This window comes from Mytilus californianus, unplaced genomic scaffold, assembly GCF_021869535.1.
Source record: "Mytilus californianus isolate M0D057914Y unplaced genomic scaffold, xbMytCali1.0.p SCAF_7, whole genome shotgun sequence".
Classification (NCBI taxonomy): Eukaryota; Metazoa; Mollusca; class Bivalvia; order Mytilida; family Mytilidae; genus Mytilus; species Mytilus californianus.
In genome coordinates this window covers 55,005,806-55,077,894 of record NW_026262723.1, presented here as the reverse complement: position 1 = coordinate 55,077,894, position 72,089 = coordinate 55,005,806, and the positions used below count along the sequence as shown (strand labels likewise).

The following is a 72,089-nucleotide window of genomic DNA, read 5'->3' as shown; positions in this document are numbered from 1 at the left end:
TACAGAGTATTGACAATGAAGTAAACACTCAATTACGGTTTAAACAAATTCCTCGTTAATCAGAAATGAGAAGATTTTATCTAATACTTACATATAAATAAGAAGATGTGGTATGAGTACCAATTAGACAACACTCCATGCAAGTCACAATGTTTAAAAAGTAAACAATTATAGGTCAAAGTACGGCCTTCAACATGGAGCCATGGCTCACATCGAACAGCAAGCTAAAAAGGGCCCCAAAATGACTAGTGTAAAACAATTTGAACAGGAAAACCAACGGTCTAATCTATATAAAAAACGAGAAACGAAAAACACTTATGAACCACACCAACAAACGACAACCACTGAACAACAGGCTCCTAAATTAGGTCAGGTGCATACAAATGCAGCGGGTTTAAACGTTTTAACAGGCGCCAACCTTCACCCTAACCCTGAAACAGTAGTGTAACATTACTACAGAAAAATCCACTCTATAAATTATCAATTGAAATGGCTTAACTCGATCAAAAAGACATATAAACAAAAACAAATAAACATACACTTAACGAATAAGTTTGGTCTATGACACATGTAGAATGTCAAAAAGACTTTAACCTGGGACAAAATGGTGTTAAATAAAGTAACGTACACAGGTAAATTTAAATATGATAATTTTGTTGTTTGGAGTACGGAAACATTTTATACAACATAAATAATTTTTTGGTTCACAGTACGAGTACAGAAGTGAAAATTTATCGTCATACTAAATACTTATCAAAGGTGGTACATATTCAAAATAGTGAGACGAGATATAACACAAAATAACTAAATATTGAATAACAGAAATGCATTCCAAATTGTGTCAACAGGTCAAATTAACACGAAAGTACGATTTGAGAGTACTCGCAGTTACTGAAAGCTAGTTAAAAGCCAAAAACAATTAATAATAAAAAAAATCATGCATCAGAGACTAAAAAAAAATTAAAACACACCCAAGGGATGTAGCGTTTTAACGCCATGGACAGTCAAAGAAGACATGACTTGTGCAATGCCAAAATAAAAGTATCGACAGGCAGTAGGATAGTTAGGATTTAACCTTATAATAAATATGTATCATGTTATATATAGAGAAAGTAATCTCCAAATAGAAAAATAAACGTGGATGTGTATTTATACATCACAAAAAACATTCGAAACGAATACAAATTTAGTTATGTTTTAATCTGTTAATGACACAATCGATATTAGTTCCAATGTAAACAATATTCAAAGATCCTAATACAACATTAATAAGAAAACCTTTACTAATAAGGTTGTTTAAAGGTTCGATGAGTTTACACGGTTCACATAGTGATTTCCGCGCTTTGAGTACAATATTACCGTAATATTTGGGATGTGAAATCCAGTTCAGTCATCTTGCATGTTTCTGTGCTTTATTTTTGAGTTTAATATATAAATCCTTCACACGTTAAGATACCAATTCAATCAATAATATGTTCCCTGCGTGAAATTGATATTTCTTTTTAAAAAGGGACAAACAAATAGTAATTACAAAAAGAAAGGTTCGATAATACTACCTACCGTGTCTACATGTGTATGACAAGTTCATGTATTTAAACTCCCGTAAACAGGTTGATGTAAAGTTGTAACTAGAATGACATGAATGTTCACCATTACAATTATCTTTTATAGCATGTGTATCATTGAAATTTAAAACACATGATTTTTTACGACAGGTCGTTTCTTCTTCATGTACATCAATTTTCTGTATTTGTATTTGAGAAGTATTCCAACATGAGATGTTTGCTGTATATGCATCTGAATAACCTGTCGTCGTAACAAATTCTGCAATTATAGATAATGGAAAAAATATTAAAAACAAAAGGAAATTGATTGCAGCAACCACAATATGATATTAGCGTTAAGTACGAGTACAAATTCAATAAGTTTATTGAAAAGACTGACGAAGACATATTAAATTCATAGATAGATTATGATTTAATTCTACAAATATTGAGAACAGGAAATATGTATACATTAACATTTACCGATATATCAGTGATGTGAATAGTTAATTTCGGTATGATTGGATGTTTGTAGGAAAGTATTTCAATTATGTTGTGTTTGATTTGCTGCCCTTTGCATGCATTGGAGGAGACGCTTACCCCCTCGAAGCATCGTGTCTCGCATCTTATTTTTTTGGAGTTCATGCTATATCCCCCCCTTTCCCCCCGTTCTGTAATGTTACCTTCATTTTTCTCTTTTCAATTGATTTACGAGATTTGAACATCGGTAAAGTACTGTTGCCTGAATTTTTTGCATTATTCCTCCTTCTGCGTCAAATGTTGCATATTTTTCTATACGTTTTATAGTTAGTTTTAGCCGATTTATATTTCGTAATGCGACCCTTATATCCTGCTGAATTTATAATGTGACATATTTAGAGGTTAATAAATGTTTGCCAATTGTCAAAATGCAATAAAATCACTTTTCGTTTTACATGTTTTACATGGTATGTTCATTTTCAAAATATGTCATTTTACTTACAATGTATCTATTTCGGCTATTTCAAGTTAAGAAGCCTGCGTTATATCCCTCGCACTGGTTAAACCAACGGCGTTGAATTATTATTTGTTCGTTTCACCGGAACAATGACTATGATTCCATTGGACGTATTAGCTTTACTAATTGGGTTAGTAGCAGGCCATAACATTGTGAAATGAGTGACATGGCTTTCTTTAACTGTCAACTTGTGAACTAGTAGAACAAAATCCGACTCATAGCGTAGATATATGAACAGCAGGATTCATATATTTATACCATATCGACATATAACTCGTTAAACGATCAACAGAAATTACCGTAACATAATGGTTTCGTCTGACATATGGATGTTATATATGTTCCAAGATACTAGATCACCTCTCTAGATTGATTTTACCATTAAGGTGTCACAAAAAGTACGTAAAACTACATGTATTACTAGAATACTTAGTTAATATCTTAATTAACACATTCATTATCTGTATACTTGTTACATTAATAGAAGACTTTTGACCTGTTAGCATTTCCAATTGTATGTGTTATATTTCGGACAGGTTTGTGGTAAATAAAACAAAACTATATATGATATTGACAGTACAATGAAGTATAAGCATTTATATTTCATGAAGCAAATTCACATGTATTGCAACAACGTTCTTTCTTAATCGACATCCTCTATATTTGACAAATAAAAGTTGAATAGAAAAATTATGAAAAAATTGTATGATAGGGAAAAATGAAAGTTATAAATAAAACGATCAAAGGACAATAATATTTACAAAATAATAATACTACCTGCAGTATTAATCAGTAATATATAGATACACTGAAAATATAGAAATGAAAATTCACGTATCCACAAGTTATCCATTTGAAATAAAACGGATTAAGTAGTAACATTCAGGAAGTGTAAGACATGTTAGGTGTTATACGCATTAGTTTTAATGGGTGAGTGATGAAAACGAAAAATTTAACATGTATCAGTTAAAAACTACAACTTAGATCAGTGAAGTGTGAGATATAAAATCTTTTTATATGATAGTATAATGACTTTTTTCTTCCACAATATATAAATAAACTCCTTTCAACCATGATGCTCAAAAACTATTAATATATTCAATAAAAATACATTTTCCGGTGGTCTATTATACCTGCCTATTCTCACATTTTCTCACAATACTTCCAATGTTCTATCACGTATTTTACTGTTTTAAATCATCTAAGTCAAACTGACTGACACGTGTTTATCTTAATTTCTCTTGACTGGCTTCTTATAAGCCATTGCTTTTTGAATGATAGTTCTAGTTCGTTAATTATAACATAGCTGAAGTTAAAAATGTTGAGAAGATATATATTTTTTTTTACAAATTGATAATATTTTTTGAAAATCGCATTATCATTCATTTTAACCAATTAAACAGTTAAACATGTACTAGAATACGACAAAAATAGAAAACGATGTCAAACACTTTGATTTCCCCGGGAAATAGATAGTCTAAAGAACTACACATAAAAGTTAATAATCGAAATAAAGGACAAAGGACAATGGAATATTAAATTTGTTTAACCGTGATTATACAGCAATATATTCTTTTAAATTATATTTGGTTTATTTACTCTTATGTTATATCTTTCACATGCAACTAATTATTTGTATTATGTAGAACTTGGATTTATACTGCCAACGAACCATTCACCGTACTTCCTACAGCAGTTTTAATAGGACATACTTTAAATCGTGAACAGTTTGTCAATTTTCTGTTAATCTGCATGGCGGAATATTTCCATTTTTGCGGTGTTAAAGAGACAATGCTGGTTCCAATACTATACAATTTGGTGTTAAAATTATAGGGTTACACAGAACATAATTCACCACAATAAATCTTTTAAATATACACAAATGAAATACCAGAAAAACTTACTACATGCAAAAATGAAACAAAACATGAGCGGTACGAACCAATACTAAAACACTTGTTTCAACACAGATCAGGTTCACAAGAAGAGTCAGCAGTTCATACTTAGGTAAATCTGTTGTTTTCCACCAACTTGTATTGTAAAATAACAAAACACAATCGGTTTAGATCTTGACAAAAATGCAAATTTTGAAAGAGGAATTTAAATCATTTGAAATGCATCTTAATAAAGAACATGATGTGTTTTACTTATTTATCAAAGACAGTTTTGTTGTTATATACGGAACGTTGTTCATATTTTTTGTATCAAAAAGATTTTCAACTTTGCCATATAACGGACGATTACTCATATAACCAAACTAAGGAATGTATAGGGAATCTACTTATCTTGTTTTATAGCAAGAAACGAGTCCCGTGACTTTATTTTTTTTTGTCAGACAGCAAATACAAATTATTTTTATACATACATCTTAAAAATCTATCTTTTAGATGTTTTCTATCACAAACAATGGTTGTTCCATGTATACTCTATATAAAATGTTTCAATTTTGCACATGTACCTTGAAAAGCTCCATGACCCATACTTGTATGATATTTTTTTAATATATGAACTACATATAGGCTTATTATCTAAAAATTAAAATAACAAAAGTGCCGAACTACAAGGAAAATTCAAATCGGAAACTCCCTTATCAAATGGCAAAATTAAAAGCTCAAACATATCAAACCAATGGAAAACTACTGTCATATTCCTGACTTGGTAAAACACTATTGGATTCAAATAAGAGTTCTGAAACGTTTCGATTATAAAAATAACAAAATAATTTAACATATTTCAAGAACGATGTAGTATTGTTGTCAAAGGAGAACTATCCACAACAAAACACAGCAAACTAGGATGATACAGCCAACAGACATCTGTCTCTAATATGCCATTACCTGACCGACAAACAATTGTTTAACATATTGTTTAATTTTGTGATAATTTTGCCAGTTTGGAGTCTTCGGATAAAAAAGAGGTAAAACATGTTAAATTTTGCGTTAAATGAACACGGTTTTATATTATTTTACCTTAAATAAGTAATTTATCGAAAGACTTATTAACATTGAGAAAGTCTCGTGAAAAACAAGTCATTTTGAATGTTCAGACACGAACATATTTAAGTAGTTATAAATAGTGAAACATGTTAACCAAAGATTTATATGGAAGGACTCCACATGCAATGTTTGAATCGTCAACCCCGATTGGTTCGAAATTTGTTACAGCACCAAATTAAAATTATACGTGACAACTTTATCAAAGCTTGATTAATGGCATTTACTTTCATACAAGGTTTGCGTCTGACATCTACTTCTGTCATCAATAATTGCCTGGACGAAAATAAAGCTACTAAGGAGTGATGTTCGATATTCAAATAGTCTATTTTTCCTTCCTTGTGGTAGATAAAAATATTGGGCAATATATATAAATTACTGAGATTATTAAATTGTATGTACACGAGCAGGAACACATTACAAAAGTGAAAATAAGTTACAATATTAAGGAGTATTTTAGCCTAATCAATTTAGCTCTAAAATCGCTCAACCTGCAACTAATTTTAACACAAGGTTTTTTTAGTGCAAAGTATAATATAGACTTGTACTAACAACATACTAAAACTATACATTGATATAATTTGCGGGAAAGGTTATTTTGGGGTGAAATATGTGGTTTTTAGATAAAAAATGCTGAAAACTGGAAAAGAAGAAAAATTGTTATTTATGGTTACATTTTTAGACCTAAAGCTTGTTGAAGACAGGAAACCTTATCTTAATAGGGTATTTTCCTTTCTCTATTGGTACTGTACACGTATACCTAACAACAAAATTATTTTCATTTACCTGTGTTTAAAGTTATTGCAAATGGATGGTATTTTTGTTCGAGCATATTGTTTTTCTTTAATTGTTTAACATTTCTTACCGATATAATATGTTACTTTTATTATTCTTCCCTTAGTTTATTTATTTTGTATTTACATTGTATCATAGGTCAAATTTATTTGTTCAGTGTATGTTCAATGGTGTTAATATGTCCTTTGATTGAGTTAAGCTATTTCAGTTGATATTTTATAGTGTGTCTTTCTATGTTGTGATATTACACTATTGTTTTAGAAAAAGGGTGAAGGTTTGGTACCATTAAAACGTTTAAACCCGCTGCATTTGTTTGCACCTGTCCTAAGTCAGGAATCTGATGTTCAGTAGTTGTCGTTTGTTGATGTGGTTCATAAGTGTTTCTCGTTTCTCGTTTTTTATATAGATTAGACCGTTGGTTTTCCGGTTTGAATGGTTTTACACTAGTAATTTTTTGGGGCCCTTTATAGCTTACTGTTCGGTGTGAGCCAAGGCTCCGTGTTGAAGACCGTACTGTGACCTATAATGGTTTACTTTTATAAAATTGTATAGTTTTTGTATGTTGTTCATAGATAGAAACAGACTTGTTTTTCAGAGAAAAACTTTGTGTTGCAATTAGTTGCAGGTTGTTCACTAAATTGACTAGACTATTTATTACAAAAAAAAACACAACAAAAATCTTATATAGCACCGCTCCGTTCTTAGTATGTTTTTCTCTTGGTTGGTATTATTCGATTTGATGTATGAACTTTCAGCATCAAGTAACGGTTACTACAGTTGCTTTGTTGTTAGGTATGTCGCAGTTGTATATATCATATTGCAGATTTGCATAACATTAACATATTTCTTAAATGAATGCGAATACAAAGATGCGCATTGAACGTTCAACCTCTATTCAGCATGATATCATTAGAATAAGAAATAAAAAAGTCTCGCTGAGTAGACTTTATATATTGATTAGGTTTAAGATTAAGATTAGCTTAACAAAATATACAAATAACAAGCAAAAATGTAATATATTTTTGTTTAGTATAATCTTCTACTTTATTATGTAACCGCGTCCAAAATATTATTCTAAATAAATGCTTCATAAGAACAATGCAGCATTATAATTCATCTATTCGATAAACAGCGCAGTTGTACGGTAGCACCATCTTCTTTGACATTTGGTTATATAAACATAACTTTTATTTAAGATTTTAAGTTACTTTAATTTTTCACATTATAGTACTCATGCAACTCATCCTTAAACTATATTGTAAATTGCTACATGTATAAAAACAGGTTTATATTTGATAAAGTGAGTTCAAAACTGTTCATTTTAGTAAGCAAATCTTTCAACAAGAATGTATGTGTTGCCCCATATAAATCTTAGCAAATGCAAACAATTTTTGTTTTCTCAAAAATATAAATATCATACATGTATATATACAAATCATTCAATGGAAAAGAATATGTCTACTTAAGGAATTTGCCTATATACTAACGAAAAATATCAAAGCTTCATTACGAAATTATAAATGTTTACTTTAATTCATTATATTGTTTGACGTTCATTGGCTTGGTGATGAATGATATGTTGACTACAAATTCCATAAGCAAAATGTTAATAGCAGTGTCAACTATGTCGCAATAAACATATAATGGTCATAGTATTATATAGCTACGCTAAAGTATCAAAATTATCAAACGACTAGACACATATAGTCCCAGCATATCGTAGGCGATAAAACGTGTTCGATAATAGCAAAACAAGAAAAATACTTCGAACGCATCAAATTTATAAACTTTCATATTTATTTTCCAGCACTTTATATATCGCATTTTTAAATATGAAACTTTATTCTTCTGACATATATCAACCTTCATAACAGACATTCGAAAGGGAAAGGTTATTTCATCCTTCAATGAATGCCAGTTCCCATATAACAAGATACTTATACATGTAGCGGCAATATTGTCGACAGGGATTTTGCAAATCCATTGATTCAAGTATATACATGTATGCATCGATAACATTGTCAATATAATTAACAAATAATAAAACTATAACCATTATCTAGCGAATGATTTCATTTGGTTTATTAATAAACAATAAAAGTTTCAAAATACGTTATTATAACATTGACCAGCTGATAATAACGATTAAAAGCAAATTGATATCATCACTTGAGTCGGAAATGCAGTTCGTATTTTAACGTTGCCTTTATATTGAAACATGTATACTTAATTCGTGTAATTGTTTCATACTGCAGTTTGAAATTTACAGGTTAATGTTATTAAAAAGGCTCTGCAACACAATCCAGGTAATCATTAATTTAAAAAAAAACAATTTTTGTACAGGTGAATCAAGACGCTAGATCAACCTCTTACTGATTACTATACAGAGCTGCGTCAAATTTGTGATGTCTACTTGTAGAGAAATTAGGAACATTAGTCATGTTGTAATATTTTGCAGATTCAAGCGAGTCGTAAGCATGGTCAGATAATGTCGAAGAAATATTTGAAGATTCGTAGACAACAGTCTCTTTAATTCTACTTTGCTGTCCTTTTGATTTGAGGGATGTTATAGTTTTCGTCAGACAATCACAGCCTTTAGACCTGCAAGGATAAAAATGTAATAATGGTAGGCAAATTCATATGGAAGGTTGTTATAAATCCATTGTATTGAATCAGTAATTTCGTCAACTGTTCGCGTGCCTGTCCAAAGTAAAACAAATACTCTTCTCAATCATTAAAGGGTTTTTTAAGGGAATCAATGTTTGCAAATATTGGGTTAATGTATAAACAGAGCTCCCAGTACACAGGGTGATTTAAGAACTGATATATTGAATCAATAGACACTGACTTGTTTCGTATTACAATACGTGTGTAGGTTCAAAAAAGGTGGCTTTCTATACTGTGGATTCATTATTATTCGTTGGATACCAATTTTCGTGGGTTTCGTGGGAACAGTTGAATCACGAATTCAAATGTTCAACGAATTACAAATTTTCTATAGGCTTTGTATGCTGTGATTGGCAAAACAATGAAATCAAATAACCATGAAAATGCTAGTTTTCCTCAATCCACAAAAATTGATACCCACAAAAATAAATGAATCCACAGTATTTGTGATTCATCAACACATTCATTTTGTCAATCACCGATTTGATTTTAATTTTGAAATTATTAATTTTCCCACCTTATCAGCAATATAACTACTTCACCTGCATATGGGATATACATTTCCCAACTCATTCGGTATTCAAGAGCTTGCAGCTGCTACTCAGACTTTATAAAACGTCACCGGTGTCTGAGCAGAAAGTTGATGAGCCAAGGTTATGTAAAAGAACGTCTTGTCCTGTTTCTAAAAAAGGTCATTGGAAGATACCAAGACCTTGTTGATAAATATTCCGTATCAACTTCACAAATAATATATGATGGTCTTGAAGTATAAATTCTAGGTACTGACGTTGTTTATCATCTTAATTACGTGTTAAAATTCCCTTTTTTGTTTTTGTATATTGTTAACCTTTACTGTTTATCCATTTTGTATTATACACTTTACACTTTCCGCCATTGTGTTATTGTGCTATGGTCAATTTTGAGTTCTTGTCTTTCATTTTGGCTTATGTACTTTGGCTATTTGCCATTTTGTGTTTCTTTGTTGGAACAGTTATTTGTTTTTATAGTGATTAAGATTATATTACATTGTTGACTGCTGTACCCTAATTGTTGACGTTTTTAACTATTAGGTTTGTTTGTTTTGCACACACATTGTTGTCAATATAATGGAATTCTATGCGACTGTCATGCAAGTGAGAGGTTTCGCTAGCTATAAAACCAGGTTTAATCCACCATTTTCTACATAAGGAAATGCCTGTACCAAGTCAGGAATATCACAGTTGTTTGTCATTCGTTAGATGTGTTTGAGCTTTGGATTTTGCCATTTTACAAAGGACTTTCCGTTTTGAATTTCCCTTGGAGTTCGGTATTTTTTGTTATTTTACTTTTTAAATACGATCCGGGTAAACTTATCGATCCTTTAAATAAACTTATTCGAAAAGGTTACCGATTCAACACTTTAATTAGATCTTTGAATATTGTTTTTATTGGTATTAATATTAATTTTGTTATCAGTAAATTAAAATCAAACTATATATTATTTTTATAGACATATGCACATTCATGGCTCTGTATGTGCCTGTCCCAAGTCAGAAGCCTGTAATTCAGTGGTTGTCGTTTGTTGTTGTATTTCATATTTGTTTTTCGTTCATTATTTTAAATAAGGCCGTTAGTTTTCTCGTTTGAATTGTTTTACATTTGTCATCTCGGGGCCTTTTATAGCTGACTATGTGGCATGGGTTTTACTCATTGTTGAAGACCGTACGGTGACCTATAGTTGTTAATTTCTGTGTAATTTGGTCTATTGTGGAGAGTTCCCTCATTGGCAATCATACCACATCTTCTTTGTTCTTATTTTTATAAATAATTTCCTCATAATTTTCAACTTGAACTATGATATGGTTAACGGACTAGAACTATCATTCAAAAAGCAAAGGGTTATAGGTATTAAGATAAAAGCGTGTCAGTCCATAGATGATTAGATAATCTAAAACATTCAGTCAATATACGTTTCTATTAAATATTTTTATAGATATAAGATGTGGTATGAGTGCCAATGAGACAACTCTCCATCCAAGTCAAAATTTATAAAAGTAAACAATTATAGGTCAAAGTACGTTATAAATAAATAATACACGGAGCCTTGGCTCAGACCGAACAGCAAGCTATAAAGGGCCCCAAAAATAATAAAAAAAACATTCAAACGGGAAAACCAACAGTTTTATCTATATAAAAAACGAGAAACGAGAAACACTTATGAACCATATCAACAAACGACAACTACTGAACATTGGATTCCTGACTTAAGACAGGTGCAAACAAATGCAGCGGGTTTAAACGTTTTAATGGTACCAAACCTTCACCCTTATCTGAAACAATAGTGTAACATCACAACATAGAAAGACACACTATAAAATATCAATTGAAATGGCTTAACTCAATCAAAAGACATATTTACACCAGTGAACATACACTGAACAAATAAATTTGATCTATGATACAATGTAAATACAAAATAAATAAACTAAGGGAAGAATAATTAAAGTAACATTGTGATATGTTAAACAATTTAAGAAAAACAATATGCTTGAAAAAAAAATGTCTTCCACTTCACTGATCTAAGTTGTTGATTTAGCTGATACATGTACAATTTTTACATATCACCTGATCACTGAATAATACAGCTGGTATTTTTTTTAAATATGTGTCCTTAGATCGTTTTATTTATAACTTATACTTTTCCTTATCACTTCTGATACAATATTTTTTCAGAATGTTTCTCTTGAACTTTTATATGTCAAACATAGAGATTTTCGATTAATAAAGAACGTTGTTGCAATTTTACTTTATAAAAAATAAATGATAATACACTGGCAATATCATATATAGTTTTGTTTTATTTAAAACAAACCAGCCCGAAATATAATACATACAATTGGAAATGCTAACAGGTCTTGTTTCTTTCAATAATTTAGCAATCATTAATATAATGCAGTAATAAATATAGAAACTATGTTAAATCGTAGTACATGTAGTACTACGAACACATTGTAAAACTTAATGCTAAAATCGATACAGGGAGATGTGGTGTTAATAAATACATATGTAATTTCTTGCAACAAATATTACATCTATACTTCAGACAAAAACATTTGATGCATAATTAACTGGTATGATAGGAATATGAACCCTGCCATTCATATATTACGTTATTAGTCTGAGTTTTTTAATCTCAAATTGTTAGTCTGGTTATATATAAAAATAAGGAGATGAGGTATGATTGCCAATGAGACAACTATCCATCGAAGTTCAAATAAAGTGGATGTAAGCAATTATAGGCAATCGTACGGCCTTCAACAATGAGAAAACCCCATACCGTATAGTCAGCTATAAAAGGCCCCGACATGAAAATTATGAGACAATTCAATTGAGAAAACTAACGGCTTAATTTATAACAAACGATTAACGAAAAAACAATATGACAGACGACAACAACTGAACTACAGGCTCCTGACTTGGGATAGGCACCTAAAGAATGTGGTGGGGTTAAACATATTTGTGAGCGCTCAACCCTCCGACAGTGGCGTAACAGCACAACATAAGAACAAACTATAAAAATCTTCAATCTGGTTTTCGACCACAATTATATCGCGACTACGATCGGTAAAATTGACAATGACCATATGTATATCTCCTAAAATAAAGTACAAATAAGTTATACCAAAATTTGCAGTGTAGATTTGATGTTTTTTTTTATTGGTATTGGCAGGTAATATGTTTAACAGTTTTGTTGAATATACTCCTCGACAAAATGCGTTATCAAAATGATATGAATATTAATTTAATTCAATCTTTAACTTCACGGCGGCCAAAAAAGATAAAAATTATAAAACAGTTTGGAAAATCTAGCAACCTCCTTTCACGAATCAATTGCTTTTTCATCGAAGAGACAGTGTTTTGACACAAAGCGCACTAAATGTGAGAATTTATTTTAAGTTGTAGATTCAGGAATAAGGACTTGTTCGATACGAGCGGTAATCGTTAATGATTGTTCCCTAATCTAGAGTTAACATAAGTTTTCTTTCGCGTAATACTAATTTGTAATTGACACATGAAACAAACCCTCAACAATATTTTTTAAAAATAAATTCATTGTAGGCTTTCATTTACTATGTTGTGTTTTGCATACTGTCGTTCTTTTGGTCTTTTTTTGCCATGAATAGACCATGACAAATAAAAACAAATATACTCGATTTCATATTTTGAAACGGCACATTAGACTTTATATGAAAACTTGGTTGGATTTAATAGAAAAACAAAGGATATGGGGTATCCAACGGAATAGCGCTTTTATTGCTGTTCTTCATCTCATAAGTTTCAATTTTGCTTTAAAATGACCCAGCTGTTCTCTGTTCTAATTTTGAATTGAAAGGAATGTTATTTTTTTTTATATATCAATTGGTTAATTTTAAGCGGTCTATTATTATGAAACAAAAAGGTAATGTTTATTGAATGTGTTTTATTTTGTAAAAGAAACTGTTATCACAGAGATATGTCTCGCCTTTTTGTAATTTTGATAATGAAAATGTTGAAATTAAAATAGCAATACTTTAACATGTAAGTTATGCAAATACTCAACGTCGATGAACCATGACTGAAGGTACATGGCTAAACTATCTCCATGGAAATGAGATATGCCAATGCTAATACAACTGCATACCAAATACCATTGCCTTATTATAAGTCGTTCCCTTTAAACAAACCTAAACACAAACATTAACTTGTAAACTACGATGTATGTAAAAGTTTCAAAGTCAATGAACCATGATGAAGGGTTGGGGCTATATCATCTCCATGAAAGGATACTTGCAAATGCCAATAAATTTGCATACCAAATATCATTGACTTAACATTAGCAGTTCATCTTAAACTGATCTAATCACAAACTAATACATGTAAACTAAGCAAACGTTTCAAAGTCAATATACCATGACTGAGGGAGCGGGGCAAAATATTCTCAATGGAAATGAGATGTGCAAATGCTTATACCACTGAATACCAATAAACATTGGCCTACCACTAATGGTTCCCCTAGAACTGACCTAATCACAAACTTATACATGGAAACTAAGTTAAATTTTTCAAAGTCAATAGACCATGACTAAGGGGGCGGAGTCAAATAATCGCCATGGAAATGAGATATGCCAATGCTTATACAACTGCATACCAAATTTCATTGACCTACCCCTAGTGGTTCCCCATAAACTGACCTAATCACAAACTAATACATTTAAACTAAACAAAAGTTTCAAAGTCAATAGACCATGATTGAGGGGGCAGGGCCAAATAATCTCCATCGAAATGAGATGTGCAAATGCTAATACAACTGCATACCAAATATCATGACCTACCACTTGTGGTTCACTTAAGCTAGACTTAATCACAAACTAATACATTGTTGATGCCGCCGTCGCCGCCGACACCGGGAACAGCATACCTATATCTCGCTTTTTGACTCCGTCAAGGCGAAACAATTACGTTGAATTAACTAATGTATCAAAGACAATGTTTTTTTTCTATTGTCTGTAAGGTGAAAGTTGTGATATGGTTTTCAGTATATTGGTACACTACTACCATTGCCTCCTACTTTAGATAGCAGAGACAACACTTGAATTGCAATAAGAGAAAAAAATAACAATCATCAATGAATTTAATTTTTTGTATGCCTATTTATCATTTCATGGTAGTAATTTTTTTTATAATTGTTTACAGATTTACCAGAAGAACATTTGAAATCTCCCGTACAATACGATATAAAAGGTATTGTAGATTTTTGTTCACATTTATAATTAACAATTTCTATTATTTTTCTATTGATGGTATGTAGTGAAATACATTTTAAGGTATCGCATGAGAAACATTTGAATAAAATTGAGAATGGAAATGGGGAATGTGTCAAAGAGACAACAACCCGACCATAGAAATATGTTTTACAATATACTTCAGGTACGATTTGATCGAAAAACATGTCTATCAGCTTTAATAATGTAGACATTTAATTTAGTATACCCGAATCGATCTTCGAAAACTGTTTCGCGTGCAATTTATATATGAATAACTGTCTATACAATATGGGAAACTCTCAGGCGCCCCGCGTCTAAAACATAATGCATGACATAACAAATACGTTCGAGGTAGTTTCAAACCCTAATTTGTCATATCACATATGATCTTTACGGACCTTATAAGAAAATTAACAGGCAGTGAAAAAAGATTAGTTTTAATGTAATGTAACCCTAGCGGATGATGAAGATGTGAAAGAAGGTCATCAAAGCTCCCAGAGGTCGATCTAGATTTGGAGGACTTTTTTAACATTGGGCCGATGGTAATGTTTTGCCCATGATTTCGCTGTGGTCTTAAGGTAGTACTAAATAAACTCATTGCATTTACATCCCTGCAGGCTGGACTTGCCAAATTTCCTACTCCTTTGATGTTATCATTACAACCATATGGCATTGCAGTACCTAGTTCCCTTATCCAGAAATTTTCTCTATCTTTTCGGAAAGGAGTACTTAGTATAGGACTATTGTGTGGTAATAAATTTTATCGATGATGCGTACTTTCAAAGATAAAGAAGGATCATGGTCCGGTTGATTAAAATGGTTATAACGAACCCTGAATTGTGGATATTTATTATCAGACCGGTGTTGATTCATCCTTTTACCCAAAGTTTGTCGAGTTTTCACCAACATTTAATTCCGTATACGACATTGTCCGTGGAACAGTCCAGAGGCTCAAAAGATTTTGTATTATAAGTTTTCCCTGTCAAGTTACTAGTGAAATCTGCCAAAGTGATTACATATTACATGTCTTACATGTGCTCTTCTTTCCTTTTTTATGTTTACAAGTAGAAATGATAGGAGTTGATTCACTAGTAGCGGATGTCTTTAAACAGTCGAAAATATTTACAGTATCTGAATTTTTAAAGTAATAATAACCTTCTGGCTGGACATGGGTCAAATTAGGGATATCCCGTTGGATGTTCCGTGGAACACACAAATCAAATGCTACAGTGTTAGGACCTTGGAAACCCGGGCGACGTCCTAGCCGGTTTGTTCTTTGTATTACTTTTATTCATCATGCATTAATCTACCAAATTAATGATGACCTCAGGGAATAAACCACCAGCAGTAAAGTTTCTTCTAGGAAGAAACTTGACATCGACTTGGTTGTAGTAAAAATTAAAATAACAAAAAGTACCGAACGGAAAGTCCTTTATAAAATAGCAAAATCAAAAGCCCAAACACATCTAACGAATTGAAAACAACTGTCATATTCCTGACCTAGTACAGGCATTTCCTTATGAAGAACATGGTGGATTAAACCTGGTTTTATAGCTAGCGAAACCTCTCACTTGTATGTCAGTCATAGAATTCCATTATATCGACAACAATGTGTGAGCACAACAAACAGACATAATAGGTAAAAACGTCAAAAATTGGGGTACAGCAGTCAGCATTGTTATATAATCTTAATCACTATAAAAAAAAAACTGTTTAAACAAAGAAACACAAAATGGCAAATAGACAAAGTACATAAGCAAAAATGAAAGACAAGAACTCAAAATTGACCATAGGACAATAACACAATAGCGGGATGTATAAGTACCGATCCACGTCATAATACATAATAAAAAATGGATAAACAGTAAATGTTACCAATATACAAGAACAAAAAAGGGACTTTAACACGTAATTAAGATGATAAACAACGTCAGTACCTAAAATCTGTACTTCAAGACCAACATGTATTATTTGTAATGTTGATACGGAATATTTATCAACAAGGTTTTTCTATCTTCCAATGATTTTTTTTAGATACAGGACGAAACGTTCTTTGGCTTATCAAATTTCTGCTAAGACACGGGCTAAATTTCCGGGCTCGGTAAACAACATCCCCGTAAAAATAGGGGAGGGTTGAGATCTCACAAAACATGTTGAACCCCGCCGCATTTTTGCGCCTGTCCCAAGTCAGAAGCCTCTGGCCTTTGTTAGTCTTGTATTTTTTAAAATTTTAGTTCATTTATATGTTTTGGAGTTTAGGGTGACGTCCATTTTCGCTGAACTAGTACACAATTTTATTCAGGGGTCAGCTGAGGACCACCTCCGTGTGCGGGATTTTCTCGCTGCGTTGAAGACCCATTGATGGCCTTCGGCTGTTGTGTGCTCTTTGGTCGGGTTGTTGTCTCTTTGAAATATTCCCAATCTCCATTCTCAATTTTATTTTTTACAAAGTTTGTCTTCAGTGCTGTGTGGAGACAGAGTGCCTCCCGTGCTTCAGGTTTATGCTCTTATAATATACTATTTAATGGAGTGTGTTTCCGAGCGAGAACATCTCTATGTTCATTACTTTAGGAATATTTATTCAAAACACAGTTTTCACTATTCAGCCCTATTCTACTATTAAGTCAGATGTCAGACGCTACCCTGATATACCCTGTCTTTTGTTTTTTGTCCTTAAGTTTTGTTGTTAACGTATTTTGTCGGGTATTTAATGACGGATATCGTTTGACGTCTTTAGCCGAACAGTTTTATCATTTTTACTTTTTTATATTCCTGTGTGCTGGTTCATATTCTGGACGCCATTCTTTGGTCCTTTCAGTTGGTAAAACAGATAACAAAAAACAAATCATGAAACTTCGAAATGGAAAAATACTTAATACTAAACTCGTTCAAAGGGTATCTACACGTCTCAATCTTCAAAATCGATTATCTAAAAATACTACAATCGCTAACATTTTTAATAACATAAATCGTGATTACCTATCTATATCTATAAGTGTCATGCCAAAATATGACTTACATGTCCCCGTCTTTCCACCAACAATACGGTATGTTCCACGTTTAATGGTCGCACATTTTCCCTAAACTTTGAAACTGATATCACTTGAAAAACTAACAGTATTAAAAATTTACTCACATGAAACAAACCGGTGCGGTATTCAGTACGTAGGTGAAACTGGACGATATTTATCTAAACGCACGCACGAACACCTTTATCGTTTTAAAAGACCCCATAGATTCAAAACTATCATTTATCAACACCTTGAGAAGCACAATCATCCTTTTAAATATTTAACAGTTCAACCTTTAAGAGTAGTTAATAAGCAGCCTAGGGAATGTCATTCAAAATTTGTACGATCACGAAAAATAATTAAATTAAATTGGATTAAAACATTACAGACAGTCTATTCTCTCGGTCTTTACGACAATATCATGGGAATTGGTAACATATTTAGAACAGATTATGTTAACATTTTGGACATAGTTTCTAAAACAGTACGTAAAAACCGTTCTCATTGGCGTAGAATAAATCGCTCGCAATCATAGAAAATTTCGTAATAACAATACAAATATTTCGGACCTAATTTCTATTTCAAAAAACAACGGTAGACACTATCTATTAACCAAGCTCTGTTCTTTTCCTGTTAATAAAGTACATCAAATTTTGGAGGAATGCAACACAATTCCATATTGCAGTCCTAAGTATGAAATCGTCCAATTTATAATTGCATATTGTTATTCTAAATTGTTTCCCAAAATTGATCGCCCTGAAGATCACAAAAACATTTTATTAAATTTAAATATGTCAATAAAGATTTTGATTTTGTAAATATTGCCGGTAGTTTTAATGATCATTCTGTTAAAGAACAAATTCCTGGCTATTTTGATAATACTGAACTCCCTCTTATTTGTTATGTTTACAAAAAATCTACCCGGAAATATGTGTTTAATTACAGCGAAGTGTGTAAAGATGTTAATATCAGTGACAATACACCTACCTCATGAAATTGCAGTAAATCCGAATACATTTATGGCCCCAGTTCCCATGTTATAACAGGAGACCTTAACATCGTTTGTGACCGAGAGTTGAAATCATTCCTCAGTAAAGGACCTAAATATCGTCTCCCGTCAATTATTAATTGGAATGAGTGTCGTAACATCATCCACGACTCACTCCGTACTTACTGCTCTAAATGGATAAAACGAGAAAAAGCTGACAAGAAATCATGAGATTCTTTTTTTAATTCGGTAATGAACATAATTGATATACATATTCAACATTTTAAAGATCATTTTACCAACAACCATAATAGCCCAATTTCTCGTATCAAACATAAGCTAAAAGAAATCGCCAAGGAATATATTTTTGTCCCGGCTGATAAGGCTGCTAACAATATCATTATTGTTTGACGTAAATTTTACATTGATGTTCTACAAAAGGAAATCACGAATTCACCAACATTCCAACTGACTCCATTTTCGGAAAATGACATCTGTAACAAACATAAACTTTTAGCTACCTCTTTACAAGCAGAACCAAATACAATGAAAGTTCCAACTATGTACTGGCTTCTGAAGCTAAACAAAACTCCTTACAAATATAGATTTATTTCGTCTTCAAGCCATTGTTCCACTACTTAACTATCTATTCTACTTACTAGTACACTTGGTACAGTCAAAACTGGTCAAAAACCTGGTAATAAATTGTTCAAATAAGGCCTTTGAAAATAGTGGAATTAATTACTTTTGGAGTGTCAAAAATTCGTTGGAAGTACTTGATAAATTGCATGCTTATATTGGTGATTTCGAATCTGTTCAAAGTTTTGATTTTTCTACCCTATATACCACGTTGCGTCATAATCTTATTAAGAAAAAATTCACACACCTGATTAAATGGGCATTTAAAAAGTCGGAATGCGAATATATATGTTCAAAATCTTTTAGGTCATTTTTAGTAACAACAAACAAAAACTATGTCAATTTGACCTGCTTTGATACTATAACTGCCCTTGAATTTTTACTAGATAACATTTTTGTTCGCTATGGAGATTCCGTATATCGTCAGGTTATCGGAATTCCCATGGGGACTAACTGTGCACCACTTATTGCGGATCTGTTTTTATGTATTGTTATGAGTTACAATTTATGACTAAAATCGGCAAAGACCCATCGAAACAACATCTGATTCAAAAATTTAATAACACTTTTAGATATTCAAATGATATATTGGCTCTCAAAAATGACGACTTCAGTATGTACACGAAAGAGAGTTATCCTGCCGAACTAACTTTAAATAAAGCTAATACTAACAATAAACACTTCCCTTTCCTAGATCTTGATATACTTATCTTTAACGGGAAGCTTAATACCAAATTTTATGATAAAAGAGATGATTTTTCATTTCCTATTGTTAATTATTCATTTTTAGATGGTGACGTTCCCTTGTCGCCATCTTATGGTGTTTATATATCTCAACTTGTTCGAGTCGCTCGAGTATGTAAAAACGTATTTGATTTCAACGAAAGAAATATCTGTATTACTGAAAAATTATTACACCAGGGTTTTCGATATCACAAACTAGTCAAAACATTTACTAAATTTTTTCATCGGTACAAGAACATCATTCGTAAATATAAATCAACATGCAGACATCTTATACGTTCAGGTATTTCACATCCAATATTTTATGGTAATATTCTTTACAAAGAACAAAAATGTCGGCATTCACCTCAAAAGCTAACCAAACCTTTAAACAGACTTATTTGGAAAGGATATAGTTACGATACTGTTGTCAAGTCATTAAGGATTGCATATTTTGGTATTAATATTGATTCACTCATAGGGTCTTTGGATCGAAAATAAACACATTTATTCTAAAACCAGTTGTTGGCATGATACGGGTTATGTTCTTCTCATATATTTTATGATAGTATGATACTAAACCCCTAACGGGAGGGATTGTACTTGATTTTCATATTATGAAGTTATAATCTTTCAATCAGTTTAATTGAGGTCTGGAGCTGGCATGTCAGTAACTGCTAGTAGTCCTTTATTCATTTATGTATCATTGTTATTTTGCTTAGTTTCTTTTGTTACCTTTTCTGACATCGGACTCGGATTTCTTTTAAACTGAGTTTTACTGTGCGTATTGCTATGTGTTTCTTTATTCTACATTCGCTAGATGTATAGGGGAGGGTTGAGATCTCACAAAACATGTTTAACCCCGCCGCATGTTTGCGCCTGTCCCAAGTCAGGAGCCTCTGGCCTTTGTTAGTCTTGTATAGTTTTAAATTTTAGTTCATTTATATGTTTTGGAGTTTAGGGTGACGTCCATTTTCACTGAACTAGTACACAATATATTTTAGGGGCCAGCTGGGGACCACCTCCGGGTGCGGGATTTTCTCGCTGCGTTGAAGACCCATTGGTGGCCTTCGGCTGTTGTGTGCTTTTTGGTCAGGTTGTTGTCTCTTTGACATATTCCCCATTTCCATTCTCAATTTTATCCCATTAAAAATATGTTTTCTTTAGATTGATAATATTTTTTTTTCGAAAATCCGGCTATCAATCATTTTAACCAATGAAACAGTTGAAAATGAACCTAAATACGACAAAAATAGACAGCAGTGTCAAACATTTCAAACGCTACTACTTTTCTGTGAAATGAATAGTCCACAGAATTACACAATAAGTTAATAATCGAAGTTAGGACAATGGAATATCAGCAGTGATTATACAGCCATATATTCTATTGAATTGTATGTTGATATCGAGTACGTTTTTATTAACTCTAATTTTATATCTCTCAATACTCACATACAATTAATTGTTATAAATGAATGTGTAGGAAATTTACCTATTTTGTTTTGTAGCAAGAAACGAGTCTTTATTATTATTTTTTTTATTTTCTGTAAGCACATTATAAGAATTATCTTTTTTGTATAAATATTTTAAATCTATCTTTAATTTGTATGTCTATAGAATTAGTTGTTCCTTGTATAATCTATTCAAAATCTACTTTTATGGAGCACAAGCTACATTTGTCTTATTTATAAAAGATCTATCTGTTTTAAATTTGAGTTTTGAATCTTTTCGATTCAGGAAAAAGCGAAATAATTTTACATAACTAGAGAACTGAGAAGTTGTGTTTTTGTTAAAAGAGAACCATCCACAAAAAGAGCACAAAAAACGAAGGTACATATGGTCTATTTTCATTATATAGCTCGTCAACTGTTTCTGTTTTTATACATCCTTGGCTTTCAAATATTTAGCTTTGAGCATTCCTAATTCCTAATGAGTCCAGAAAAGCACTAAGTACGCATGGCATTATAATATACTTGGCTATTATTTTAGGTAATTTTTGGTTATATAGCTCGTCAACTGTTTCGATTGTTATACAACCGTGGCTTTCAAACATTCTGCTTTTAACATGATACAGGTTAGTTCAAAGAGTTTAGAACGCATGAAAGTTAATTTTTTTTGTTTTTATTTTCTGTCAAACATCTGCCTTTAAGGCAAAATTACAAAAACAAAAAACTGGATAACATTTTTTTTTTTTAATTTTGTGATAATATTGCTTTTGATGAACATGGTTTCGTATTACTTGACTTTACTAAGTGATTTATGGAAGGATGTATAAACGTTGGGAAAGTCTCCTGAAAAACAAGTGAATGAAAGTTTATACATGAACTTGTTGTTAACGTAAACGTTAAAGCTTGTTATTTGAACGTGCAGGAAAACTTTTAGGGATTGAAACATTCGAACCAAAGATCAAACAGGAGTTTATGTGGAAGGACTCCATATGCAATGCTTGAATCGCGAAGCCCGGTTAGATCGGAAATTGTTAGCAGGGTCGAAATAAAATTTATTCGGGAAAACTTTTCAAATTATCAGACTTCATTTATGGCATTTAAAGTCATGACATCTACTTCCGTCATCAGTAATGGCCTGGACAAAATTAAAGCTTCTCGGTAGTGATATTCAAATTTTTTATCTTTCATTCCTTGTGGTAGATAAAATTATGGGACAACATATAAAACCTATTGTCATTGTAAAATCGTATGTACACGAGCAAGAACACATTACAAAAGTGAAGCTATCGCTCGTCCAAAAAAAATCACGAATAGAATGCATACTCATGTTAAAACTACAATAAAGTCTAGCGTGCATCAATTATTTCGATTCTGATTAGGACATTTACGGTAATTTCTATGTTCGATGTGTATAGGTGTACAGCGTTTGTGTACGCTCTTCCATGAACCTCCCTGACAGTTTTTATCTAAATAGTTTGAACCACTTTTTAACTGTGCAAAATTGTATTTCTAAAATTCAAATTGAAACAGAAATTAACGAATTCATTAACTATAACAATATTCGTGTCAAAATATAACAGAAAAGACTTCAAAAGTTATAATTTAACGTCTTCAACTTTGGAGGTCAATTTCTGTAACACACATTTTCAAGTCAGTTGCCAATGGTGGCAGACGCACAAGGGGAATCAGGTAAGTCTTTATTTACTGAATTGATCGTAAATGTGCCGCCGGAAATTGTAGCATTGGTGAATATGTTCATATCTGATAGAGGATTCCTTGACAAAGAGGTACTTACGTTCGCGACTTGGCAGGGCCCTTTGACATGGATTCATTGCAATTGCCATCACTCGCGGTAGCTACACCCTGTAAAGTTGATGAAAGGACACGCCTTTGTGCATCTGATGGCCTTGCAACGTAACTTTCTAACGATTTAATGTTTCTATGACCCGTTACTGACATGATAGTTAAATCATCGACTCCGGCACGGTTTAGCCCAGTACCTTTTATACAATGGTTGGTGTATCTGTAGGAAAGGCAAGCTTCATTTGAAATCCTTTGCATCAATTGACTCAATTATTTTTTCCCCATTGCTTGATTAGTATACCAGCAATTTGGTTTTGGATAAAGCAATGGCTGATGAAACAATGCATTACATTTAGAACCCAATTTAGATAAATAGAAATCTAAACTTGCAACTGGACAGTTTATATCTTCTGATTTTTCATACATACTCACCTCTTGTCTGTTTTCATGAGAATCAACTTCGTGGTGTGTTTTATTGTGCTCGGAGAGGTCATTTTGTAGTAAGTGTGACCCTTGTCATCTGTGAATGTACCGAAATATGACTTTTTCAAGCTATTTTGCTCCTCCTGTTCTCGTCTATTAAAATTTAACATCAAGTCCCAGAAAATTTTATTTTGTAGTGTAACTGGTGTATCCGTGTTAAAAACCGCACTTGAATACAACTGCTGTACGTCGCCCTCTGCTACAGGTTTTTTGTGCACCGTAACATCTTTGCCAACACGCTTTAGGGTTTTAGTTATTCCGGTTATTACATGATTAGACGTTATGAAGGAGTTATCGTTTATCAAATTAGCATTGCGATTAAATGGTTGACTGGTAAGATGACGCGATATTGCTGCTTGTATGCCAATTACACAGATTTCGAAAAATCTGTCCTTTTCTTTGTTTGCAGGCTTGGATAGAAATAGCATGATATGTCATTAATTTCCACAAATTTATTATTATATCTGTTTTCTGTCAACCATCCTGAAATTATAATTTTAAAACTTATTTTACTAGGTCTATGTAAATATTCACTTTAAATTTGTAATCTGCAGATTCGGAAATGAATATGTGGTTTTCAGGCCATTCTTCTTTATTTTATCGGTTTACAGATTTGTCGACCAGATTTTTCAAAACTTTCAAAAAAAAAAATAGAAATTTCATGCTTATTTTTATTCTTGGCGACCCACAGGTCTCATCTCAAATTTAAAAAAATTATCATTCTTTAACTTTTTAACCGTGTATTGCATGTATTGGTAACATAATATTTTGCAGTTTAAATGGTCTCTTCAAAATTATTTTTTACTCAATAATAGGTTGATACATGTACAAATAACTTTCAAACTTTGTCAACTTAAATACTAAAATACTTATAAACAAACATTTTCAGGTCGGAAATATGTAAGCTTACAAATTAAAACATAATGGTCTTATTAATGTGAATAAAGTGGCAGTTTTGTCCTACCCTTAAACACACTGGCAGCTATTATAGATGTGTAAAACCTCACTTATGAGGTCAACAACATGCATGATATGTTTCCATGGAATTTAATTCATGTCATTTATGGTGTCGGCAGAGGTTTAAGATAAACATATTTTTACGTCATTAGCTCATTGTCTGAAAATCACAATGTTGATCAAAATTTTGAGCTTTCTGAATAGTTTAGTTGTAGTATACGCACAACATGCATACATTGTCATTTCATTAAATTTTTTTTTTTTTCTCGTGACGATGAAAATTTAAACTGAGTGACGATCTTGTTGCATTTGTAAATGGATTGGAAACCTTGGTGGTATATTGCAATTTTTAATAGGAGAATGGGTTTCAATTCCCTGCTAGGGACAAACCATTTTATTATATATGCAGCAGTTTTGCCATTTCAGTACTGCAGTCTTAATTACCTGTACTTCACTTTCCTTTTTACAGCATTTAAATGAATGAGTTGAATTTGAGTGATATACATAATGTAAGTATCCCGTATTTGTATTTATCATGGTTTTATTCTGGTTTGTGTCCACATGTCACTTGTTAATTTACATGTTTGTTATTTTAAAAATCGTTTATGTAGTATATTGTTGTGTATGTAAATTTTATTTACATCTGGAAAGGCGCACTCCCAATCAGTGTGTTGCTTAGTAGTCTTTTCCACTCTGGCTTGAGCCAACATATCTATGTGCTCTCTGTTTGGCATTTCTTTGAACCTTGGTTTCTTAATGGGTGGTTCTGGTTCTAACACTGTCACTGATTCTGGTTCTAACACTGTCACTGCTTCTGGTTCTAACACTGTCACTGGTACATCTTTAGTGAAAGTTATTGATAATAGTTCATCATCTGATTGTGAACTATCATGCTCAAACTGAAATATGGTTTCTTCTGTAAGGCGATTAAACATTGAAGAAGTGTCAGAGGCATCACAAATTTCATGCTTAAATACCCTCTTGGTCCGTCCAGATGACAAAGATTGAATCACATATTGAACTACAGAATGTTCTTGTCTGTGGTGGTCTATAATCTTATATAGTTGTCCTCTGTGATATACTTTTAGCCCAATTTTCAACGGTATTATCCGTGCGTAATCCATTTTGTTTGTAAACAAGATGACGACATGCAATGTTTTTTTTTGTAGAGGGAGGGGTTTTGAACAGCCAACATCAACGTTGCCGTATTTAGGTCAATTATGTCAATTGCGAATGAGAACACATTGTAGTCATTGTATATTTATTAGTAACAACATGGGCATCATTTAAGAGTTTGAAAGTGTTTTAAGTTAATGAAATATATTAAATGCATGCCAATTTGATAAAAATCATTTTTATGCAGTAGTCAATATACGCATATGCTAACAAATTGTATTGGATTTCGAGCATGGCTTTGTCTACAAAGCGAAAGAAGCACGTCATTTTAGAACATTAAGTAATGTTTACAACAACAACAAAATTAATCACAACAAAAATAACGTATAGGAAAAACGGGCGTCATTCCCTTGGCGCCTGTAAAATGGTCGTGGTGATGGGATGTCGGGTTATTTGTGATAATCATTTATCTGGAGATAAGACCAACAAATCAGAAGTATGACCAAAGACCAATCCGTTTGGAGTCTTACATGGCACTTTTGAAATTTTAATATAGCACGTTTAAAATACCACATAGCATGTTCCAATCGAGATGTTTTGACCGAGTCATGGCTGGCGATGCATGTATAGAAGGAAATGGTTTTATTGACGACGCACCGGCTTCGCTTTTGTTTTTTTTTTTTTCTCTTGGTTGATATATTCCGAATTGATGTACGAATTGTCGGAAACAGGCAGTCATTCCTGCCTTTATACTAGGCATGTCGCAGTCGTAGATATATTATTTCATGCTTGCATCACATAGCCATGTTTCTTATACGAATGGATGAAGTGGACGAAAGGAAGCACACTGAATGCTAAATACTATTCAGCTTGATATCATTAGAATAAACATACAAATAAAATACAACTCGCTTAATAAACATGGTAAACTATATATGTTAATTATTATAAAGCTTACGTACAAAACTAAACAAATTACGACCACAAATGTATTATATTTTTGTTAATTATAATCCTGTACTTTACAATGTAATCCTGTTCAAATAGGTAATCTAAATAAATGCATCGTAAACTAGTCTACATTAACTATTAATAGTCATATACCTATTTCGATACTTTAAAGTTCAAAACTCATTAAAGGAAAAGACACATAAGGACTTATGTACTACAATATGCACACCAAGAAAAACTTTCAATGCAAAATCATTAAGTGTAATATTCAATTTCCAGCACTTGGAATATGAAAATGTATTTTAGTATAAAAGAAAAAAGAAAATACAAAAAATCATGTAATTGTGAGTAACTATTATAGGGGTGATAAGGATATCTGACATGTGACAACCTCGATAAAAAGATGGTAATTATAATGCAGGGATTTTCTTTAACAAATTGAATTAACCTTGAGTAACAAGTTATCGATACATGAAGCAGCAGGATGGTCATCTGAAGCTATGTAACTTCTATCGACTAATGTATAAACATGTATGATTCTATAAAAATATGATCAAGAAGTAATCCAATTAAAACCAATAATTACCGAGTCTTTTGTTTACGTGAACTCATTTACAATGAAACTGTCAAAATATCTTGAAATAACGTTGACCAAAACATGAACAATGCATAAAAATCGGTGAAAACATGTATGAGGAGATTCGGTAAAAATGTAGACTGATACAATTGTGAATTATAACAATCATTGAATAATAATTGAAAGTAAATTCATTACATCCCTTAAATCGGAAACGCTTTTTGTATTGTATCGTTGTCTTTATATTGAGTCGCATGTTTCCGTTTCATACTGCAGTTTGAACTTTAAAAGTGTATTTAATTAGAAAGTTCATGTTACAAATTCCATGTAATAAGTATCTAAAAGAATCACCAATTATTTGTAAAGGTTACACGAAACGCTGGTTCTACTTCTTACTGATTAATGTACAGATCTCTGTCATTTTCATGATGTCCACTTGTAGAGGAATTAGGGACATTTGTCATGTTGTAATAATTTGCACATTCAAACGAGTCGTAAGCGTGGTCAGATAATCTCGAAGGAATATTTGAACATTCATAGACGCCAGTCTCTTTAATTCTACTTTCTTGTCCTTTTCTCATTAGGGACGTTATGTTTTTCGTCACACAATCACAGCCATTAGACCTAAAATAAAAAACACTTGACTGTATAAACGATAGGTAAATCCGTATTGAAGGTTGTTGCAAATCCATTAAATTATATCAGTAACCTACCCAACTGTTCACGTCGCTGTCCAAGATACAGTACATGATCAGCTCCTGTCTGAATATATTTTGTTAATGTTTTTGGTTTTTAACATGTTTAAGTGGATAATTGAATTGGGGTAAATATTTTTCAATCACGATTAAATTCATAAACAGAGTTTCTGACATAGGGCAATTAAAAAACTGCGAACTTGATGACCTATTTTCGAAAAATAAACATACGAACGACATAGATATTGCTTTCCATCTTAATAACATAAACCAAAATTCATACAATGTCTCATACATTTCTTTTTTTTTTATTTTCACTTGATGATATATTGATGATGTTCTAATTCTAAATACTTATCCTCAAACTAAAAAGGAACGTCAACATGTGTGACACACATTCTCCGTAATCAATTAAGTGTTTTAATTGCGCATTTCGAGATTACCCATCATCGTGAGTGCTCGCAACTAAAATATGTGAAGGCAACGTTTGCAAAGATTAACAAAAATAAAAACCAGCAAAACCGAAAAGCAGATATTTCCATGAATTACAGTCTTACTTTTAATTTTTTTCTCAAACAGTTTACCCCAATTGAGTCATAAGAATTCACTAAACAAGGAATTACGTGTGTCTCCTCTACGATCACATTCAGTGCAAGCTCTATAAAACTCATCAAATAAACCAGGTTTAACATTTTGTAAACCAGATGCGCGTTTCGTCTACAAAAGAATCATTAGAGACGCTCGAATTTTTTTTCAGGTTTTGTCAAATACAGCTAAGGTAATCTATTTCTGGGGTAGAAAATTTTCAGTATTTTGAATAATTCAAAGTTATGAAAACAGTTAATTTATAAATATGACATTACTAATGATAATTCATGTCAACACAATAGTGCTTATATCTGGGCTGGAAATTATTTCCATGTTATATCGCCTAGTGACCAGTGTTTAGTGTTTAGTGTAAAAATGAATAAAAAGATTTCACTGAACCGAAGGGGGACAATCTTTAAATATAATTTTGAATTTATGGTAAAAAAGTGTGTTGAATTGCTTTTCTTCTTTTATTTGAGGACACATTAAAATCAAACGCGGTATTTCTTATCATTTCTTAAAGCTTACGCTTTTCTTAAAATTATTTATATGACTTTAATAGTTGAAATTATTTTAAATTTAGTAACAGTGATACAATGTCCCTCGCATCATCAACATGTTAAGCTACGCAAAGGCTATTACATAATGTAATTTGTTTTCACGTACAAGGATCGTTCAGGTGTCAAAAGATATTGTTCTTGTTGAACTTTGATATAATTTAAACAATCTTTCGACAGGAAATGTAGACGTGAGACAACTTATAATTCTACTTTCCATATTTTTTTTCATTTTCCAGTGTCATAACTCCCTTAAAAAAGTTGATAGGCAACTTTGCCTTATATATCAACTATCAAAATTTTTTTTTCAATTGATGAATATATAGTTCCAATTTCAATCTTAAAATTTGTCTCATATACACTGAATATGTTTTCCACATCAACATTATTTTAAAGTGTCTACTGATATTTCTCCAAGATAACACAACGAGAGTTAATTGATTCAAGCATCTTAAACTATATCTTTAGGCTTTCAACGAAACACAACACTTACACATCAAATAAGATTGAACCCAGATGGAAGCATAACAAGCATGCAATAATGAAAACAAAATGATTATTTTGGGATTCATGCAGTGACATTTGAAATACATCTGTTATAATTAGATTCATATTAATATTACAGTGAATATTTGAAACTAAAATGTATATACGAAAAGTAGTTTACCTTCTTAAACGATATATCAAGAAGACCGATGTGATTGTAAGTAATATGCCTCCGCTAACACCAGCAGCTATTCCTGAAAGGAATGAAAAACAAACCTTTGAACCTTAAGATGAAAGGATCTCAACTCTTATTGAAATTTCTTCCAGAACTATATTATAGTTACTTAAAACGCAGAACAACTCAAATCTCAATTGTATCTTATACTTACAAAAATTAAGTCGATTTTTTTATAACAAAATATAATATAAGCATGGTACATGTAGTAAAGATAACACTTTATACATTGTATGCGTGCGAAGCGATTTTCTGGATTGACCTTTATCAGGAACGGTCAAACCAAATATTTGCAAGCCAATGATGTATAAGAACCGTTTATGTTATCAAGTTATCAATAGTAGCAACTTTGATTTGTCTTAACGTCTTGTGTTTTGGTCCACCTTTACCAAATTACGTTGGTTAATGATACTGATCTTACTGCATTTCAGTTTCACAAATTAACAAGATCCTGTGAAACCGACATGCAAATGATTTTTTTTGCAGTAAGATCAAAATCATTAACCAACGTAATTTGATTCATTGTTAGGTTTTTCGAAATGATTTCTAGGCTGAAGTCAATGTTTTAACTGTTTTCTTCAATTCTGAAAGGCAGGTAGCGAAATCATGGTTAGAATTTATTCCATGTTTGGTCTGTATGTCTAAGTTCACACGTGTCCCCTATCTTTAATGCAGCATCTATATCGACGATTCGTCCATAACTTGTGATAAGTGTGCACCATTTATGAGCATCAATATATATATATGTATCATAGAGACCACTAGATATATGAATATCCAACATGATAGTGCCAAATCAACCAATCGTCAAGCTACCCTATTCTGCAGTAAAACATGAACTATATGAAACAACATTCATACGTTCAGTATTTATTCAAATTTAATTAGTGGTATGAAAGAATTAATGTGTTATATATTACCAATGATATCAAATTGGATAGACGACTCAACAGGTGTTTCCTCCAATCCCTCTGTTATATCTGCAAATACATACATAAATACAAAAGTAAATATACTGCATTAGTTTTGTTCATGTTTAAACAACGGCGATGGTCTGTACTTGTTTACATTCTTTTTTGTCTTTGCACATAGTTGTCTCATACGCAACCATACTAAATCTCGTTATCGTTATACAATATATTTGTGAGGACCATTTTGATCTTCTTGGAAGTAATGTATACTTATCTGATAATTGACGACTTTATCCCAACTTCCTGCTAACATACATTAAATAAATCTTTACTATGATATATATATTAAGTTCAAAACAAACGTTTATATAAAATTATTTCTTTTTGTTACGCATAACTATAATATTGTACAGCTTAAGTGGTTCTTTTTCAAGTAATATAATTATATATACTTAACTTAAAGTGTTCTTTTAGGTTTTAACATAATCAAATATTAGAGTTTTTATAAACTTGTATTTGTTTCGTTTACCTTAAGTTTTCTATTCGTACAGCATCTATGAATTGTCATTACAATGCGTTTAAAAACCCACTAGAAGTACATTTTCAAATTAAAGATCAGTTAACATGTTCTTGGTTTAATTTGCACTTCTCATGAGTGCAAATTGGAACCACACTTTTTTTTTAAAAGGTAGAATCATCAAATTTGCCAATAATGTACCTCTGGGGATAGGTAAAACAATACAAAAAAAAATTTCGTGTGGCTCGCCTGGTTCGGCAACTGGAGTGAAAACAGTGACAAAATCCAGTAGGATATTTTTTTCTCCCATAGGATTTGTTAAAATCCTACAGGATATTTAAATCCTGTAGGTTTTTTTTTTCTCCCATAGGATTTGTTAAAATCCTACAGGATTTTGAGAAATCCTATAGGATAAAGTCATAATCCCATAGAATATTTTTGATATCCTACAGGATATTTAAATCCTATGGGATTTATAATCCCTTAGGAGAATAAAAATATCCTACAGGATATATTTTCTCCCTTAGGACTAAATAAATCCCTTAGGAGAAATAAAAGCATTTCCTACAGGATATTTTTTTTTCCTATAGGATATTTGTCTAATAGATATATCCTGTGGGATGAAAAATATCCGATAGGATTAATAAAAATCCTAAGGGATTTTATTACAGAAAAAATATCCTGTGGGATAAAAAAAAATCCTAAGGGTTAAAAATAAATCCTAAGGAGAAAAAAAATTCTATGGGAGAATAAAAATCCTATGGGAGATTAAAGCAAATCATAAGGGAGAAACAGATCCTATGGGAGAAATAAATATCCTATGGGAGAAAGAAATATCCTATGGGAGAACAAAACCAAAGAAAAGAGAATAATTTTTATATGTTCTGGTACTAAGTAAAGGTATTATTTTATTTGACCAAATATCCCCAGATTTCATTGTTCAAGAAATGTAAATTTTACTACCAATGACACATATTCCCGATTATTGTACTTCATGTCGGGGTCTTGCATGTCAGTTACTGCTACTGGTCCTTTGTTATTTTATGTTTATTATTGCCATTTGCGTAGTTTCTTCTGTTACCTAATCTAACATCGGACTCTTGACTTCTTTTCCCCTGTTTTATGCAGTGTGGGTGTTTATTCCTCATTTGAGCAAGGTATAGGGGCAGGTTGAGATATCAAAAGTCATAAATTACATTTTGTCGCCTGTACCAAAGCAGAAATCTTTATCCTTTGTTAATCTCGTGCGGTTTTTTTTCTGATTTAATTTCAAAAGCATGTTTTGGTGTTTAGTGTAGCAACCATTTCGCTGAACTAGTATACATTATTGTTTAGTAACCAATAGAGGCCCGCTTCCATTTGCGGGATTTTCTCTCTGCGTAGAGGAACCATCAGGGCACCTGTACTCAACCCTGTTGTTATACTGAGACAAGACTGTGACACCATCTAAACCAAAACTTAATCTGTGAAAAAAAATCAGAGGCAAATTCAACCAACACATGGTGTTAAGGCTAAGAATAACACCAGTTCTTTATTGAAAGTAAGGGCAAGTCGGAAATATGCGTCCAACAGATCTATCCAAAAAAGATTTCATTGACAGACAGACAGACAGACAGACAGACAGACAGACAGATAGACAGACTGTGTCGTTTCTATAATCATGTAATGATGATCTCAATATGTTTTAACAAAATTTCTTATGAATACAATGTGCAATAGTATTCTAGCATTTTTCAAATTTAATGTACATGTATAATTGGTTAAAAAGTAGTACTGAAAAACATGTGCAACACAGGCTCATTATACAATTACATAAACAAAAACCTTTGAAAATCGTATATAAGTGGGTTTTTATTTTATGAAGTATAGGTAGCGTTCCATGAAGATTTATTTTAGGTGGAGATGCCTGAATAGTTTTGCCAGTTACTATATTTCTTTGTCCTCAATATGCATGTAGTATTTGCAACCGAACATTTACATTAACTAACAACAATAAATCCTTCAACAGAATTTGATAACCCACATTTTGTAAAACTAAACACTATATGTTTTAAAGAGAGTGTGTTGCTCACCTAGGTCTATGTGCATCTTCGACAACGCATACACCAACACGTTAGACTAGAATATTATTCGTGACTAAAATCTGTTCTGTTTTTTTTTGAAATTATATTGCTGATAATTTCACAAAAATGTATGTACTTGTTGATCATTGGTTTATACAGATAGAAAGTTACGGAACTTATATAGATAGTCCCAATTTAAAATATATGTTGAAAATAAAAGAGAAAATAATCATATAAATCGCATACATTTTGCATATTTCTGTACATAATAGGAACGGGTATACGAAATTTTCTCAAATATTGTAAGTGTAAATACACAAATGATTTGGTTTATAAATATAAAGATAATAAATACACACATCTTATAAGAATAAAGTCTCACCAACTATAGCATTTCATATATAATTGTCATTCTTGGTTGAAATAGTGGAAGGAGTCATTTAAAAAATGTACATGTACGCTGTGGTTAGTAGTAGTTTCCTAGAAAATGTGCATAGCCGCATTTGCATTGTTCACACCATAAATATGTTTCCAGTCTATTTTTCTACGCCTACGATAGTAGAGGGGCATAATGTTTTCCGTTCTGTGCTTCCGTTCGTTCGTCCGTTCGTTCGTTCGTTCGTTCGTCCGTCCGTTCGTCCGTCTGTCCCGCTTCAGCTTAAAGTGTTTGGTCAAGGTAGTTTTTGATGAAGTTGAAGTTCAATCAACTTGAAACTTAGTAAACATGTTCCCTATGATATGATCTTTCTAATTATATGCCAAATTAAAGTTTTGACCCCAATTTCACGGTCCACTGAACATAAAAAATGACACTCCGTGTACTTTGGACACATTCTTGTTATATGTTAACTCAGAGACATATATATAATATATATATCTGGTTAACAACAAAAAAATAGTTTAATCATAGAGTCAATGTATGATTTCAACTTTTCTAAAAATAAAAAGCATTGTTCCGAAGGGGAATTAAAAAAAAAACACTTCTATCGACAGTTACAGATAAAAATGTAAATTTACAAATAAAAGTAGTTTCTGGATGTAATTTTAAAAAACTCAATATTTATTTTAGTGATCAAAATTGAGTAAGAATTTAAACCATTCCGCATGTTCTGTATTCCAAATTCACATTTTATTTTCAGACCGAATGTCAATGAAGATATATAATTTTTGTAGGAAACATATTGACTATCAAATTGATTTGAATTTTCAGTGTTTTTACTATGTATTAAATCATTGAAATTTTAAAAATTCAATACGGTTTGTCCAATAAGAACTGTAGCCGATATTAGGGAGTATTCTTTGAATTTCATGGATGTAATGAATTGTTTTTTTTTAAAAGTTAAGTGATATTAGTTGAGAAAAAAAATCTAGTCAGAAGTCCCCTCACCTAAGACCCCTCTTAAATCATGAATGGTCATGCTTTCAAATCGGGAGTTTCGTTGACATGGTACAGTCTGTATAGGTAGTGATTTACCTTGACATTTCCGGGTGTTACATAGCTTAATGCATGTTACCTGTAGATGAGGTCTTACGTATAGAGGTTCACGTTAATAATGGTGCTTAAAATTGTTTTTTTAAAATCATGTTATTTTTCTCTCGTGTAAACAGCCAAACTCTTATTATAAAACTTGATTATTGGTGTTCCCAAGATTATTTCTTCGTTTTTAAACTAATTAGATAGAAAAATCATTTTGGTTTTAATATCTTCTTCTTTAGATTTATAAATTTAAACATTATTTATCATTCTCATAACTTCGAATTTATCCATCCTACATGTATATGAAATACATGTTCAAAATCATTTATTTGGTAAACAACGGACCTAACCCTAAATTTGATTTAATATTCCACGGCGATCTATTTGTATTTGCCACCTCCTTTAATATGTATTTTAACTTTGTGTATTAAACTCGACCTTCTATCTTATTGTCCATTCCAATTGACAGTCACACCTGCCACGTGTGCCCTAGAGGCCCGGCTAATTTCCGATTTGTTAATTACCTTATACCTTGTTACAAGCCTTCCACGAGTATTGCCAGAGAATAATACACACATCGCATATACCTAGTCCAGAGACATTATATGTCTCTGCCTAGTACAAGCGTAGATAGCAAAAGGCCATTAAGCGTACACCTATATATTGTCTTTACAGTTTAAGTTATTTACTTTAATTAGTTCACCAATATCCGTCGGAAAAAGCAAATATTAAAAAAATATAAATGATTTAATTTTTGTGCTGTAAACAAAAATAAATTGAAACGGAAACGGTAAATATAGACAATTATATCTCATGAATGTACAAAGTAGCGTCTGACTGTTCATTTTATTTCTAATAGCCTGGGATCCTGGCTCACTGCTCGACAGTAGACGAAGTATTATATTCGGTCAGGATGCCATGCTAATTTTCTTAATATCGGATGGTAATTAGTTATCAAAATTAAACATTTGCGCGCTTATAATTATGTTAAAATATGATTAAAGACCAAGGGCCTGTTTATCGAATCGGTCCTAATAATTTCTTAGGACAGATATTAGGATAAAGTTAGCACCGACTGAAGAGATGTCTCAGCATGCAAATCGAAGCTATCTTAGGATTATCTCAGCTAGGATGTGCTAACCTAAGACTTTAAATGATTGTACTTTAAATACAGACATGCAAAACCAGGCCCTAGTTTCACAAAGCTGTCTTAGGACATATCTAAGTTACAGATATATATATATAGAGACCACTGTGGATAGTAAACTTGAAATTAATAGTAAATAGCAAATACAAGTTATTTGTAGAATATTTATGTTCTTATAATACAGAAAAATGCTAAAATAATTGAAATTAATAGAAAACGAAAAAATAAACGGATTTTGGAAAAAAGGGGAAGGGCCAAAAAATATTGTCCTGTCCCCAAGTACCTTTGATTTCAGCTAGGAGTTTGAGGGCTTAAGTCACTTTAACCGAGATGGAAATCAACATTATTTGGGGCAACAGTAAATGACAAAGGACGTATATTTCTAGCTATACATATGCCCAAGTCCTTCAAGGATCTTTGAGGGCCTTATTAATGCTACAAATGTAGGCATTGTTGCATGATGTGATGCTTAAATATGAAGATAAGAATAAGGATCCGGAAATCTAGTTCACAATTTTAAATCACCTTAGATATTTTCAGGGGACATTCATAATCAACTAAAGTTAAACCAGGAATCACAACATAAAGGAACGACTATTTAACTTAAAAAGTAACGGGTTCGGGTTGTTTTTTTTTCCTAAAAAATATATTCTGATCCCCAATTTAATGCAAAAAAATATTGTGGCCAGGAGTTGAAACTAGAGGCTCTAAAGAGCCTGTGTCGCTCACCTTGGTCTATGTGAATATTAAACAAAGGTTGCAGATGGATTCATGACAAAATTGTGTTTTGGTGATGGTGATGTGTTTGTACATCTTAATTTACTGAACATTTTTCCTGCTTACAATTATCTCTATCTATAATTAACTTGGCCCAGTAGTTTCAGAGGAGAAGATTTTTGTAAAAGATTACTAAGATTTACGAAAAAATGGTTAAAAATTGACTATAAAGGGCAATAACTCCTAAAGGGGTCAACTGACAATTTCGGTCATGTTGACTTATTTGTAGATATTACTTTGCCGACATTTATTGTTTTTTACAGTTTATCTCTATCTATAATAATATTCAAGATAATAACCAAAAACAGCAAAATCACCTTAAAATTACCAATTCAGGGGCAGCAACCCAACAACGGGTTGTCCGATTCATCTGAAAATTTCAGGGCAGATAGATCTTGACCTGATAAACAATTTTACTTCATGTCAGATTTGCTTTAAATGATTTGGTTTTTGAGTTAAAAGCCAAAAACTGAATTTTACCCCTATGTTCTATTTTTAGCCGTGGCGGCCATCTTGGTTGGTTGACCAGGTCACGCCACACATTTTCAAAACTAGATAACCAAATGATGATTGTGGCCAAGTTTGGTTTAATTTGGCCCAGTTGTTTCAGAGGAGAAGATTTTTGTAAAAGATTACTAAGATTTACGAAAAATGGTTAAAAATTGACTATAAAGGGCAATTACTCCTAAAGGGGTCAACTGACCATTTCGGTTATATTGACTTATTTGTAAATCTTACTTTGCTGAACATTATTACTGTTTACAGTTTATCTCTATCTATAATAATATTCAAGATAATAACCAAAAACAGCAAAATTTCCTTAAAATTACCAATTCAGGGGCAGCAACCCAATAACTGGTTGTCCGATTCATCTGAAAATTTCAGGGCAGATAGATCTTGACCTGATAAACAATTTTACTTCATGTCAGATTTGCTTTAAATGCTTTGGTTTTTGAGTTAAAAGCCAAAAACTGAATTTTACCCCTATGTTCTATTTTTAGTCGTGGCGGCCATCTTGGTTGGTTGACCAGGTCACGCCACACATTTTTAAAACTAGATAACCAAATGATGATTGTGGCCAAGTTTGGTTTAATTTGGCCACGGAGTTTCAGAGGAGAAGATTTTTGTAAAAGATTACTAAGATTTACGAAAAATTGTTAAAAATTGACTATAAAGGGCAATAACTCCTAAAGGGGTCAACTGACCATTTCAGTCATGTTGACTTATTTGTTAATCTTACTTTGCTGAACATTATTGCTGTTTACAGTTTATCTCTATCTATAATAATATTCAAGATAATAACCAAAAACAGCAAAATTTCCTTAAAATTACCAATTCAGGGGCAGCAACCCAACAACAGGTTGTTCGATTCATCTGAAAATTTCAGGGCAGATAGATCTTGACCTGATAAACAATTTTACTTCATGTCAGATTTGCTCTAAATGCTTTGGTTTTTGAGTTATAAGCCAAAAACTGCATTTTACCCCTATGTTTTATTTTTAGCTGTGGCGGCCATCTTGGTTGGTTGGCCGGTTCACGCCACACATTTTTTAAACTAGATACCCCAATGATGATTGTGGCCAAGTTTGGTTTAATTTGGCCCAGTTGTTTCAGAGGAGAAGATTTTTGTAAAAGATTACTAAGATTTACGAAAAATGGTTAAAAATTGACTATAAAGGGCAATTACTCCTAAAGGGGTCAACTGACCATTTCGGTTATATTGACTTATTTGTAAATCTTACTTTGCTGAACATTATTGCTGTTTACAGTTTATCTCTATCTATAATAATATTCAAGATAATAACCAAAAACAGCAAAATTTCCTTAAAATTACCAATTCAGGGGCAGCAACCCAATAACGGGTTGTCCGATTCATCTGAAAATTTCAGGGCAGATAGAACTTGACCTGATGAACAATTTTACCCAATGTCAGATTTGCTCTTAATGCTTTGGTTTTTGAGTTATAAGCTAAAAACTGCATTTTACCCCTATGTTCTATTTTTAGCCGTGGCGGCCATCTTGGTTGGTTGACCGGGTCACGCCACACATTTTTAAAACTAGATACCCCAATGATGATTGTGGCCAAGTTTGGTTAAATTTGGCCCAGTAGTTTCAGAGGAGAAGATTTTTGTAAAAGTTTACGGACGACGGACGACGGACGCAGGACGACGGACGACGGACGCAAAGTGATGAGAAAAGCTCACTTGACCTTTCAGGTCAGGTGAGCTAAAAAAATGGGGATTCTGAATCCATATTTTCCCCATAATTTATAGTGATAAATTTTGAAAAATAATTTGATCGATAGCATTAACAAACTTAAAAAAATCTCAATCAGACAAAAAAATCATGACCCCTTCCCTAGCTTTGAAGTTAAAAAGTTGCTCTCTAAATGAAATTGTGAAGAGATATATCATGTTAAGGAGGGGTATTTGCGAAAAATACCAGTCGAGAGAATGTTAGATTTCGCGAGCCGTAAGGCGAGGGAAATTCATTCTCAAGACTGGTATTTTTCGCAAATACCCCTCAAGAACATGCTATATCTGTTTAATTACACCGAATGCTAACGTACAAAACGCATTGATGATAGTGACATAAAACGCATTGATGATCGTGACATTACAAGCGTCTAGTCGGATAGAGTATTTTTTTGGCAAATACCACGGCAGAGAGGGTAAAAAAGGCATATCCTTTTTGCATATACCCCGGCGCTGTTTAAAAACGAACGATATTCATTTGGTAAAAGTAAATTGGTGAAAAATACACTGGCTATCAACCAATCAAAACCCAGGATTCTTACATAAGGTGTAATTATAACAACTATATCACTGCATAATCATTATCCCGATTAAATCGATATTTGGAATTCATGTTTATAAACTTGAAACGATTCAGTAAAATGACAGTATATTTAAATTTATTAAGAATAGATTACGTTTGCTTTCGATTTTTAAACGAAATGAAATCAGGAAGTGACAAGGGGATAATAAATTTAGAAAGAATCCAGATTCATTTACAGATTGGTGTTTAACAAAAAGGCGGGAAATTATCAATTTTTAAATTGAGTTGCTCAGTAAGAAATATTTTTGTGTCTCTCGTTTAATTATATACTAAATGATTTCGTATTTAACGTTTTAGTGTCTATTAAATTTTTAAGAATACGCTCCTGCATGCGTAGAACATGGTAAAGAAAGCACCTGTTTGACTCGTGAACATTTTTTTAAACGCTTTAAAGTTTCATCTTTGTGATCGAAACTGTCGAAAGATTCTGATGACAAAATATATAAAATGTGACTCAAATACAAGGGACCAAATGATATGATATAATTGGCACAAAGGACATGAAATATAGGAGTAGACTATTTTAAACATGTTAAAATAAATAATTCAACATTTTATAATTACATCTTTAAAAACTACAAATTATTTATTTAATCTTTTATCGACACGTGCCACATTCAATATTGATTGTCACCTGTGTAACCGATTGAAATTCATGATCATTCAACCAGGTACAGTTTATTACGTCTAGGTTAGTCTATAAAAAGGTATATACTATGAAATTTAGAGCAAGGGGCTTGCCCCGAGCTCTTAATTTCATAGTATATACCTTTTCATAGACTATCCAATTTAGCACATATTTACAACTCGAGTAATCTTTTAATTGGTCTATTGATAGTTTATTTTGGCTGACTACTTGTATCACAGGTGTTTGTAAAACGGAGCTCATTAACGAAGTTTTGTAAATCTACTCACTAGTATCATTGTAAAATATGTGATTTCAAAAGGCCCTTGACTCCAGAATGAAAAGATGGTAGCTGCTGGTGTAAGTATGTATATTGATATAAAGTGGTGTTTCACTATACATGTTCTTCTTACATGGTAAGATGACCAAATAAATTGACCAAAAGCAGGCAATAATTAAATTGCAGTGGAAGCTTTACATGTTTTGAAAACATTTTTTAATTTCACTAAAATCTAAAGCTATAATAAATTTGAAACATATAGATAGTTTGTCCCCATAGATATAGTCTAGCAGATAGGCATTAAAAAGCAACTATCAATAGATCAGAGATTATAGGTTTTGTGTGTTTTTTTTTTTTTTTTTTTTATTATTTCAAGGTAAAAACTAAAAGATTTATCAGAATATGTTTATATATATAATTGGCACATTATCTTCAGACATAATCACAATTTTTCAATTCATGACATCGTCCTGAACATGCATGAAATATTTGCCACTGGAAATTAAGCAACCGATAATCAATAAATCAATCAATTCATGACGAAATAGATCACCTTCCTTAAGAAAGTTTAAAAAATTATCACCAAGTTGCTTTAATTTCCCTTCACAAGGTTTCATAGTACACACTTTTTTGTGTACAAAGTAATTGCATGGATGATACATTATTACATTATCATAATTTTAAGATATCGTTGTACTCTAATCAAGGTATAAAGAACCATATGTATTACCCTTTATTTAAATGAAAGAAATAGCAATTATCAAAAACATTTTTTAGATCCAAAGATTTTAATAGCAGGATATTAAAAAATCAACGTGAAAACTAATTACAAACTATTTAATTTAATTTGGAACACAGCATTTTATTTCAAAACAGCCAGCGGCAATTTTTGATTTAAATATCTTCATTATGATACAATGAAATCTTACCCTTGTGGTCATTCATGTGTAGTTACTTAGTACACGGGAAAAGTATGTACTATGAAAATTAGAAGGCAAATATAAGCAATTTGATTGGACGAGAAGTTGTAAGTATGTGCTAAGCACATGTATACATACAGTTTGAGCATGTATATGTTATTTCAGCATGTTCTAGTTGGGGTTTTTTTCACGTGTTTTGTATATGGTTTATAAAATAAAATTATTGATAAGGTCAAACGAAAATAAAAACAAAATACTCTATTTATCATAAAAAGCTTCACAAATTCCACTAAAGGTTTAACAAACTTTTGACTTTATACTTTTCTTAATAATGTTAATTTAAACTGCGAAAGAAAAAAAAATGAATCCATTTATCGGTAAAATACGGACAAACGAAATTGTAAAAATATCCATGATCTTTAAAATTAATTAATATATATTGATTCTAGTTTATAAATCAAAGGCGATCCCCTATTACAGCAGTATTTGTAATTTAAACTAGTTTGATGTCGCGCAAACCTTTCCCTTACCTGGGATAGTGGTGTAACAGTACAACCTGAGAACAAACTAAAAATCAGTTGAAAATGCTCCACTCATCATGCATACCAATTTGCAAAGATACAAAAAGTTTTAACACTATGAATATATAATATAAAACTGTCTTAGAAAATGATAATTACGTTGAGTAAACTTGAGCGGGCATACTTAGCCCTATTTAAACTAGAATGTATTCAAACGTAATTCTACATAAAAGACTATGATATTTTGTAACAGTTGGAAAAAACAAAAACAAAACTGAGCTCCATTTCATCTTTGACTGCCCTCCATATATTGATTGTCGAATTAACAAATTAGCAAAATATATAGTTAGTGCATGTCATATAAGACGTCAGTTGCTGTATGACCCATAACATTTGAATTATTTCCATATTCAATCTAAATATTTGAGAATTATTTCAATTATGAATCGAATGAGATATATTATATATGTGGAGCAGGATCTGCCTACCCTTCCAGAGCAACTGAGAGCACCCCTAGTTTTTCGTGGGGTTCGTGTTGCTTAGTCTTTATTTTTCTGTGTTGTGCTTTATGTACTATTGTTTGTCTTTTTCTTTTTTAGTCATGGCGTTGTCTGAGTATAATAGTCCCAGATAAGATTCATTGAACACGATGATTTAGAATTTGTACTTTATCGTGTGTCACGTGCCGGTTGTCACGCGCTGATTAAAGAGTCATTTAACTTCAAGATCAAAATATCTATTGATATTAAATTTCATATCTATTGTTTATATGCTTATATCTTCTTTTATCCATGTTATTTGTGTTCCTAAAACATCGTTCAAGTGACCTTAGTGTAAAAACTTTGTTCTTAATGCACTAAGAAGACTAAGTCCTTTGCGGTATTTCTATACACTGCTATGCGGAGTCGTTCTTTTTTTTAAAGATATTTAGTCAAACAAAATAATTTTTGGTAAAAATAAGTTCCTGTAAAAAATGACGGTCTTGTTATCATTTCACTTGTCTCAGCTTAGCTGACACTCTGTTATTTACAACAAAAGATTATAAAGATCACCTTTGGTTGGTGTAGAGGTAAATTCAAGCTAATGCGACATTCAAGATGGGTTTTTTTTCTTACGGTTCATTAAACAAGAGGGTCTGGATGGGGTTTACAGAATAGAGAATAATGGATAAAAAGTGCCGAATAAAGGCAAATAAATATTGAATACAGAAAAAAACGAAAAAAAAATAACGAATAGAGAATGATAAAGTGCTTATATATAAAGAATAAAGAAAAAGACTGAAAAAATAAAAGAATACAGTGTTGAAGGACCCCCATACAGACCCTCATAAAATTGACACAAATTTGTACATCTATTTAATTTTCACACCTAACAGTTTCTGGGTATATACACATGGTTGTAAGCGTACACCTGCAATGTTTAAGTAGATTCGAAAATTTTAATCTGGTAATTGAGATTAAATACAAATAAAAATATGGAGATGTTTAATATTTAAAACTTTTTCCAAACGTGTACAATTGGATGATATTTTCTAACATATTTGTGACTTTTAGCCTCATAATATCAAATATGTGTGGCTTTTCCCGCATCATATATGTAATTCATGTATAAGTAAGTAAATTGTAAGTAAATTGTTTATTATAGTGTCATGGGTAAATCAACATAAATATATAAATTTGTATAGAATATAATTACATATATAATACACCCGGCCCAATGGACCAATAAGTCACCTTTTACTTTCCATTCAATATAAATGTTCCAATGTCACGTGTTAATTTTCAATTTAAATTTAAATACAGATAATTATAAATTAAGAATTAGCTTTTGGAAAAGTTCATATATTATTCTTCTAAAGTTTGTGAAAAAGTTTAAGAATGTTAACGAGAGTAAACTGTTTGTTTTCTACGGAAAAGTGACGCTGCTAAGTATTTAGCTATTTTCCTTGGATGGTTCACCATTAGAAATGTTAATTTTTCCTGGTTATCTAGCTGCATATAGTCAGGCACCATTAATATCTCGCTAAAAACAGTTTGTCTGATATAGACAAATTTTTTCCGTATAAAAGAAATATTTCTACTCTGATACACGTTTTTGCATTTAAAAGTCTCATTATTATATGGTTGAGAAATATCGGGTAGTTATAATTTATTATTTGTATAGAATTAGTAAAGATTAAAGAAAAAAATTAGAAGATGCACCTTAAATACTGTATTTTGACTTCGATACATATCTTAACTTGTCAAGAAATCCCCTTTCAAGATATCTAAGTTGTTTCGGAATTGTTTCATGTTATTAGATTTACATTATGCGTTGTGCATTTTTACGATTATGAAGAAAAAAAAATAAAAACTCCCTTTCAATGCATTTTTATACAGTTTCTTATAAGATCTTGGCCTGTTATATATATCTTGCATGAAGACATGCTTCTCGTATTACACTGCACGCACGGAGTGTTATACAAACATGTTTTACGAAAAAAAAATTGACTATTAGAAAAATACCCAAATATGATGAATTACAGAAACTGAGAGGAAAACGGAGATAAACTCATTTTTCAGAATTTATTTTAATTCCTTCAAGACTTGTAATACTGGGCCCGTATGCATAAAGTTAATATACTTACGTTAAGGTTTGTTCCGAACGGGCGGATCTTTGTACATGTCCTACGATGAATTAGTACTACAATTGGAAATCTTTACTTAAGTGGTTGTATGCATATCAGCCCTGGACAAGAACAATTTTGATAAGAAATAAAATTTCATTATACGAGATTTAATTTGATCATATGAAAATCGTATTTTGATAAGTACAGCAACAAATACATGTACAGATCAAAACGGGTCGTCGATACAAAACCAAATCTTGCTTCATGAAAATTATGAGAAATTACTTCTTCAAATTTTATTTCCCTTTTCAAACTCATTCGATGAATTTATTACTGGACAATAACGAGTTAATTTTAAATGGGGGAATAAATCTTACTTAATGAACTTTGAAATATTTCAGAATTCCACTCGTACAAGAAATGTTTTACTGGACAAGAATGAGTTTTAATGGCGCAATATTTTTGTTTTTAAATAAAATTTGCTTATGTAAGCTGCCTATTAATAATGTTCAACTCTATCAGGAGTTTCAAGAAATATAGGCGAAAAAAACGATTAAAGACTATACAAAAAACTGTCTAACTTGCGAATAGATATAGGAAGATGTGGTATGGGTGCCAATGAGACAACTCTCCATCCAAGTTACAATTTATAAAAGTAAACCATTGAGCCTATTTTGATATTCTATATAACAAAATAGTGATTCTTTTTGTAGATTTAGAACTTTGAACACAAACATTTCTATTGAAACTGGTAGATGGCAAAATAATCAGAGAACATTTAATTTGTACTTTATGTAATTCCGGTGATATTGGCGACAAGTTTCATTATGTTTTAGAATGTTCGGCAATAGGCAACAGTAGACAAACGCTGTTAAAACGGGGTTCTGATCTTCAAGGAAGCCACATTTTATAATGAATTCGATCTATATTTTTTTAATCTTTTCAAATGAAATAAATTGAATGGAAAATTTTTCGACTTTGTGAAGATTTCTCAATTGGCTTCAATTATTACAAACAAAACGAAAAGTTTATTGAACATTTTTGCAAAAACAATATATGTTTATTACTTTTCAAAGGAACCCTTTTTAATGGTTTACCAAGTTTACTTGTATGTGTTTATTACGATCGCTAATCACAGTGACACTCCTAATTATTAAAGATCAAACGACCTAATCAACACGATAATTTGTATTGAATATGATCATCTGTCGTGCATGACATGTCCCAAATAACGGCTCGTGCCGATAAAAACTTAAATAACTTCTCAAATATTGAATTGATTTTATCAAAACAAAAAATATAAGATCAAAAATTAAATTACCTATCGAATGCATATCCTTAACGCTCACTAAAACATCTTTAAATGTCCTGGGTGCATTTTTTATGTCCTGAGTGCACTCAGGAGGTCCTGAGCGGTATCTAGACGTACCGCTAATTAACCCAGCGTAGACAACTTATTTAGCAAAAGTTAATCGTGCATGACTAATAACACATGTAGCACTTAGAAGCAGGGGGTCTTAAATAGGATCGGGAAAAACAGGCAAGTGAAATACCATAATTTCAAACATTTAAAGTGCCTTTGATTGATTATCTCCGGTTATATCGATAATCTGACGGTATTAGAGTACAAATCCAGACTTTGCTTACATCAGCTTCATCTGAACTTTGGGGGCATTTATCTACCGTTGAAAAAAGGGGTAGGTTGGGGTCGTAATAGCTTACCGTAAGGTTTTAATCATGGTTTAACTTTATTTTAGTGACTTTTATCCTTGCCAAAGATCAATCTTATTCCAAACGGACGTAACTTTTCAGCAAGGTTTACTGTCGAGCAGGAAAAGTCAAGAGAGGACAATATTTCTATACTCAAGTCAACCCTTTGGGTTCGAATAAAAGGGTATAAGGGGAAATATTGATGAGACAACAACCCAACGACCGACAGACAATCAAGACATTTATATATAATTAGAGTCAACATGCAGTATTTTATAATATAGAGATCCCTATACAAAATATCAAGCTAAAAACCGCCCCATGTATAAATAAAGTAAGGAGCTAATTTAATATTACCTATCATTGAAGATATCCCAACAGGCACAGCAATATTTTGTGTGGATGAAAAGTTTAACCATCCCATTTTTTAATCTCTATCAGTGGAAATCAAAACAGGTACATGAAATAAAAATCAGTACAAGAAATTTCACTATATATTAACGGTAGAGTAGATGATGAACGTGGATCTTTGTTTATAATCATTAATGCCACTGGCTTAGCGGAGGAACATCAAGTACACATTTTGACGTCTTTGGATTGACCAGGCCGGGGTTCGAACCCACGACCTCCCGCACTAGAGGCAGAAACATTACCACGAGAAATCCGAAGCTGTCAGAAAATAGAATATCATACCAAAAAACTAAAGTGCAATAGAACTCTCTCGTTTATTTAAGCCAGCAAAAAGTATTTATTAACCAGTTGATATCATTGAAAACTTCACTTGAATATCGATGGTCGATTTCAGAGTAGATTTCATGCATGCACGCTTTCTGTACATTATGTACTCTTGCAGCAATTATTTGAGGGATCCGTGTGTGGCCAGCTGTTGCAAGGCTAAATTTCTGTTTTTATCCAATATACCCTCATTTTTCAGTGGCATTCCAAGTTTTATGTCCATCCTCACAGTCGACCTTTTAATTTTGCTCTAAAGGGCCTACCTATTGTATTTATAATTAATGTGTTCTCGTTATGAACATGCATAAAATATTTGCCACAGGACGTAAAACAAACAACTTTATCTAACAACTTCACAAATAATTCCTTGTAAACATTATACAAAGGCAAGATATTGCACAATGCTATAAAGCAATATTTCCATGTATATGTTTCGATAATTATGGGAACTTTAACGGCCTTTTTTCAGTTATCTCTTTGAAAACCACTACATGGATGAACAGTAATATCTATTTCTTTTTTAGATTTTTTTCTTTCGTTCTTAGATCTATTTAACTGTTCACGGTCTATCATATAAGATTATGTCAATTTATTATGGAACTAAGACATGTAAGAATAAATTTTCAAAGGGTGATTTCTTAGTTAAGACATGTGAAGGAAATGACGGAAGACTAAAATAAAAGTGTTTATTTTCATGTAATACAGTGTATTTCAATTTAAGAACGATTGTCAATCTTGCCAAAATATCTCATCTATAGCCACTTAAACCTTCATAAATATATTACATTTTATAGGCCTTTTCAATACGATTTTGTTCATTGAAGTTAACAGGCACAGTTTTGAATTAAGACAAACAAACAAAACAAAATGTATTAGTCAATCCGACTGGACAGAGAACATTTATTACTTTTTGCATTTGCATGTCACGTAGTGCAGGCAAAAAACATAATCAAAACCAAAATGAACATTTATCTGAATATTCTCAAGGACCCTATGCATCTAGGTCTGTTTGATTAGAAGTTGTGTTACAATCTGTTTAAATTTTTAATTGTTGGAGGAGATTTCCTTAACTGTTTTCGTATGATCTGGTCTTTAAAATTCCAAGGTCGTCAATAACATGCATGAAATATTTGCCACTTAACGTTCAGCAAATATCAATGAAAAGAAATCCAGACATGAAACGGAAATTACCGAAAATAACCATTGGATATATTGCATTATCGACAACTTTATATGATATTGAAATGTCATTCATTTTGTTTAGTACGATTCACCAATTAGAATGCAAAAATAATGATTTGATACAAGTAAATCATTTCGGAATCGCTGTGATAAATATGAGACTGCAATCCAACAATACAAACTAAACTGTTGTTATTGTCTTAATATCTTTCCTATTGATTTGTGATGCTCCTTAGTCTGGACCACACAAATTATTTGCATTGACAATCGTTACAGTATTGCAAACGTTTGTAAAATACCAACAAAACTGACAAAACAATCTTAGATGACAAAACGTATCCAAATTTTATCCTATAGGAGAAAAAAATAATCATATAGGACAGAATTTATCCTAAGGGAGAACAAAGTATCCTACAGGACAAAATTTATCCTAAGGGAGAGAAAAAAAATCCGGTAGGAGAAAAAACATCCCACAGGACAAAATAAATCCCTTAGGAGAAAAAATATCCCTAAGGGACATTTGTTTCTGAGAAAAAGTCGTTTATAATAATCCTATAGGATAAAAAAAAAACCATCGGATTTAACACTTTTTTTTTAAATCCTACAGGATTTTAAATCCCGTAGGATATTAATTTTATCCCATAGGAGATAAATTTTCCTATAAGATATATTAAAAATGTCCTACGGGTTTATGACTTTATCCTCTAGGATTTCATAAAATCCTATGGGAGAAAATAGTATCCTACAGGATTTTGTCACAGTTTTCACTCCAGTTGCCGAACCAGGAGAGTCACACCAAAAGACTTTTTGTATTGTTTTACCTATCCCCAGAGGTAAATTATTGCAAAATTTGATGATTCTACCGTTAAAAAAAGTGTGGTTCCAATTTGCACTCATGAGAAGTGCAAATTAATCCAAGAACATGTTAATTGCACTTTGATTCCGCATTCGAGTTTTTATTTTCAGTTGCTAGACTGTTCTTTGGTCGGGTTGTTGTCTCTGTGACACATACCCCGTTTCCATTCCCTATTCTCGAATCGACTAACAGATGTTTCAACATCCTTATTGGCAATTTCTACGATTTTAAGTTTGACTACTTCCTAATAAAATTTTAAATCGCGGACAGTACGATGTGATATGTAATAAATTTTCATATTTACAAGATTTGTAGTTGAAACTTGGTTTTTTTTCAAACGGCATGTAAAATATCATTTAAACAACTCAATATATCGTTTAAGGTTTTGAAGGTCTAATAAAATTGTCTAACACTCCAGACAAGCTTTTTGTTTCATTTAACAGTTTTCAGATAATTGTGTTACAAGGAAAAGTATTCAAAGCATTAGTTTGCAACTGAATAGCTATAAATGTCCGTAAGTATAGAAAACACTACAACACGGGTAATTAAATTACTACTTTATAGTAAATCGAAGAGTACCCTAGATGAATGAAGTAAAAACACGTTATTTGCTAGCAAGAAAGTGATATAAACCGTTTTAAACCTATTCAGACTGTCAAGTCGAAACACTGTATAAGATTAAATGTTAAAGGCATTCGCAGTTTTCTTGCACGTCTAATGTCTAAGAATATTTTCGATTTTTTCTTTTTGTTTATATTTCATCAATTTGGGGACTGTCATTGTAATTATGAAAGATCAAAAGTGTAACTATTACCTGAAACATTATTCGGGGTAGGTGACATTACAAATCCTGTTGATATGTCTGCCAATAAAGAAACAAAACAAATAAATGAATGAATACACATGAAATAAAAATAAATGCGTAGTACAGCGCAACTGTAAAAGTTCGTTTATACTGCAGAATGATAAGGAAACACCCCAATAGGCTTTTGTTTTTTTACAACTAATCAGGTTTGATTATTTTTTAATAAAGATTCATTTACAAAACACATTGATAACACGCCACAGATGCTCTATTTGGTTGTCAAAATGTAAAGAACGCATTAACTTCCATGGAGGTGATATAATATGCTATTTCAGATCATATATGCTAGTATTCATGATATTTCAGATAATGTAGGCTAGTATTTGAGCTTCGAAGGTCAAATATTGGCTTCTCGGCTCGAATAATCGGACTGTTGCCTAATAACAAAGGAAGAGGTCCGTTATGAATCAAATAAGCTTGGATTACTGCGGTTTATTTGGATTCCTGTAGTTAACATCGTGGTTTGTATCAATAACGTTACAGATTTGCATGAATACATTATGTATATATAAACTTACTTTAACGATTTTTCTTACTTTAGAATAAGGGAAGTTGAATATTCTATGATGTCTTTTTACGACCGAACATCCAAAAAATCCAAGGTTTTAAGATCCGGTGTTGTTTCCAGATTCCGATGTTTAGTTTAATCACATAAACCTTTCGTATTGAACGCTGTGTATGTTTTAAAAATAGACGTTTTATCAAAATAAAAGTTTACGAAAACATTTGTGAAAACAACATCATATTTCCGTTGACAATTTTGTTCTGCTTAACATCAAGAAAAAAAGGTAGAATTTCTTTATATACACGAAGGAAACGGATTAACATCTTATAGTAATACTTTCCAAAAATGATTATTCCTTCAGGTTATTATAGTTCATTGGTGTGCATAAAAGAGTGCAACAACATTATAATATAAAATTTCCGTGATGTTGTTTTTCTGCTTGTCGATAAGTGTCAGATTATTATTTTGCCTAGCCGAAGGACAATAAAGCGAAGGCTTGAAACTTCCGACTAGGAATATTAAGTATATATATCCATGTATATTTTTCAATAGATTTATTGTCACAAAACCCCTTTATTTGTGAACAAGGTAGACACTTCGTTATATAACTTGCAAACAAATTTAACATTGTTTGTACACTTTTGTTTTGTTCAAATTGCACATGAAAGTAACTTATCGAAACTGTTTTAAACATGTGCAAAGGTATGCACATTAAATATTTGCTTCTATTGTAAGACCTATGCATCAATTGTATAATGTACAATAGCAATAACGAAACACCCGTTATGTTGCATTGAAACGGACTTTGAGTGTACATCGTCCGAAACGTTTACGTGGTTTAGTTAGTCAGTCACTAGGGTGTATGTCGGTCTCTTTGAACATAATCAAATCAACAAACATAAGATTAATAAATGAAAATTAAATCAATTTTATAAAACAAAAGCTACAGATTTAGCTAGTTGTAGATAAGTTTAGTAGATTGTGATTACCCTATAATACAGGAAATGAACGCAGCATCAAACATACAACCGAACAACTATCGCAACATTTTGCACGCGTGAAAGATTTTTTAACTACTGCATGTCATTTCATAATATACTCCTCCTCCAAGTAACTTATTTTAAAACTAATTGATGATAAAAAGAATAAAATCATCTTTTTGTACTAACTTCATCAGATCGTCCTAGCGAGCTCCCTTGTTTTCCATGACGTCGGTAACAAACACATAAACATCATAATTCTATACATTCCAAGTTTTAAGGAAGACTGGGGGTCAATTAGAACACATTCATATAATCCTGTAGTAGTAAAACATAGCTTAAGACAACCAAACAGATGTTTTGTAATTTATTTCCATCCTACAAGCTCTTTAGTTAAAACCTTTTTTGTTCAAAAGGCATATCATACGCATTCCATTCACTAGGTGGCGCTCCGAAAGATTGACAACTCTACTACTTTTGAGATAAATTTAATGCTTACGGTATGCATAATTTTCAAAAATAGATATTTCGATATGAAGCAAGTTATAAATATATAGATGAAAGTATTTTTTTGGATTGCTTAACGTAAAGCCTTAATGTTCTCAAAGGAATAATGAAAGAAATATTTTATTCTGCTAGAATTTTCCCTTTGTAATCAACCCTTCCAGCGAGGTCACATTTTATTTATTTCTTCATGCTTTCAAGCTACTTAATGTGTTGTTTTTTTTTTTGCTGTTTCAGTTGAATGTTTTCTTATCGAAAAAGCGGAATACGGTATAAAACTATCGTTTTAGATATTCGAAGATCTAATAAAATGTTCATTTTATAGAATTCAAATAATTGTATTACAGGGTAGAGTATCCATAACATTATTTGCAACTATATAACTATAAACGTCTGTAAGTATTAAAAACACTACAACACGAGTAATGTTATTACTACTTTATAATAATTCAAAGAGTACTCGAAGGGACTGAACGTAATTAGAGTACCATGTAAGAAATCGTCATTTGACAAAAAATATGATATGTATTACATTATATCCATACATTCTGTTTTTGTTTTTTTTTATGGGAATGGATTAGGGTATTTTAACTGTGATATACCTATTCAGACTGTAAAGCCGACGAACTGTGTTAGAATACACGTAAGAGGCATTCTCAACTTTGGAGTGTACTTGTATTAACGTCTAATGTCTTAGAATATTTTTATTTTTGTATTTTTGTATTTTATTCTATCATTTTGAGGATTGTCATCGTAAATGTGAAAGATCAAATGTGTTACATAGTATATTTGTACCTGAAACATAATTTTGGGTAGATGGCTCCTTAGATCCTGTTGGTATATCTGCCAATAAAGAAATGAAACAAAGATAGAAACATACAAATAAATCAGTATTTTTTAAAATCAAAATCTAACCTTTTATAACAATTTGGTTTAAGTGTGAAATATCGTTTATATTTCAAACTGAACTGAAGAAAATCAACAATACATTGTCTCGATTTTTTAAAATGAATCAACCATGAAATTCATTTAATAAAGATTAAAAACACACATTTTTAACACTTCATAGAGGCTGTTTTTTAATTGTTAATATGTAAAGAACGCATGGACTACAATGGAGGAGGGAAATATGCTCATTCGGATGTTATAGGTAAAAGCTGGAGCTACTTAGCTAAAATATTGGCTTCTCTGCTCAAAATCTGGGACGTTACCGTTACACTAAATAAAGAGTTCCGTTATGACCCGAATAAGGTTGATTCGACCTTGGCTACATTAATTTTTGTTATTGTGCTTTAAATGATTTTCTGTGGTAGATATCTAGTGTGTGTCATCTAAGTTTCAGGTTCGACGGACAAAGGAGTATATCATGTAAAAATAATCTTAGTTAAACTATTTTCTTGATTTTATAATAAGGGAAGTTGAATATTCTATGTCTTTCACGGCCGAACGTCAAAGACATCCCTAGGGTTTTAAAACCGGTGTTGTTTCCAAAATCCGATGTTTTGGTTTGTTTACATGACCCTTTTGTAATGGACACTTTGTTTATGTGAAACAGACGTTTTGTCAAATGAAATTCAAAAAAGTATTGGTGAAATCAACATCGTATTTCCGTTTACTTTAAATTTATGTTCTGCAAAAATAAAAATAAAAACAGAAAAAGGTGGAGTCTCATGTATATACACAAAGAAAAGGATGAACATCGTAAAATTATACGTTCCAAATATGATTATTAATTCAGTTCATTTTAGTTTATTGGTGCCCATTATATCAAATCAATGCTTATTCCCACATAGATTGAACGTCACAAGGCCCTTTGACAAGGTAAGAAAACCGTTATTTAATAACCTGGCAACATAATTAGCATTGTATGTATATTTTTGTTCTTTTCAAAGTGCGCATGAAAGTAACGCATCGAAAATGTTTTAAACATGTGTAACTGGTGTACATTTAATATTTGCTTATATTGATAGACCTATAAATGAGTCGTATAATGAAAAATAACAACAACAAAACACGAGTTATCTTGTATTTACACGTTCTTTAAGTGTACATCGTACAAGACATTATGTGACGTTCAGGTTCTAGGGGCATGTCGATCTGTTGGTAAAAAAGCAAAAATTGATATATACTGGGTTAACTGGTAACCCTATCTTAAATATTTCATATCAGTAATTAGTTATCGTTATTTTATAAATTGTACATATTGAAGATAAGGTCAAGGCAGATTAATAAAATTGAATAAGTTATACGGATAATCAAAATCAACAAACATAAGATTTGTTAATGATGATTGACATTACTTGTATTAAAAATACTACTTGTGGATAAGTTAAATAAATAACGTTTAATCTATGACATCTAATCCTTCATCTTAATGTTGGATTATATTTACAAAATAATAAAAGTTTGGAAATGCAAGTGAACTTATCACGGATATAATATTAACAAGTTCAAATATGTTTTAGCAAAGCGACCTGTTACTGGTAATCGAAATACATTAATTTAAATGTTCTAAACAGGTACGTATACAAACTCTTTGTTAACGCACATAAAACACTTACCACTACATTGATACGTAACCGTAATAGTTTTGCTGGTAACGTAACAGTCTTTATATCCGCTTATAAAATCAAACATATTGAATTTACATTGATCCGATTTGTTGACGTTTCTACACAATGTGTTCAGCTCACTTTCAATAGATTTTTCAGAACAGTTTTTCTGACTGATTAAGTGTTTTGGTTCCAGTGATATATTAATGTCACTCGCAAGGAATTGCTGTTCACATTCTATTTTAATTGGTCTATTCATATCCATGCAAGTTGTAGTCATTCGTTTTCTTTCATTTAAAGAGAAAATTGTATCTATGTATGCAAGTTAACCATTTTTAATTAGTTCAGTATGTAATGTTCATATCCGAAACGTATTTAACCATAGTGTTATATCTTCACCTAATGAGTACATACGATTAGTGAAACAACTATGAACTATTCATAGAGCATAATCCCAAAATGTTAAGGATCAGCCCATTTGCAAATTTGAAGAGGTAATAATGACCTTAAGCTAGTTGTTTTCTAAGTGTTAATATGTATACAAAGCAAATATCGTAAATCTGCCATATTTCTTTTGTATTTTGATGGCAGCAGACATTTATTTTGCTGTTTTTCTCCTAGTAACAGCTTTTGTTTTGTAACATGTCGAAAAGATATGATAACCAACAATCATTCCGCTTTTGAAATATACCCTATTTAATTGATTGATTGATTATTGGTTGCCTAAAGTCCAGTGGCAAATATTTCATGCATTTTCAGGACGAGAACAAATTAACAATAAATACAATATGTAGGTCCTGTTATAGAGGCAGTCGGGGATGAAGGTCGTGGTAATTTAGACTGCCACTTGAAAAATAAGGGTGTATAGGATAGGGACAGAAATTTTGTCTTACAACAGGCCACCTACGGATCCCTCAAAGAGTTGTTGCAAGGGTTCTGAACGTGCAGAGAGCGTGGCACTCTGTCTACGCGAAGTATCGGATTTAACGTCTCCATTCTGACCGGACGTGGCTGTGTACTTGTACATCAGGCACAGCCAAACAGAAGCCCCACTTTGTCTAGGTTTTACAGCCAGTCAGAGGAAGACCCGTAGTGACAATATTTCTATTCCCCAGTCATAATTGGGGAACCCTATTCAACTGAACACTTTTCCATATGAGTGTTATCTTCTCTTATACTGTTTTCATTTGTATTGCTTTACATACAACATGTACAAGCCGTAAAATATATAACTTAAATATTTTTCATAAAAATTTTTTCGTTACTTGTTAAGAATGATCTATTAAAAAAGTAAACCGAAGGGGTCAGTTTATATGTAATTTGAGATTTTTCCATTGTTATTTGTCGTTGACTTGGGTGGTATGTTCGTGTAACTCATAAATAGAAGTCATTGAGAACTAGAGTCTTTTAAGATGTGTTTCTTGGTCCGTAAGCAGAAAATTGAGGCCAAGGCAAAGTTCAAAGGTCAGGGTCATGTCCTCAATTGTGAACTTTGCTGTTATCGCAACTCCTCTGAAACCGAAAAGTTATCGACAAATGTTTCTTTGTAGAATTGTCAATTGACGCTAAAATGGAGATAAGTCAATACCGTCAATTTTACTTCTTTCTTGCGTGAGCAAGTTACTAGAAAAAATAATATTTAAACATATGTTCAATCTTTTAGTTTCTAATAAACTTTTGTATAAATTTCAGTCTGGTTTCATACCCGGCTGCTCTAATTTTCATTAACTTAATGAGATGTACCATTTTATCTTGTATGCTTTTGACAATTAATTTTATACAAGTTTAACATTTGCTGATGTTAGCAAGGCATTCGATCGAGTCTGGATAAGGGTCTTACTTCTTAAGTCAGTAAGATATGGTATCAAAGGCAGGCTGTTATTATGGCTTGAAAGTTACTTGACTAATAAAACTCAGAGGGTAGTATTAAAAGAGGCGACTTCCGAATTCGCCAATCGTAAAGCTGGGGTTCCACAAGGCTCGGTACTGTGTCCCCTTTTATTTCAAGTCTTCATTAAAGACATTGCAGATGATATGATAGTTTAAAATAATGTTTGCAAATGATACATCTTTTGGACATACTGCTCCAGATGAAATTACTCTTCAATGCATGATAAATATTGATTTACAAAATTTTTATTCCTGGGCAAATGATTGGCTAGTTGAATTCAATCCAAATAAAACTAATATGATGTTAATCAGTATCAAACATAACTTGATTTTTTATTTTAGTGGAGTTCAGATAGAAACAGTTACTAGTCACAAGCATTTAGGTTTTTTTTAGTAGTGGCTGCAAGTGGACCAAGCATATAGATAACTTAATAGAAAAGGTTTCTTAACAATTCGTAGACGTTTGAAATTCCGGTTAAAAATGGGAATATTTAGGAAAAAAATATGTTTGACTTTTATGAGGCCCGTTCTTGGTTATTCTTTTTAAGTTTGTGATAATTGTAGACCAAAGAATTCTGACAGATCAGAAAGATTACAACTAGAATCAGCACGTATTGTCACCGGTCTAACAAGCTACGCTAGCACTCAATCACTTTATTTATTTACGGGATGGGAAAAGTTAAAGAAAAGACGGGCAGTTATAACATCAACTCTATTATACAAAATTATGAATGAGGATGTTCCTGAATACTCATTAGATTTAATATATCTTACCGTGGCAGAAAGAAACAATTACAATCTACGAAATATTAAAAATATATACCACACTTCCAGCAGATTGTCCTTTTATCAAGAATATTTTATTCCATCTAGTAATAAACTGTGGAATTCTCTCGATATAAGTAATAGAAATGATCTCTATTTAAATATGTTAAAATTGAAAATTAAACAGAAATATCATAAATAAAAACAGGTCACCCCCTACATATTACACATATGGCGATAGATATTTAAATGTTTTGCACGCAAGATTAAAAAAATAAATGCAGTGCGCTTAACATGGATCTGTATCATGCAAATATTAAACCCTACGCAATGTGTCAACGTGGATATGTATAGGAAAATACTCAACATTATTTCTTCTCATGTAAAAATTATACAGCTCAAAGGAATACCTTTTTTTTTTAACTTAAAAAAGGAATATACCTACTGATTTGAAAACTCAGATGTATGGTAAAAGCATGTATAATAAAGACTTAAACACGCTAATTTTATCAAAGTACAAATTTATCTTAAAGAGACCAATCGCTTTTCATAGTGTATAGACATTATTGCTAATAAAATAAACATTTGTAGTGTATTTACTTGTTTCGTTGACTTCGAATGACATTCTTTAGTTTATCAAGAGAAATGTATCATTCATTTGATTTTATATATAATATCCTATAAGCAGGATAAGTTGACATCAACAATTTGATTGCTTTAAAAATAAAAACTTACCTTTCGAGTGAATATGTATTCCCAGATTAAAACATCCTGCTTGGTTTTTGATAAATAAATTTACGGTCAACGCGACTAAAAATCGATGATGCACGTCGTTTCAATTCTTTTTTATTTTATGTCTCCATTTTAATATTGTATATGATGTTATTCACATGTATTTAATTTTGTTTTGTTATTAGTTGTATGTAATTGAGAAGACGTTCTATGTTGTAAAACTTGTGTCTGATCTTATTGTCATTGTTTTTGGACAATAACATATGTTTCAACTAACCATATATTTGTTTAGAATCAGAGTGAAGTAATTATTTATGAAACTAGATGTAACATTATGTAAATAATCTCCCTTATTACCTAAGTATACAGAAACAATATAAATGTCAAATCATTCTAATATAAGGTATCGTATGACATCGGAAGTGGCATTTTGTAAACCGGAAGTATTCAATTATCTCGCTTATTGCAAATGGATATAAATAGAAGCCATATCTTTTTCGAATCATTGAAAAGTATGTAACCAGTTGACATCGGAATTGACTTTTTTAACCGGCAATGGCTGATCATCTCTTACATTTAAAAGAAAAGAATTGCCATCTATATGTTTTACGGATATGTGCAAGGTGAATTATCTTCTAATACCGTTTTTTAACAAAATTTTCTTTTTTGAGAAAAATTTGCTTATCGATATAAAAGTTCATTTAAGCCTTCATTATCAACATGTTAAACAAAAATACTTTCAACTGATTGAAATCTGTCATTCAATAGATAATTTCCTAACCTGTCTATCACTTAACAATTTTTTTCCAGAGAACTGAATGCAACATCTTGACAATTAATTAGGCAAATAATAACTATCAATGTATAATTAAAAAGCCTCTATTTTCACTTAATTATTTTACATTTATGTTAGCTTTTGTTGATATTATCCTAGTTCACATTTACCTTGACAATGCCTATGCGCTATCGATGTATCATCTACCAGAATAGCACGTACTACTTTTGAATTACTATACTTGAAGTGTGCTTCCAAGGTTATCTTGAAAGGAACTTGTTCATATACATCTACCGATATGTTGATCCATTGGCCTAAAGATGTAGAATTACCCTCCGCGGTAAATAGTAAAGCCTGATTTTCGTCAGAAATCTTGAAAATACTAAAAGAGCAATCATAACTATTTTGATAAATTTGGTACCAAAGTGACAAACATATGGGTTCCATGAATTCATTATCCGTGGCAATACGTTCTGTACCAGCTCTACCAGAGTAAGAAATAACATACATACTATAACCGTAAGAGCCTGAAAGAAAGATATGAATTATATTCACGCATTCATCTACAACATGTAAAATCGTATGAAATGTCAAGCAATTTTCATTTTTTTTATGAATATTCAGCAATTTAAATTAATGCCAGGAGACATGGTATAGTATAACTCTCCTTTTATAGTAACACAAATGGGTAGCATAGTCTACCCTTTGATAAAATACACGACAAAATACAAATACATGTCATACAATGAATGATATCGCGTCTTGTACACAAAATAGACCTGCATGAGATGGTTTGATTGAGAATGAAAGCAAAGATAAAGATGTTGCTCCGTCTTTATTCTATTTTGTTGTGATTTGTGTACTGTTGTTTGTCTGGGTTTTTTTTTTTTTCTTTTTTAACCATGGCGTTGTCAGTTTGTTTTCGACTTAGGAGTTTGAATGTCCTTTTGATATCTTTCGCCTCTCTTATACAAGTTGTTCATACCTGGTCTTGATATCATGGTATGATCTATCAATAAATTTCTACGATGCCATGTGAAACTATTTGAAGATACGTTCATCATGTTCATCCAATCTCCAAAATCCTTCTCAAACGTACTTATGCTTGTTCCGTTTTCTGAAATGAGTTGAATTTGATTATCAGTTAATATATATATATATATATCATGTAATTATAAGTCGTATATAACAATAATAAAATAAAACATGTTTTCACTAAAGATCCTTTCTTTACCAATTTCAATATCATTAAACCCGATATAAATACAAGCCAAATTAAATCTTATTTTAAACTGCAACAACACTATTTGAACAATCAAAATAAAGTGAATTGACAAATAAAAATGTGTTTATGATACTATACTTCAATCTATTAATGCATGGAAATATTCGTATTATGATACTTCAAATAGTTAAACTGACTACCTATCATGAAAAGTAAGCAGCTCAAGGCGAACGATATTTAATGACGAATTGCTCCTATGCACATAATGATCACCTTAGATATTTGTAGAATGGATGGTAGGTCTATAAAGTTGTAGTTGTATTTTATATAAATATAAATTAAGTTCATGTCGTAAATAAAATTAATGGACTCATTAGAAGGATGTCCTACTATAAAAATGGTCACTACATCAAGAACATAGACTTAATTTTGCAGGTACCAAAAAAAAATGGCAAAAACATTTCACTTCCAACATTACAATTTTAACCCATGATTAGTAGCTTTCAGTTGTAATGAAATCATTATCTTTTGTAATATCCTTTTATAGAGGGATGTAAAGGACATCGACTTGCTTAATCCACTATCAAAAGAAAAGACGATCAGATAGCAAAAGATAGCAAAAAAATTGAAAAGAACTCAGATACTCTGAAAGAGTAATAATCAATCTGAAAATTAATACGTTTCAATGTGATATTATTTGATGATACTTTCGTCAAATCTACAAAATCCTAGTGGAAAATTTTCTCTAAGGCAATAATGCAAAATCAAATGAATATATATCGATTTACCGTATTGGTGTTTTGAGTAGGACGTAGTATGAAATGGAGATTTCATGTTTTTAAACATAGAAAATGACTTAATAGTAAATTGCAAATATATGTAACAAAAAGGTAATTGTAGATGAATTTATATTATAGTACTTAATATATGAAAAATACAAATCAGAGGCGGATCATTTTGCAATTGGAATTACAAAATGTAAATTTTTAGCAACTGAAATAAAAATCTGAAAGTATTTTTTTCAGTTACTAAATCTCGCAATTGGAAATTCAAAATTTAATAGTTTTCGGTTAAGTAAATAAGGTATGGTGCATATAATCAAGACATCTCTGAATATGCCCATTCACGAATCAAGAGGTAGCAAATACCAATTGTAACGGCTTAGGCACAGCCAGAGACTACATGTAAGCCAACAACTTCCAGTACTCGAGGATAGAATGATACAGAATTGCCGAGGATTTGAATTCTAGAGTCAAAAAATAGCAACACAATGACATAAAGAAAGATTTAAAAAAGAAACAAGTAATAATTGAGCTACACAACATGCAATAGAACCTTATGTAATTTTGTACATTTTGGCTCCAGAAGGATAAACAATTCTCGGCCAAAAAGACAATACAAAAATTCTATTGATTTAAAGAAAAGCCACATTTCTAATTCTAATTACAATTACCGAGATTAGCATTAAACTCTTGAAATTTTTTTTTAACAGATGGACAAAAAATCTATTTATATCGGTATAGCAATACAATATGTGATTTTATGAAATCATTTCAAATTATTGATGTCCGCGATGAGTTTCAAGTACATTAACATTAGCAAAGCTTAGCTAGAAATGACTCATTGTAGATGAGCAGTTGAAAAGAGTATGCACTAGATCAAGCAGCAGACTCTAAAGGTTAACATGGACAGGACCTCACCTCACTTTGTAAAGAAAATCAGGTTTTATAATACATTGTACTTGGCACACGAAACTGTAAGTTGGGTCTTGTAAACTATGAGGAGCGATGATGTTGATATTGCATCCATTTTGAAAGTTGCCTGATGAAGGTACCGTTGATATATTATATCGAATATTCACATGAAATACGCCAAATTGTTATAACATTGAAATAAGTATATATATATGTTCAAACAACAAATAGTTTTATATGTATACTTTGAAGATTTGTTATACAAAATTGTTGTTTGATTTTATATGTATTAAATGAAAAAGGGGAAAAAGCAACTATAGACAACAACGCAAGTTTTATTATCTTGATTTGTAATTGAGTTTGACTTTAGCAAGATACATTGAAGCGTTCTTTTGAGAAATAGATCTTTCTAACATTGTTCTTTTATGAATGTAAGACTTATTCAAAAAATAAAGTTCCAACACCCTCAGGCAATATTGACCTTATATGGATTTTGGCTGTTAGTTTAGATAGCTTGTGCACGTGGTTATATAGTTCTTTACAGGCTCCTGCATTTTTGGTTATATTTGGTTTTCAGATAGTTGTATTAAACGTTCCTTATGAAGTTAATTTAAGAACAGCTCCTCGGACTCAAAAACTCAAATAGCAAAAATACCGAACTCCAAGGAAGTTATTTTCAGTTTTTTAGAATAAAAGAAAGTAATTTAAAATTCTTGTGTTTTATTTCTTTGCCTCACCGGTTTTTATACTTATAAAGAAAAGGTGAATATAGAAATGATTTGAAAATATTAAGTACCGTGTTTACATGTATATGATAGATGTATGTATCTAAACTCCCGTAAACATGTTGATGTAAAGTTGTAATCCACCAGAAAGGAATTTTCACCATAACAATTGTCTTCTATAATCTGTGTATCATTGACATTTAAAACACACGGATTTAGACGAAATTTTTTTTTATCATTTTTTTTTGGCAAATTGTCAGGATGAAAACTGCAATAAAACTTGAATTCTCTGATATATTGATTTTGGCGTATTATGTCGTGGAATGATGGTTTCCTGTACATGTTTACCTCGGTTGTGTCGAGCTGGCCTCGTCAGGTTACACTTAAGGGTTTCAAGTTCATAGTTTTTGCATCTCATTTATAACAGTTACAGCCATGTTGTATCGGTACTAGTGACAAGACTGAAAGGGAAGAGGTCAAAATAACGTGTCCTAGATAGACGACATGTCTGTCTGTGGTATGCTTCTTAAGTTGGTACTAACATGTTCAAAATTCTCCGCAGTTCGTCAATCGATGTGATTACAAAATATATACAGCATGTAAGTTAAAAATGAATTATTCAAATGTCACATGATTGTAAAAGAAAAAATCCTACCTGCTGTATTTATCGTTGATATATTAAAACTTTGAAAAAGTATAAATATTGAGAATACATATATCCGCAAGTGATTCATTTTAAATATATCGGATACTTGTAGTAACGTTCAGGAAGTGTAATGTTTAACAAGAATTAGTTTGTTAATGTGTGTGGTAAGATAACTGAAATTCTACACTTAAAAACAACATATAATATAATTGACGTGGGAAGTATTTTACATTTTTGTTAGAAAATACAGTGACTTTCCTGTTCTGTTGTGTGTATAAAATCCTTTCAACCATGACTTTAAATCACTGTAAATAGCTTGAATAGAATTAAATCCTTCAAGATATATACTTTACAAATTTTTGTTATAAATAACTTAATTGAAAGTTATCATGATTTCTTCAACTTTTTTTTTAAAATTGATTCATAAATAGTATAACCTATCATATTGACAAGCTCCTATTAATTTTGGTGACTTAAGGTGGTACCAAACAACTTGACTAAAATTAATTTGGTTTGTTTAATTTTCATAAAATTTTGACAAAATATTTACTTTGACCCTTTGACAGAAATATAAAAATTTCAAAAAACTTGAACCACACACTTTATCGGATAAATTTCATTGGATATATAGCAGTTTGACAAACACTAATTTTGATCATTCAGAAGCTTTATAATTCCTTAACAATAGAACGTGATTAAAACGTTCAGCTGATTTTTACAGAGTTGTTTCCCTTGTAGTGTTATGTACCACCTTTTATATGATGTGTTATATGTTTGCTTTCTTATTATCTTGAACCCTGTCATGTACCACAACATTTTATTAATATACTTATTTTTGATAATTCAAATTTCCCGCATTTTTACACGTGCTTTTACTGTTTGAAACACGTGTTATTTCTTATCAGTTTCATTTAGATTCCCACATGGCATTGTGAAGAAAGATTGTGTTTCGCTTTCGATAGTTTCGATTTTCGTGCAATCTTTGGTAAACTACAGTGTGAGTTAATTTTTTATATTATTTTATTTTATAACTTTAAGTAAATATTTCATATTTTTGATAAGTTTAAGCAATTAATTATCTACGTTTTCTTTGTTTGAACTGCCGATTAACGTGCACACAGGTCATGTTTGTTTACATCAGCATTTTGTATGTTTTGCATTATGTACACCGTTTATTTTAGAATAATTAATTATTTTAGCGTTAAAGTTAAAATTTTATTCTTGCAATTGTATTTTTCTTATTAAATTTAAGCTAAATAACTTTTTAGTAGTACAGAGTTGCTAGCGGGTACAAAATCTATGGAACGCCGTGAGTGCCATCTTTACACCTGTATTCCTATTTTTATATTTTTTTACTTTATGGAATGCAATTAATGCCAAAGTTGTTTTACGTTAATTTTGCTATTTACTTCATGTTTGTTTATGTTTTGAACTTATAATTATTCAAAGGAATTTTTATACTTAAAAATAAATGTATGGAGGTCAATGAGTGTCATTTTGACAATGTTTATTTTCTTGTAATTTTTCGGTAAATTACGGCATTTGAGTTTATGATTTTTTATTTTTCTCTTTGTAGCTTTTTACTATATGTATTATGTGATTATCTGCAACGATGAAGCATATTAATAAAGAATTTGAAACTAACGTAGTTTGAAGACTTAAAAGTAAAAAGACTGTATCCTTTATTTTATGGAAACTGAAGATGAAATAAACGATGACGGTCAAGGCAACCTACCGTTTATTATTGATGATTCAGTTAAAACACAATCACATGAAGACGTAAAGCCAAAACGGGTGAGAAAGTTAACGTCCGGGGGACAGGAAATGTACGAAAAAGACGTTGAAAAATACACTGCGGAGCTAATCCACTATAGGAAGAACCTAGATATCTTAATCAATAGTTACTACTCAGAAGAACTAGAAACATCAGAGGTTAAATTATTGCCAGACAGAATTAAAACGGAACTGTCAAAATATCAACAAATTTCAGAAAAATTCATCGGCTTTCTGAACAGATACAGAACCGCAGAGAGCGCCCGGGAAGAGGCGACACAAAAATTAATCTACAAAAGTATAATGTCAAAGGCTAAAACATTTTTAAATGAGATCGACATTAAATTGAAGCAGGCACAATCAGCAAAATCTTTCGCTACTGGTAGAAAATCTAGATCCTCCTCCGCAAGTTCAATGCTAATTAAACAAAGAGCAAAAATGGATGCTGCTAAGACGAATCTGCGCTTTGTAAGTAAAGAGGCAGAACTTGAAAGATTACAATTTAAGCTTGAAGAGGAAGAACTTAAAACAAAAGCAGAATTATTAAAGAAGAAAGTCGAAGCAAAGTTACAAATGGAACTTTTAAAATCAGAGAAAGAATTTGCAATTGCTGAAGCTGAGTTTAATGCCGTCCGTGAAGAGTTGGAGATGGAGGGATCACGAGCTAGTGGTAGATCCATGGCGTCAGTTGTTGATCCTCGTCAACACATCGAGAGGTATCTACAGGGACAACAGGAAATAATGAAATCAGGATATACAAATCCTCAACAAATGCAACCTCCAGAGTTCAACGTTCACGCCGCACCGTTTGAACCTAAATCCGAAGATATTAGACAAACAAATTATGAAATCAACAACGTTTCCGTGGCAAACGAACTCTCAAAGTTCTTATTAAAGAAGGATTTATTGATGTCTCGTTTTATGAAATTTAAGGATCAAGCAGAGTCTTATCATGTTTGGAAAGCTTCGTTTTCCAATATAACTCAAGAACTTAGCGTCAACGCTCGTGAGGAACTTGATTTATTGATGAAATGGCATGGGCCAGAATCATCAAGACATGCAGAAAGTCTAAGGTTAGCCAATGCAAGAGACCCAGTAAAATGTCTGAAGCGGGTATGGGAAAGACTTGAAGAGAGATATGGCGGACCAGAAATGATTGAAACGAATGTGAAATCAAAATTGAATAAATTTCCAATAATTACCAACAAAGACCACAAGAAATTATATGAACTTAGCGACATTTTAACAGAAATCGAATCCCTGAAAGAGGACGAAAGATACGCACAGTTATTGTCTTACTTTGATACTTCGCTAGGCGTTAACACCGTGATTACTAAATTACCATATGGGATTCAGAACAAATGGATTGATAGAGCCATGCGATACAAGCAAAACCATACCGCACTGTATCCACCATTTCCGTTTTTCGTCGGTTTCATCAGAGAAATGTGCAAACAATTCAATGACCCAGGCTTTGCTTTTAAAGAAGACACCAAACCTCAACACACAAAATCGTATCCTAACAACAATAGATATAACAACAAAGTCACAGCTAGAAAGACAGATGTATCACAAGAAAAACAGTTTAAATCTACTAGCTCGACTGAAAAACTTACAGAATGTCCTATTCACCATTCAAAACACTCGTTGAACAGCTGTAGAGGATTCCGAATAAAAAGTACAAATGACAGAAAGAAAATTCTTCGAGAAAATAACATCTGTTACAAATGTTGCGAGTCAGCAACGCACATATCTCGAGATTGTAAGGAGTCCGTCACATGCAAAGATTGCGGAAGTAACCGACATTCAACAGCTATGCATATTGATAGGAATGATCAAACTACAAGAGAAATAGAACCCGTTTCCTCTCATGGCGGTGAGGGATCATTGCTTCAAAATGTAGAAACGAAGTGTACTGCAATTTGTGGGGAAGGATTTTCTGGAAAATCCTGTTCAAAGGTGGTACTTGTCAATGTTTACAAGAAAGACGAACCTGAGAAATCCGTACATCTTTATGCTTTAATGGACGATCAAAGTAATCGTTCACTAGGCCGTACAGAGTTATTCGATGCACTAAATATAGATTCAGCTGTTCAACCTTACACTTTATCTTCCTGTGCAGGAAGTGTCTAGAAACAAGGCCGTCTTGCTAGCGGGTTAGTCGTAGAACATATAGATGGACGAATAAGAATGGATTTACCTACTGTAATTGAATGCAACGACATTCCTGAAACAAGAAAAGAAATTCCAGTGCCAGAAATCACAAAATATTACGAACACTTGAAGCGTATTACATTACCGCCTATAGATCCTGATGCACATATTCTCTTATTGATCGGCAGAGACTTGGCCGATGCACACCACGTCTATGAGCAAAAACAGGAGCTCAAAACACGCCATTTGCACAACGACTCAGTTTAGGATGGGGCATTATCGGTGAAGTATGCTCAGACCAAACGCACAAGCCTAATTCGAAAGTAAACATGTATAAAACAAACATTCTAAACAATGGGAGGCCGACATCCTTTGATGTATGTAAAAACGTCTTTAACGTCACAGAAACTGTCAACATACGCAATCACCAAGATACCGTGGAAGATCAGATTTTCCACAGGACAAAGGACGATAATAAGATTGGCATGTCCATAGAAGACCATGTATTTATAGACATCATGGACAAAAAATTTGTCAAAGGTGAAACAGGCAATTGGAGTGCTCCTTTACCGTTCCGGAAGAATAGACCTCGATTACCTGACAACAGATCTCAAGCATTAAGAAGGGCTAGAATGCTCGAACAGTCTCTTAAAAAATGTACGAGTAAGCGTCAGCATTTTGTAGAATTCATGGGCAACGTGTTTCGTAATGGTCATGCAGAAGAAGCTCCAATTTTGAAACAAGGCGAAGAATGTTGGTATCTGCCTTTATTTGGAGTGTACCACCCTAAGAAAAAAGATAAAATTAGAGTTGTTTTCGATTCTTCGGCTAAACAGGATGGCATATCCTGTAATAATGTTCTACTCTCTGGACCGGATTTTACAAATAGTTTTGTTGGAGTATTGCTTAGATTCAGAAAAGAAAGAATTGCTGTAATCGCCGACATGAAGCAAATGTTTTATTGTTTCAAGATAAACAGTGCACACCGTAACTATTTACGATTCTTTTGGTACAAGAACAACATTCCTGGACAGCAGCTTATAGAATACAGAATGTGTGTCCACGTTTTTGGGAACACACCGTCACCAGCAATTGCCACATACGGGCTAAGGAAATGTGTTGAAAATGAACAAACCGAAAGCGATGTCAAAGAATACGTTAATAGAAATTTTCATGTGGATGACGGACTGGCTAATTTTACAAATGAGGAAGAAGCTATCAGTGTCCTTAAAAGGACTCAGCAATCTCTACTTGAAAACGGAAAATTGAAACTTCATAAAATTGCATCGAACAGTGAAAAAGTTATGAACGCATTCAATCCAGATGAGTTGGCTAAAGAGCTCAAAACCTTAGATCTAAACGAAGATGAGCTACCTATTCAGCACAGTCTTGGAATGAGTTGGGACTTGCAACAGGACTCGTTTAGCTACAAATTATCAAACGAAGAGAAACCTATAACACGTAGAGGTGTGTTATCATCAATAAATAGCTTGTTCGACCCATTAGGTTTTATCGCCCCTGTCATTCTACAAGGTAGAATTCTAATGAGAGATATAATTGCCGAAACCACTGACTGGGACTTACCACTATCTAATGATATTCAGCAAAAATGGCTTGAATGGAGAAACTCTTTAAGGCCAATAGAACAATTTTCAATACGAAGAACATTTGTAGAATCGTCTTTCTGTACAAGCTTGGACAAGCAGTTACACATTTTCTCGGACGCCTCAGAACAGGCAATAGCAAGTGTAGCTTTTTTGAGAACATCTAACGCAGAGTTTTCTATGAACACCGGTTTCGTATTCGGAAAATGCAAAGTGGCACCAAAACATGGCCATACAATACCACGATTAGAACTATGTGCCGCAGTTATGACTGTTGAAATAGGAGAGATATTCTGTGAACATCTAGATATGAACTCGGCTGAGATAAAGTACTATACAGATAGTAAGGTATTGCTAGTTTACATTAACAAACAAGTTAGACGTTTTCAAGTCTATGTTGCAAACCGAGTTGGTAAAATTAGGAAAGCTTCAAAACCGGAACAATGGACGGATGTAAATACTGATCTTAATCCAGCCGATATTGGAACAAGACTTATATTTGCAGATCAGCTACAAACTAGTTCTTGGCTTACAGGACCCACATTTTTACAGGAATCTGACACGCTTAGTCAAAGCATTGCTACTACTTTTCCTCTCATAAATCCTAACACTGACAAAGAATTGAAAACAGAAATACAAGTCATAAAATCTGTTTTAAAATGTGATACCCTTGGGTCACAAAGATTCAACCGATTCTCCAATTGGTGGTAATTATTTCGTACCATTTCACGCCTACAGCGACTTGCTAGTAGTTACTCTCACAACAAATTAAAGGACAATTTGGAGTCAAACGAGCTTGACGCTCATCGAAAAGCTGAAATTTTTATCATTATAGAAGTTCAAAAGGAGGACTTTGGTAGAGAAATCGAGTGTCTCAGAAATAAAAGGCCTCTGCCTAACAACAGTTTCGTGTTATCTTTGAGTCCCGTCTTGGACGAAAATGGAATTTTGAAAGTAGGGGGAAGACTTCGAAATGCTAAAATCACATCAAAAGAAAAAACACCGATCCTTATTTCTGGAAAACATCATATTGCTACTTTGCTTGTCCGTCACTACCATTACGATGTACAACATCAAGGGAGACATCTTACTGAAGGTAACATTCGATCTGCTGGGTGGTGGATTACAGGCTGCAAACGACTGGTCTCATCTATAATTTTTGAATGCGTTAAATGTCGACGACTTCGAGGTTCGTTGAGTGAACAGAAAATGGCCGATTTACCAGACGTAAGATTATCGCCATGTGCACCGTTTAGTTTTGTTGGTGTAGATGTTTTTGGGCCATGGACCATAGTAACCAGACGCACTAGAGGAGGTGTAGCAAATTCTTAGAGATGGGCAGTCTTATTTACATGCTTAGCATCTAGAGCAGTCCATATAGAGGTAATAGAAGAAATGAGTTCCTCTTCTTTCATCAACGCTCTACGCCGATTCTATGCACTTCGAGGCAAAGTGCAAGAATTCCGTTCTGACAGAGGTTCGAACTTCGTTGGATGTACCGACGCCCTGCAAATCGATGCATTAAACGTTGAAGATGGCGAAGTAAAAACACTTCTCAACAAGAATAAGACAATATGGAAATTTAATACGCCTCATTCTTCTCACATGGGTGGCTCATGGGAGCGAATGATTGGAATAGCTCGTAAAATTCTAAATAACATGCTTTTCGACGTGAGATACAAGAATTTGACTCACGAAGTTCTAACAACATTTATGGCAGAGGTAACAGCCATTATAAACGCCCGACCGATTGTACCAGTCTCCACTGATTCTGAGAATCCTACAATTCTGACACCTCTATTATTAACTCAGAAAACATCTGATCAGGGAGATAGCTTTGAAAATATAACATCAACTACATGTATGTACCAATCACACTGGAAATATGTTCAGACATTAGCTGAGATATTTTGGAAACGTTGGAGTAGGGAATATCTGCAAACATTACAAAAGAGACAAAAGTGGAAAAAGGAAGTGACAAATTTGAAACAGGGCGACATTATTCTTATGCGAGAAAAAGACATGGTTAGGACCGAATGGCCAATTGGAACAATATTAAGAACATTCGCCAGCGAAAACGACAATTTTATAAGGAAAATAGAAGTGAGAGTTATTAAACAAGGAAAACCAGTTATTTATGTTCGTCCGATAACAGAGATTGTGAAGCTATTGTCTGAGTGATACTATTGAACAATATTTGAACTGTTGATATGTACATTGACTTTTTTAGTTTAACATTTTAGATAGTAGTTTCAAAAATGTGCCTTAGATTTAGGTAGTCTAGTTAATTTTCTTTTTGAGATTTTTGTTAACGAGGTTTTTTAGCTCATACTTGAAGTCTTAAGTATTTTTGTTTAAAACCTAGGGTGATATTGTTATATCAGACGGGGAGTGTCATATACCACAACATTTTATTAATATACTTATTTTTGATAATTCAAATTTCCCGCATTTTTACACGTGCTTTTACTGTTTGAAACACGTGTTATTTCTTATCAGTTTCATTTAGATTCCCACATGGCATTGTGAAGAAAGATTGTGTTTCGCTTTCGATATTTTCGATTTTCGTGCAATCTTTGGTAAACTACAGTGTGAGTTAATTTTTTATATTATTTTATTTTATAACTTTAAGTAAATATTTCATATTTTTGATAAGTTTAAGCAATTAATTATCTACGTTTTCTTTGTTTGAACTGCCGATTAACGTGCACACAGGTCATGTTTGTTTACATCAGCATTTTTTATGTTTTGCATTATGTACACCGTTTATTTTAGAATAATTAATTATTTTAGCGTTAAAGTTAAAATATTATTCTTGCAATTGTATTTTTCTTATTAATTTTAAGCTAATTAACTTTTTAGTAGTACAGAGTTGCTAGCGGGTAAAAAAATCTATGGAACGCCGTGAGTGCCATCTTTACACCTGTATTTCTATTTTTATATTTTTTTACTTTATGGAATGCAATTAATGCCAAAGTTGTTTTACGTTAATTTTGCTATTTACTTCATGTTTGTTTATGTTTTGAACTTATAATTATTCAAAGGAATTTTTATACTTAAAAATAAATGTATGGAGGTCAATGAGTGTCATTTTGACAATGTTTATTTTCTTGTAGTTTTTCGGTATATTACGGCATTTGAGTTTATGATTTTTATTTTTCTCTTTGTAGCTTTTTACTATATGTATTATGTGATTATCTGCAACGATGAAGCATATTAATATAGAATTTGAAACTAACGTAGTTTGAAGACTTTAAAAACCCCAAATTCATTACAAATTTGTTGTGAATTGCAATGCAATTTTCTATTACTGGTTAAACTGTTATTATAAAGAAATTTCAAGAGATTGAGTCAGCTCTCCAGGACTTTTGTTTCAGATGTAACAAATTTCAATTTCATCCATAATTCAAAGAACGTAATATTATCATAAATAAAAGAAATGTTTTAAACAATAATTCATACAAAGATAACAATATTCACCAATATATAATACTGAA

General features: G+C 32.0%; 2 protein-coding genes across 2 annotated transcripts; one reads left to right on the top strand and one right to left on the bottom strand.

Annotated features, from left to right (window-relative positions):
• Positions 1-26,863: 26,863 nt before the first annotated feature.
• LOC127709446 (uncharacterized) lies at positions 26,864-63,204 on the bottom strand. Its single transcript, XM_052215001.1, has 8 exons — positions 63,071-63,204; positions 59,757-59,888; positions 58,942-59,298; positions 52,853-52,900; positions 50,018-50,065; positions 30,957-31,016; positions 29,983-30,055; positions 26,864-28,099 (listed from the first exon to the last, which is right to left on the bottom strand). The coding sequence occupies exons 1-8, from the start codon at positions 63,147-63,149 to the stop codon at positions 27,868-27,870; spliced, it is 1,029 nt and encodes a 342-aa protein (XP_052070961.1). The 5' UTR covers positions 63,150-63,204; the 3' UTR covers positions 26,864-27,867.
• Positions 63,205-63,872: 668 nt separating this feature from the next.
• LOC127708468 (uncharacterized) lies at positions 63,873-70,861 on the top strand. Its single transcript, XM_052213335.1, has 3 exons — positions 63,873-64,058; positions 64,638-65,947; positions 70,823-70,861. The coding sequence occupies exons 2-3, from the start codon at positions 64,751-64,753 to the stop codon at positions 70,859-70,861; spliced, it is 1,236 nt and encodes a 411-aa protein (XP_052069295.1). The 5' UTR covers positions 63,873-64,058; positions 64,638-64,750.
• Positions 70,862-72,089: the final 1,228 nt, after the last annotated feature.

Bases quoted from the DNA above. Each gene is read 5' to 3' on its own strand.
- LOC127709446 (XM_052215001.1), bottom strand. From the start codon at position 63,149: ATGAATCACTTGCGGATATATGTATTCTCAATATTTATACTTTTTCAA. The intron at 59,889-63,070 runs GTAGGATTTTTT...AACTCATTTCAG, and splicing joins ATCAACGATAAATACAGCAG to AAAACGGAACAAGCATAAGT. The intron at 30,056-30,956 runs GTAATATATAAC...CATTCCTTTCAG, and splicing joins TATCCAATTTGATATCATTG to GAATAGCTGCTGGTGTTAGC.
- LOC127708468 (XM_052213335.1), top strand. From the start codon at position 64,751: ATGGAAACTGAAGATGAAATAAACGATGACGGTCAAGGCAACCTACCG. The intron at 65,948-70,822 runs GTATGGGAAAGA...TGACTTTTTTAG, and splicing joins CAGTAAAATGTCTGAAGCGG to TTTAACATTTTAGATAGTAG.